The sequence below is a fragment of the Arachis hypogaea genome, chromosome 13 (assembly GCF_003086295.3).
Source record: "Arachis hypogaea cultivar Tifrunner chromosome 13, arahy.Tifrunner.gnm2.J5K5, whole genome shotgun sequence".
NCBI lineage: Eukaryota > Viridiplantae > Streptophyta > Magnoliopsida > Fabales > Fabaceae > Arachis > Arachis hypogaea.
Window position 1 is genome coordinate 126,708,554 of NC_092048.1, and position 72,089 is coordinate 126,780,642.

Below are 72,089 nucleotides of genomic sequence, written 5' to 3' on the forward strand. Positions count from 1 at the left end.
CGTAACCGTCGCCGCAAACACCATCTACACACAAAAAAATTTCATTTTAACTTAATAATAAACTAAATAATTACTATAAAAACATAGTTGAGTAGTTGGTTAGTTAGTTAGTTAGTTACCATGGCGAGGCGACCGGAGATGATTTCGAAATCCTGGCTTTTCTTGGTGCTTTCGATGTACTCCGAGAGGGTGGCGAAGAAAGGGGACACGTCATTATTGCCGTCTATTCCGTCCTTCTTTATGACGCCGATTGGATCGGAACCGTAGGATCTGAGAGTGCACAAGCGCGGCTGCAAAACGATGTTGGTGCCTTCAGCCTCTGCCAGTTTGGGTTTGGGAATGGATATCTGTGCTGGGCCTGGTTGTTCCTTGGGCTGTACCGCTGATACTCGGACCGGGCGGAGTGCGCAGTGCGCCACACGCGTTGCAGATGCCATGAGAAAGAGAAAGAAAAAGGAATTCGGCGATGCGAGTTTGAATGAAGAGTGTGAGAGTTTAGAGTTGAATTAGGACCTAGAAGCTTCTTCTGTTGCTAAGGCGAGTGTGTATGTGTGGGGTACACATTATGGTTACGTGTGAGTTAGGAAGTTCGTTAACGTGGTTTTCGGGTAGCTGGGGTGGGGTCTTGGAAGTAGAAGCGTAAACGCTGAATACGTTGCACAGTGTAGTATCAGACAAATTTGTTGAGGCTCTCTTTCATTCTTCTCTAGTCTCACCTCCTCCTCAATCATTTCGCATAAATTCTCAACACTTATTTACCCTTAATAATAATTGTTAAACACTTGATAAGTAAGATGAAATAACTCGCTAAGCTTTATGTAGGTAACAAGTACATCATATAGATGAACCGGTGATCTTTAAGCTAGATTAATTGTATTTAAGAATGAACGTGAAACCTAACATTAAATTTTCAATCCCACGAATATAATATTCTTCTGAAATATTTGTACCCTTTTTGAATTTAAGAATTACCTAAATAAAATTATAAAAAATAGATTAGAGTATGATGTTGTCATCGTATTTCTATTTCAAATTCTTAATATTTCAAGTTTTATCACATGACTGTTACGATCATTAATGGTAGGATTATTTTAATTAGAATACTCGATCCGTTATTAACATATTCGAGTAGATTGAGGTTTTCTTTTGGTCCAATCCAGTGGTAAGATATAGCTACAAGAAGACGACAGTCATCAATAAGTTTGTCATTTCTAATGGTATAGGATGTATTTATAGGGATGCCAGAAAGATTTAGACATCATACTTAAATTTACATATTTAAAATATTATATATATTGTGAAGTTATTAAGTTACGATTAACTCCTCTTCTTATATCCTTTTAATGTTATAAGATGTTTTTTAGATTTAGTTGATTTAGAAAAACAAATTATTCTTTTCATGAATTGTTTGATATTTTATTATGGTATCTGTTTGTATCTAACTAGCGATATGTATTTAAGAGAAACCGAGATCCAAAGTGGATTATTTCTGACCAGGTTGGATGGGCAACCTGCAAAAGCATTTCGAAACTTAAGTCAGTAGTGCATTTGTTAGGAATTGAGAGTGTTGTATTTACCTGCTTTTGGAGTCTCCGTTTTATATGTTTTTCTAGTATCCGTTGAGTATTTATTGTCGGATGTACGTTTATGTTGCTTGTTAGCCGTTTTGCCGACCTGGCATTGCATTTGTGATTTAAGCTTTTCTACGCAACATTGGTAACGCTTGATTTATTGTAGCCAAAATCTCGCTATCCATAATTGTTCATTTCAGTATTCCAACTTGAGCTTCATGACTTTGCAACTTGTCAAGTATGTCCAAGTTTGATGGACCGGGCCCATTTTTGGGCCTTTTGAGGGGTTTCTTTTTTAGTCTTTTTTGGGCGTCAAAAAACCCCTTTGAAAAAATCGTTCAGTTTCTTCAAGCGGTTTTTACTTCTCCTTGGTTCCTGAACCGTCACCCACTCTCTTTTCTCTCTTCATCAATCAATCAATTTAATGAAGCATTAATTTTTCATAAAATAGCTAGTTCCACTTTTTCTTACTTCATTTATCCTTTTTATTTTTGCGTTTGCCTCCTGGAGAAAGAGAGGAATTTTTCTACTTCTTCTTCTGCTAGGAGCTCTCTGGACATTTGTAACCTTCGTTCCTCATTTCTTTCTTCTCGCAATGACTATCGTGTCCAGGTAAGAGTTTTTTATTTTCTTTGCACCCTTGTTCTTATTCTGCTATGTCCCATAATTTGGTGAGATACATGTAATTACTCCTAGAATGTGATATTTTCTTTGGCGTTTGGTGTCTTTTTGTTGTCCTTTACTTATTTTTGGGTAATTTTGAATTGTTGTGGTAGTTGTTGTAGTGGGAGTACCACTGTTAGGTTTTGGTTTTCTTCCCTTTGAGGTTTGGATAGTGTGTAAGGTTCTTACTTGCGAGACTTTTGGTAGTTTAGGATAGAAAATCTTCTTTCTGTAAGATGAAGAAGAAATTTTCCTTTCGTGACATAATAGTGGTGCCCCTATAGGTATACCTGAGATGCCGAGGAAGAAGGTGATCGCCTCTTGCGAACGGGTTGGGACGTCGTCTTCTGGGCCAACTCCCTAACCTCCCCAACGTGCGGGCCAGCGATGCTTTGATACGTACTCATGGATTTCCAAAGAAGTAAAATCTACTCCTGCTACCATCACAGAGGATGAGCTTGAGGCCATGCGCATAGCTGGGGTCATCTTTGATTCTGGCTTGGGGAACTTGTATGTCCTTTCCATTCTTCACTGGGACAATTGAATTTTCCATTTCAACCACCACGCGGGATCCCGACCTGACTGGTTGCGGATGTATGAGATGTTGTTCACTCGTCTAGAGTTTCGTCTTCTGTTCTCCAGCTTTCAACAAGATATTTTGAGTTATACTAATGGTGCTCCTTCACAACTGCACCCAAACACGTGGGCTACCATCCGGGGCTTCGAGTTGCCGTGCTCATTCTTAGGGCTGACTGCTACCTATAGGATCTTTTTTTTTTATTTCTTCACTTTAACAATGTCTTTTAGTTCCTAAGGTCGAGGGTTTATCTCTTTTCGAAGTATCTCAAATAGGAGAATTTATATTCTCTTTGAGGAATCTTATCATAGTTTCAAAGAAAATTTTTTAAGATTGAGAGGGTAGAGGGAATCACACCTTTTTTTTCATGACCTTGGAGGATGAAAAAATGTTTAATTTGTATTAGAATTTTAATATGTCATCTCCTAAGATCCAGCTGCAAGGTGTGAATGCTTCTGAGTTCACGAGCATTCAAATGATCTCGGAACTTTGGAGTGACCATCCAGTGTCCCTTTGGACTGTTTTGGCTTATGAGCACACTACTCGGAATGCTGTTGGTAAATACTTTATGTTTTGCGTTTTTTCGATTTTACTACTTACCTTCTTTTGTCTGCACTGTTTTATTGATCTGGTGGTTTGACCATTTTTCCTTTATAATTTTATTCATAGTTGATATGGCCGGCGCCTTGGAGGCTATCATGGCTATGAGGATGAGGTAGACTTCCTCTAATGCTAATGCTGCCGCCAATCCAGACAGCAGTGATCGAGTCTCTTCTTCAGCTACTTTGAGCCACATTCCACCTCCTCTGAAATTTAACTCGGGAGTTAGCCACGAGGTTCACGATGTGGAGGATGTGCCCCCTCTCCCTTCTCCTACTAAAAAGAGACAAAAGATGGGTATGAGTCCCACAGCTGAAATCCCCTCACCAACTTCTTCCGATTGTATTCTGGAGAAAGAGTACCAAGCTCTCGAGTTTGTTGACGAATATCTTCTTACTGAGAAGACTAAGTCGGGATTGGCCAAACTCCCTCTGGGGATCCCAAAATTATTTCACTTCTTGGCTGAACATAGGATACAATCAACCATTAATCCGAATACCCCGATTAAAGAAACATTTCACGAGGACGACTAGGAAATCGATCCCAATTCCACCGATGAGTAACAAGTATCCCCAGGGTTCGAGTGCAACACTAGGGAACATCGTATTATGGGCTTGGGACCAGAAGATTATGACCACGCCATGCAAGAAATGCAGAAAATATAGGTTAAGATAAAGGAGTTAGAGTAAAAAGTAGAGGAGCGCTCGCAGTCTCGGAGGTCCCGATCTTGCAGCCGTACAGCTAAAGATCGGCAACACAGTCGAGAAGGAGTGTCCCCAAAAGGGGCCGAGGTTATCAACGCGATGACAGCTACCCACGAACTCGTAAGAGATCTCCTCATCATAGGGACGAACATGACGATCGTGATAGACGAAGGAGATCCAATTCCAATTCCACCCAGTTCAGAAAGAAACGAACTCCAGATATGAGTTTGATCCTTAGGCGGCATAGGGGTCCGCGGGTACACGTGATTTGTAACACCCTACCACACAAAGCTTTAAGCTTAAGTCATAAAATAGAGGTAGTGAGGTATTACGATCTCTAAGAATAAAATATATACGTAGATATAGTTGAAGAAATTTTTAACTAGGAGCCTTAAAGAAAGGTTTAAGCAAAAATCGCAAAAAAAAAAAAAAGCGCACTACACTCGTAAACGTAAAAATGGAGAATAGATATGAGTAAGACGTGAGTAAATACAAGGAGTTGAGTGCCAAAATATAGAATATCAAGCTCCGGATGCAACCTGCGAAGCTAAGGCCGGCCAGAGTATAAATACATATATAAGCATAAGTATATATCCCAAGATAACCCAACATGCATAAAGAAAACACCCAATTCTCCAAAAAGCCTCAGTTAAACATCATTTATCTATATATATATATATATATATATATATATATATATACATAGGAGAATCTATAAACAGAAAATAAATAATAGACAACCCCAAAATATAACTTTTCAACTTCGCTTGCCAGAGAAACCTCCAGATGCCCTCCGAGGCACATCTCGACCTGCATCTGAAAACAACAACATAGATATGGAATGAGAACCAGAGGTTCTCAGCATCGTAATGGTGCCCACATACATAATATATAAGGTCCCGGGAAAGCCAGAGGCGATCCTAGAACTTTGACACTCAAATTTAAATCTTAAAGTTTATAAATGGAAAACCATAAACAAGGTAGGTTATCTAAGGTTCTTATTTCTAATTCCTTTCTAACTTAAGCCCTAATTTTCGCCTTCCTCCAATCCTCCAAAACTCTGATGCACAGACAAGCAATACAGAAAAAGCAAACACAAGTAGGATACAGATACAGCAGGTAGCAAATATAGCAGGTAAGCATAGTAATCACATAGGCAAGCCCAATTAATGCATAATCAAGCAAACACACACATATGCATATGATGTATGCCTACCCTATGGCTGATGAGTCTCATCTACTAGTTATATAGCCAACCTGACATGTCCGGTAGCTAACCCGGACATCGTCCTCTTGAAAACTAGTGAGCGGTACAGTACCACGATCCTCACCTGGTGGGCGGTAAACCACCTCGATCCCCACCATCTGCGGATCGTAAACCACCTCGATCCCCATATACGTTTTTAATTGGAAAACAGCACATACGTGGGTGGTAAATAACTACGATCCCCACAAAATAATTTTTTATCAAATTCATCCTCTTCATCATTCAATTCATTCAACAATTATCATCATCACACCTCCCATTCTGTTCATCAATAATTCACACTCAAAACATAATTCCTTTCTTAACTAAATAAAACTCAAAACATAATACTTTTCTTGATAAATTGAAACTCTAACATAATACTTTTCTTAATAAATCAAGTTCCAAAACATAATGCATTTCTTTTCTTTATAAATCAAAGTCAAATAATATAATTCTTTTATCCATACTTGTCTAAATAATACTTCAAACTAAATCTCCAATTTTTATAAAAATTTCTATGACATCTTCTTTAAAATTTGAACTTTGCCACCCTTCTCGGGTCACAACCAAACCACCAATTCCAATATCAAAATCATTTCCAACTCTCAATTCATTCATTATTCAATACACGCACGCATGCACGCACGCACGCACGCACGCATATATATATATATATATATATATATATATAACTCAACCAATCCTCAATCTTTTATCATGAATACTCACATTCATCAATAATCATTCATCAACTCCTATCAACAACATTAATTAACACAATTCCTTCAACCAACTCAATAAAATCATCATTCATCAACTCATTCGCAATATAATTCCATATTTTCATCAAGGTTACTAACATTAACATATTCCCACATTTCTAACCTATCCTATGGTCATTTAGCCTATGTTTTTACAAAATATTATATATTATCTATGAAAAACCAAAATCATATCTTGGCCGATTCCATCCTAAGCTCGGAACACCTCAAAAATCTCTCCTTCCATAAGCTCTAAGCTTCCAAACGTCAATTTCTCAAGCTTAATCACCGGATTTTGCTCCAAACCGCCCAATTAAACTCCAAATCAACAAGAACACAATCTATTTCATACAATATCACTATAATCAACATAAAGTTCACTAAATTAGAAATTCACCAAGAAATATGAGTTTCTTACCTTACCCAAGGCTCAAATGAACAAAACTCAATAGTTTTCTCAAGCTAATTCAAGCCCAGATCATCAAAATCATATAATCTATCAAACTCAAAATCTTAAATTTCAAAATTTGGAAAGAGTGGCTGAGTAAAAAATTTCTAGATTCTTACCAAATTGATATATGGGTTTTGTAGAGAATTTTGAGACAAACGCGTGGCCGCTGACGGGTTGTCAATCGGAGCTCCGGATTGAAAGTTACGAACGATTGAAAATTGGAAGTGGGTTACGCACATTCTCTCTTCTTCGGCATGCTTCAACTAAAATAATGAGGAAGAAAACAGGCTGAGCCATGTTTATATAAACGGGCCTTGGGTTCGGTTTGAGTTCGGTCTAATCGGTTCAGCCTGTTGACCCGTTTTTGGACCAAAATCTTTAAAATTGGTGTCAAATTCGTATTTTAATTATTTCTTCCATTCTAAATTATAAAATTTAATTTTCTAATTTCTTTAAATAAAATTAATTTATTGGCTAATTATTTATAATTTCACAAGTTTTACATCCTATCCACCAAATTGGAAATTTTGTCCCTAAAATTCAAGTTCAGTTTCCTGATAATAAGTGTGGGTAGTTACTTCCCATTTCGGATTTCAAGCTCTCAAGTGTGTTTCTCAATTCCAGCTCGACTCCAAGAAAACTTTACTAACAGTACTACTCTTCCGCGTAGTCGCTCAACACTGGTATCGTCCATTCAAACCGGAAGTACTTGAAACGTTAAATCTTCTTCTAATTGAACTGATACGGTAGCAAAACTATTTGATACGTCGCCGGCCACCAATCCGTCTTAGTACTTCAAACGGCTCAATACACCCTGGTTTCATCCCCTTAGTCTTGATTACCCCTCGATTCCAGCCTATTGAGGCAACCTCGAAGAATGCGTAACTTCATTCCTTAAACTATCTAGGTTTTCTCTCCCGATCCGCATAACTTTTTTATCGGCTTTGCTCGGTCAAAATCTCAATTTGAATTCGCTTAGTTTTTCTCTGTTGTCTTGCCTTTTGATTTAGGACCTAGGATGCTTAAGCTTCCAAAGAATAATAGTCTTCCCTATAACCTGTCAAATACTGAGTTATATGCACCGCTACTTCATCCTTCGTGTCACATCTTAGTAACTTTAAGGTGAATCGAAGGTTCGATCATGTGTGCTTCAGACAATAGTTCACGTGTCCACTTTCGACATTCGTCACACTAAGTCTTTTCTTATACATTTAAATTCCATTCCTGTTTTTTATTAATCTCTTCTTGATTCCCTTGTCCAACAAGCTTCGATATTCTTGGTAGCTCCTTATCCTCTTACTATGCTCTCCTAATCCCAACCTCACAATTGTTTAACATTTGCAATTGATCCAGTCTGACACCTCCATCCATTTTCTCATCTTCCAACCTAATATTCCGAACATACTTAACAGTTCATTCTCCATAATTGTCCTATAAACAATACTCAGAGACTTCCTGCTCAGGGCATCCACCAATAGATCTTAACATTGCATCAGCACGTCTCCTAAGCCCTTTGGTAATGTATCGTAGTAAGCCTTAAACGGTTCATCAGGTTCAGGTAATCGCGAGTACTAGCCTTGTAGTTAATTCCTTTCTCTCAAGATTCGAAACCTTCATTCGCATTCAGACATCCATACAAACGGTGTATCCTTACGATTCAATCTGCAAAAATTAAACTTCACAACTCCCATGATCCTGCACACGCTCAAGTTTCACGTTCTGTGTCCACCAATCATGTTCTAAGGAACTAACGCTTTGAGGATTATATCTAAGAATTATGCGCGATACAAAATCAAGCTCGAGTTAATTTCTGAAAAGATTCTAAGCTCAAAGGATGAACGAACAACCTAAACGGTGTTCACAAGAAATCAGAAGGATGTCTGGTGTTCTGATTAAATAAAGTTGTAGAAAATTTTACGACATACACAGGATAAGATTTAAGATGTATCTCACGGAGGGAAGCCAAATCAAACACTCTGTTTAGAAAGAAGCAAGGCGTAGTGAATTAAGTAAGTCCCTGTCAATTTTTGAAGAAACATAAGTTCACAGAGAAAAGTAATTCGACTGCTAGTTTTCAAAAATTCAAGAATCACCTTGTTGTATCAAAACAAAATTAGGTTCGCCTCGGAGAGTACAAAGTTCATGCACGATTACGTGCGAGTAAGTAATAGAATTGGGGAGACAATTAAATCTTTTGCAAACAAAGAATTTGAGAAAAAACCTCAAGCAAGTTATAAGGGAAAAATAATCGATCGAGTCACGAAGGTCCATGGATACTAAGTCTATCACACAATCAATCTTTCTCCATTATAGCTCACCGTCACAAAATTCAAACACTACCCCTCACGACCATCAGCTTTTTTAGACCCTTCGAACATAAATCGAATCATATATTCAAAGCAATTAAGCAACACTCGGTGCGTTGATAACCAGTCCAATTCTATCAACAGTAAGCAAGAAGGAACCTCGAGTCTAAGTATTATAAGTTGAGAAGTTGGTATATGCACACTCGAGTCACAACTAAGTCTTAACACTTTCAACTCTAAATCCTCACCTCCGTCATACACTATGTCTAAATGCGGCATTCTCAATATCATATAATGCAATTAGAATTCTATTAACATTTTTCAGGATTACCTCCACCTTGTGGTCATGATTGATAAGCGTCCTGAGCCTTTTTGCGGGAGAAATTTCTAGAGATATGACCCGGCGCCCCGCACCTATAACACAGACCTAAACCCTTTCGGCACAACCTATTCGGATGAAAACTTTTGCACCTTTGGCACCTCACATCCTCTGAGTAAGCATCACTTGCTTCCCTTTATCATTCTCCAAGCGACTGCCATTCTTCTTGAACTCTTGGCACCTCGGTGCGAAATTCTGGTTGTGGTCCCTTTGGTGAAACTCTAGGCTTTCACCCCCTGTCACAGCAACCTTCTTTAAACATTCTTCCGTGACCCTGCTCTTGTTTACCAAGTCTGAAAAAACTCTGATTTCCATCGGGCCCATAAAACTTAATATATCACTCCAAAGTCCTCTTTCGTATTTGATGCACTTCCACTCCTTAAAGTCTCCTGGAGCTCCCTGACAAATCCTAGAGAATCGGCACAATTCTTCAAACTTGTTCGTGTATTCAGCGACCGACATCTGACATTGTTTCAATTGCAGCAGTTCAAGATCCTTAGCCATTCTGACCGAGTTAGGGAAGTATTTCTTGTAAAACTCAGTTCAGAATGCATCCCAGAGTATAGCAGCATCACCATGCTGCAGAAGGCATCGCGTCCCTTGCCACCAATACTGGGCTTCACCCGCTAACTGATAAGTTGCAAACTCAACACGTTGATCTTTAGGGACTTGTGCTTGTAAAGCCCACTCGATTGCTTGAAAACCAGTTGTCGGCCTCAATGGGGTTGATAGTTCCTCCGAAGATTGGTGGATGTATCTTAAGAAAAGTTGCAATCGTCAATGGCCCGTTATCCCCATTAGTGCCATTCCCATTTCCAGCTTTATTCCCTAGCGCTTCCGCTGTTGCCTGTATAGCCGCAGCCATATTTTTCAGGGTAGCCATAAAGTTCACAAGATCGTTTCTCGTCATTTCAGGGTCCGCAGTACCTATTCTACCTCTGCCTCACCAGAGACCGCGTCCACGAGTCGCCATCTGGTTCCTATTTACACCAAACAAGCGATATCAAGGTGATCAATCTCAATATCGCAAGTCTAGTGCTTCAAAGTCCCAAATGCATGCTCATGAATATTCATGCCATATTTAACAATTAGATAACCTAGTTTGGCATCTACAGACACCCAGAGTATGCCCAGAAGCATAGTCAGTCCGTCCCTCAGGCTCTATAGGAATGAACTACTCTGATACCATAATGTAACACCCTACCACACAAAGCTTTATGCTTAAGTCATAAAATAGAGGTAGTGAGGTATTACAATCTCTAAGAATAAAATATATACGTAGATATAGTTGAAGAAATTTGTAACTAGGAGCCTTAAAGAAAGGTTTAAGCAAAAACCGCGAAAAGAAAAGCGCATTACACTCGTAAACGTAAAACCAGAGAAAAAATAAGAGTAAGACGTGAGTATATACAAGGAATTGAGTACCAAAATACAGAATATCAAGCTCCGGATGCAACCTTCAAAACTAAGGCTAACCGGAGTATAAATACATATATAAACATAAGTATATATCCTAAGATAACCTAACATTGCATAAAGAAAACACCTAGTTCTCCAAAAAGCCTTGGTTAAACATCATTTATCTATATATATATACATAGAAAAATCTATAAACAGAAAATACATAATAGACAACTCCAAAATATAACTTCCCAATTTCGCTTGCCAGAGAAACCTCCAGATGCTCTCCAAGGCACATTTCAACCTGCATCTGAAAATAACAACATAGATATGGAATGGGAACCGAAGATTCTCAGCATGGTAATAGTGTCCACATACATAATATATAAGGTCCTGAAAAAGTCAGAGGCGATCCTAGAACTTCGACACTCAGATTTAAATTTTAAAGTTTATAAATGGAAAACCATAAACAAGGTATATTATCTAAGGTTCTTATTTCTAATTCTTTTCTAACTTAAGCCCTAATTTCCGCTTTCCTCCAATCTTCCAAAACTCCGGTGCACAGACAAGCAATATAGACAAAGCAAACACAAGTAGGATACAGATACAGCAGATAGCAAATATAACAAGTAAGCATAGTAATCACATAGGCAAGCCCAATTAATGCACAATCAAGCAAAACGCACATATGCATATGATGTATGCTTGCCCTATGGCTGATGAGTCTCATCTGTTAGTTATATAGCCAACCCGACATGTCCGGTAGCTAACCCGGACATCGTCCTCTTGAAAACTAGTGAGCGGTACAGTACCACGATCCTCACCTAGTGGGCGGTAAACCACCTCGATCCCCACAAAACAATTTCTTATCAAACTTGGTGGGCAGTAAATAACCACGATCCCCACAAAATAATTTTTTTTTATCAAATTCATCCTCTTCATCATTCAATTCATTCAACAATTATCATCATCACACCTTCCATTCCATTCATCAATAATTCATACTCAAAACATAATTCTCTTCTTAACTAAGTAAAACTCAAAACATAGTACTTTTCTTGATAAATTGAAACTCTAACATAATACTTTTCTTAATAAATCAAGTTCCAAAACATAATGTATTTCTTTTCTTTATAAATCAAAGTCAAATAATATAATTCTTTTATCCATACTTGTCCCAATAATACTTCAAACTAAATCTCCAATTTTTATAAAAATTTTGACAGCATCTCCTTTAAAATTCGGACTTTGCCACCCTTCTCGAGTCCCAACCAAACCACCTTTCAAACCCTTTTCAAATCATTTCCAATAAGCCAAACCAATTCCAATATCAAAATCATTTCTAATTCACACACACACACACACGCGCACGCGCGCGCATATATATATATATATATATATATATATATATATATATATATATATATAACTCAACCAATCCTCAATCTTTCATCATCAATACTCACATTCATCAATAATCATTCATCAACTCCCATCAACAACATTAATTAACACAATTCCCACAACTAACTCAACAAAATCATCATTCATCAACTCATTCATAATATAATTCTACATTTCCATCAAGGTTACTAGCATTAACATATTCCCATATTTTCAACCTATTCTATAGTCATCTAGCCTATGTTTTCACAAAACATTATATATTATCTATTAGAAACCAATACCATATCTTGGTCGATTCCTCCCTAAGCTCGTAACACCTCAAAAACCCCTCCTTTCACAAGCTCCAAGCTTCCAAACGTTCATTTATCAAGCTTAATCACCCAGATTTTGTTCCAAACTGCCCAATTGAACTCTAATATCAACAAGAACACAATCTATTTCATACAACATCACTATAATCAACAAAAAATTCACTAAATTAGAAATTTACCAAGAAATATGAGTTCCTTACCTTACACAGGGTTCAAATAAACAAAACCCAATAGTTTCCTCAAGCTAACTCAAGCCTAGAACATCAAAATCACATAATCTATCAAACTCAAAACCTTAAATTTCGAAATTTATGAAGAGTGGATGAGTATGAAATTGCTAGATTCTTACCAAATTGATATATGAGTTTTGTAGAGAATTCCGAGAAGAACGCATGGCCGCTGACGGCTTGTCAATCGGAGTTTCGGATTGAAAGCTACGGACAATTGAAAATTGGAAGTAAGTTACGCACGTTCTCTCTTCTTCAGTGTGCTTCAACTGAAGTAATGAGGAAGAAAACGGGCTGAGCCATGTTTATATAAACGGGCCTTGGGTTCGGTCCAACTAGTTCGGTCCATTGGCTCTTTTTGGGCCAAAATCTTTAAAATTGGTGTCAAAATTTGTATTTTAATTATTTCTTCTATTCTAAATTATAAAATTTAATTTTCTAATTTATTTAAATAAAATTAATTTATTGGCTAATTATTTATTAATTTTGCGGGTGTTACATGATTATGGGGCAAACGCCGTTCACATCGCATGTTTTGCAAGTCAGATTACCTAAGCACTTCGATAAACCAATAGATCTGAAGTACGAAGGGAAGTCTGATCATTTGGAGCACGTAGATGCTTTTGAAGCTAGAATGAACTTTGAAGGAGTGGGAGATGCCATAAGATGTAAGGCATTTCCAATTACACTCTCAGGTCCTACAATGACTTGGTTTAACACCCTGTCATTAGGTTCTATCTCCTCATTTTACGATATCAAAATCAAGTTCCTTGCTTATTTCACAACTTGTAGAGCCCAAGTCAAGCATCCAATCTCTTTACTTGGAATAGAACAGAGGACCGGAGAGAGCATCCGTGATTATTGTTGAGACCACCTTCGAAACATCCTCGTCCCTCATGTACTCCAAGGCAATCTGATGAATTTTCTCTATAGACTTCACGTCTTTTGAAGTGAGGTGTCTTCTAAAGTCTCCTTCAAGCAAGATTGCTATAAGACAGAGGCAAACAACCTTGGGAGTTCATGTATTGACTTCTTGAAGAGCTTTGTTGAACCTATCTAAATAATTCCGGATGCTCTCTCCAATCCTCTGTTCTATGCCAAGTAAAGAGATTGGATGCTTGTCTTGGGTTCTCTGAGTTGTGAGATGAGCAAGGAACTTGATTTTAATATCGTGAAATGAGGAAATAGAACCTGATGGCAGGGTGTTAAACTAAGCCATTGCAGGACCTGAAAGTGTAATTAGAAATGCCTTACATCTTATGGCATCTCCCACTCCTTCGAGGTTCATTATAGCTTCAAAAGCATTTATGTGCTCCTGAGGATCAGACTTCCCTTCGTACTTCAGATTTATTGGTTTATCGAAGTGCTTAGGTAATCTGACTTGCAAAACATGCAATCCAAATGGAATTTTCCATATAATCACGTGTTCTCGTGAACCCCTATGCTGCCTAAGGACCAGACTCCTATCTGGAGTTTGTTTCCTTCTGGACTGGGCAGACTGGGAATTAGATCTCCCTTATCTATCACGGTCGTTGCGTTCGTCCATATGAAGAGGAGATCTCTTACGAGTTCGCGGGTAGCCGTCATCGCACTAATAACCTCGGATCCTTTTCGGGGACACTCCCTCTCGACTATGCGACTGATCTTTAGCTGTACGGCTGCGAGATTGGGACCTCTGAGACTGCAAGCGCTCCTCCAGTTTTAGCTCTAACTCCTTCATCTTAACCTGCATTTCCTGCATTTCTTGCATCTTGTGACACATTTCTTGCATGGCGTGGTCATAATCTTTTGGTCCCAAGCCCATGATACAATGTTCTCCAATGTTGCGCTCGAACCCTGGGGGTACCTGTTGCTTGTCGGTGGAGTTGGGATCAGTTTCATGACTGTCCTCGTGAGTGTTTCTTTGATCGGGTTATTCGGATTAATGGTTGACTGTATCTTGTGTTTAGCCATGGAGTGAAACAATTTTGGGATCCCTACAGACGGCTCCAATGTTCGTACTAGCTGGCAATACGTACTCAAGAGAAACCGAGATCCCGAAGTGGATTATTTCTGACCAGGACAGGTGGGCAACCTACAAAGGCACTCCGAAACTTAAGTTTGTAGTGCACTTGTTAGGAATTGAGAGTGTTATCTTTACCAGCTTTTGGATCCCCCGTTTTATATATTTTTTGAGTATCCGTTGAGTATTTATTGTCAGATATATGTTTATATTGCTTGCCAGCCATTTTGCTAACCTGGCATTGCATTTGTGATTTGAGCTATCAGGTTTTCCTACGTAACATTGGTATTGTTTGATTTATTGTAGCCAGAATCTCGCTATCCATTATTGTCCATAATAGTATCATATATTAAGTCACATTTCTTTAGGTAAATATATAATAAATATTATAACCTTCTCTTTTTAGAGAAAAATGATAGTTAAAATGTAGCTATTAAACTCATAAAATGAGTTATTAAATATTATGTTAATTCATAAGAAATTACTATTATTTTTGTAATATCTTCTATAAAATCTTCTTGAAGTTCGAGATAATAATCAAAATCTAATTTGTTTATATTCTCTTGAACCGGTTCTTATAAGTTATAATGAGTTCAGAGAAATTTTCTATAACAAATATCTTACAATTTATTGTCTCTTATTAGAAGTGATTTTGTTCTTCCGAGTTTAGGAGTTACCTGAATAAAATTATAGAGAATATGTTGGAGATACGATGGCGTCACTATCCTCCTATTTTGAGTTTCTAATGTCCCGAGTTCATGATTTCTAATGATGGGGATGTTCTTGCAATGACTCCAACGCTCAAGTTAGCATGGATCGCAAGAGGAACTAAGTTAGAGATCAAACTTTAGTACACATATTTGGAATAGTGCATATATTGTGAGGTTGTGATGTCATGAGCTCCTTTCTTTATGGTCTTTAGAGGCTATTAGTTGCCTTTTAGGTTAAGTTGATCTAAGAGAATGTGTTGCTATTCTCATGAACTATTTGATATTTTGTTGTTGTATCATATGTTCATATGATTCTTAGCTTTATATGTAGTTGATGTTGTAATTTTCTCTTGAATAGTAGAATGATGGTTATAATATAGTCATTAACCTCATAAAATTGAGTTATTAGGTATTATAATGAGTGATGAGGAATTAATATTTTTTTGTAGCGTCTTCTTTGGAATCCAAAGAACACTTAATCATCAAATCGGTTCATTAAAATTTCTCATACTCTCGAACCTAGTTCTTTGTATTGAGATTATAGAAATATTTCAGAGTAGACCTTCAGATCTTAACCCAAGCGTCTCATTCTTTAAGGTGGAGCTTTTTATTTTGCTTACTTTTCTTATAAACTTCAAACTCTAACCATAACTTCTATCAATCGTAGGTTACCTCGTTAATTTAAGAGTTTGCGAGTTAGATCTTTTTTTAATCAAAATTTGCATATTATAATTCTAGGATCAAGAGTCGATGTTTTCATTCCTTGAATGTCAGATGAATTTTTCGGTTTCATCATGGATTTTTCGTTGTGGGTACTCCCAACTCGTAGCTTGTAAGTTCGAGCATCTGAGTTTTTGAGATTCCGACGAAAATATATCAAAATTAACTCAAGTTGTCGGAATCAATAATTATTAAATTTACTATGTATGAAATAGTAACTCAAACATAAAAATGTGGCGAAAGCTAGTGCACTCCAGGTAAAGTAGAGAGTGCAGTACTCTTTACAAGTTAACCTACTATTAAAAGTTATCAGGTAAATTAAATTTATTTATTATTGTTATTATTTTTTTGTTTATCATGGGCTGAACAAACAAATTGGCACTGACAATAAAAAACTAATTCTCTCATTTAACACAGAACGACCTTGACACCACAAAGGAAAACTTGATCGAATTCTTTCGTTATTCTGTTATTGCAGATATGATGTCTTCAAGCATCTTCACTATTTTGTTTGCTGGCGATGGTTCCACTATTGTTCTGCTAGCCACAGATTTTGACGCTCTTAAACCCACCCCCTTCCACCTCTGTCATGAATGACCTTTAAAATCCAAAAAATCGCTGTCATAGAAGAGGAAGACGTTGTTTGTCGCCGTTGCTGGTTGGCTAAACTCCAAACGTAAAACTAATTCGGTAAAAAAACTCGGTCTCCATGAAGGCGCCATGATTCTCATATGACGACGCAATCAAAGTACAAAATACATGGCAGTTACAACAAGTCCATTATCTTTTATTTCAAATTATCCTCAACGTGTACGTAATAGAATGAAAAATTAAAAATACAATTATATTTAAAAAATTATTTGTATTATTTTTTATTAATTATTCAAAAAATAATTAAACTTTGAAGCTAATTGGTATAAAATATTATAGATATAAAATTAAAAAAAATTATTTGTATAAGAATGAGCCTAATAAATAATTATTCTACTTAATATATAATTAAGAGTATTTCTTTTTTTGTCAACGAGATATAATTATTTTACATGCAATATAGAAATAAATGAATATAATATTTATTGAATAAACGCAGTTAGATAAAATTTTTTTGTTGTTATAGTATTTGAACCAAAGAAAAGAAAAGAAAATGTTATTTTCAGAAAAACTAATAATATATTTTTAATAATATTCTTAATGCAAAATAATAATTTTTAAAGATTCTTTTAAATAATATATATTAACTAAAATAATATAATTATTTCAAATAATATATTTTAAATATAGTAAAGTAACATATTTCAATAAAAAATTGTTAATAAAAAAATTATATAAATATTTTTTATATGAATTTTTGTTTCGCACAAAATAAAATTATTATACGTTTGTTTGTTTTCTACGTTGTATATATATATTTTTTTAAATTAAATTTATATAATACAGAATTTTTTATCATTTTGTTCATATTTAATGTTTTAATTTTGTTTCACATAAAATAAAATTATATATATATATATATATATATATATATATATATATATATATTAAATTTATATAACACAAATTTTTTTTACCATTGTGTTCCATTGTGTTTATATTTAATATTATAATTTTGTTTTACACGAAACAAAATTGATTTAAATTTTAATATTATATACATAATATATATTTAATATTATTTTTTTAAGATTCTAATATATCTTTTTTTTGGATTTAGTACATGGATTTTCAACTTATTTTTTATGTATTATTTATTTTAATTTTAAAGCTCAGTAACTTTTTTTTTTGTACAGACATGTTGCTTTTAATATTTATATACTATTTTTTTATTTTGGACTTTAGCCGAATATCTGAAACTTACAAAAGAAATCTAAAGTTTATAAAAAAAATGGTTAACCTGATTAACAGGTTACCTCTTTAAATTCAGACCATTCAAGTAAAATATAATAAATGAAGAATTCAGATTTAACGAATTAACAAGGTGTGCAGCACTCCATACTTAACAAGGAGTGTTTAAGGATGAGCCTGAAAATGTTGAATTTAAAATTAAAAAAAATTATTTCTCTAAAAATAATTATATCATGAATATTTTCATTCAAGTGCAATCTATCTAAATGAATTTTTTCGATCTAAAATAATTGTTTAGACAATTGAATGATGAAATTTTTTAATTTAGATTAATTGACTCATGAATTTGTTTTAATAAACAATTATTCAAAGATTATTTCTTTATTTTTACCACAAATTTTTATATTATGTTTTTAAAATAATAATATGCTCTAAAATAATTTATAAAATTTGAGTAAAATAAATTATATATTTACGTATCTAAATATGAATGTTGTTTGTCTTCAAGGAGCTTAATTAGGATTTTTAATATTTTTTTCATTAGTAAAGAAAGTACGAATGTGATTTGTCTTCAAGAAGTTTAAGTAAAAATTTTAACATTTTTTTCATTAGTAAAGAACGAGTTTTTATCTTCTAATTTTGTAAACTTCAAACTCTAGGTCTCAAATTGTGTTCTTTGTGGTAAATTTACAAATTTTTTTTTTATTTCTTACTTCACAACTTTTAAGTTGTTACTAAAGCTCTAAATTATCGACCATTTAATTGGTCTAGCAATTATAAGGCTTTGAAGCATATAGTGATGTTATCAGAAATTGAAATTTGAAAACCTTTTAATTTTTTTTGTGAAATTTTGTATTATGTGCTTTAGTACTTATCTTTTATGATTATGTATTTTTTACTCTTTTTTTTATATTATTCATCTTGTAAACATGTGTTGTACTAAACTAAACTCATCTTGGAATAGAACATAGAATGAAGAGAATGTGACAAGCAATGTGTCTCCACAGATGGCGCCATTATTCAAAAGTGGTTTTGTTCTTCCGAGTTTAAGAGCTACCTGAACAAAATTATAGAGAGTAAGTTGGAGACACGGTGTTACCGCTATCCTTCTATTTGGAGTTCCTAATATCCCGAGTTCGTCATTTCCAATGGTGGTAGTGTTCTTGCAATGATTCTGACGCTCAAATTAACATGGGAGAAATTATATTTTAAATGCATGTATTTAGAATAATGTTTATATTTGAGATGTGATGTCATAAGCTTCTCTCTTTATATTTTTTAAAGTTGTCTTTTAGGTTAAGTTGATCTAGAAGAATGAGTTGCTGTTCTCATGAATTGTTTGATACTTTGTTATAGTATCATATATTCATATGATTCTTAGGTCTATATGTAATTGATCTATATGTAATTGATGTTGTAACTTTTTCTTTAATAGAGAATAATAATAATTATAATGTAATAATTAACTTCTTAAAATTAAGTTATTAGGTATTATAATGAGTAGTGAGAAGTTAATATTCTTTTTGTAATGTCTTTTTTCGAATTCGAGATAATACTTAGTCATCAAATCAGTTTATTAAAATTTTTATACTCTTAAATCCAATTCTTTGTACTAAGCTTATATATTAAATTAATAACAAAGTATTACATATAACATATAACAAATGAAAAAAATTAACACACAATGACAATTATATCATAGCATTAGTTCTAATATTTTGCACCAGATGCGAAGTTCACTTTTCTTTATCCATGACGTAAGCTACACTTAGTACCCATTATTTGAATGGGTGACCAGCCAACAACCTGTGTCCCTTGCGAGATGTGATTCATCAATGACAGTGTCATCGAAATGTCGTGATTGAAATTTCGCAGCCTAAAAGATATTTTTGGTGGGAGGGTCAAGACCATATTTCTTATTGTTCCACTTTTTGAGAGAATGAATCTTTAAAACCTTTTAACAATGGACCATATACTGAGTTCGGAGTATATAATTGATTAAAAAAATTTTCTCAAATAGAAACTTGCAAGAAAATTCAACTAAAAATAATAGTTCTTTTTTTTGTGTTAAGGTATAAAATAATATGGATATTTTTTTTACCCAATATATCTCTTAATTTAACAGGTTAAGGATTAATTTATCATAAATTTGAGCTCCATTTAATGGTTTATTGCTGGCTGATGAGTTACTGCATACACAACACGGAAATTGAACTTCCGACACTTACTTAAACGGCCATTAAAGTTTGTTTAGTTAATATTTATTTAATATGAAATTTTTATATAAAGTGGCCCATCTCAGCTTCCTGCACTTCTGTTTTTTTTTTTCTTGTTTTTGGGGACAGATAACTTCCTACACTTTTTAAGTTTTGTTCCAATGGTTATTAGCAATATGGGCCAAGTTTAACAATAATTGGAGAACATAATTCGAAGGGGTTTTTTTTTGGTCTTGGGTAATTCCAAGTTATCGGCAGAGAATAAGATATGGTCCCTTTAGGATATTGGGCCTTATAGGATGTTTTTACCCATGATGACCTTCTTTACCATTTTTGGGCCAAAGCCTCGAATAAAATTTTGTGTATTTCTTTCTTTTTTTTTTTTTTTGAAAAAAATTAAAGAATTCATCCAACAAATTACATATTTTCAGCCATTGTCATATATCCTTAATTCAGTTTAGAACTTCAATTCTTAATCCATCAAATTGATATGGAATCAAAATTTCTATCATGGTGATTTGAATTAGGAGACCCAAATTATATATTTTTAAACAGTCATATTATTTCTATTAAAAAATAAACTAACTGCCAATACAATTAATTAATAAATTATTTTAATAATTACAATATAATTCATACTAATTTATATATTAATAAATTCGACTACAAATAGAATACAAATTCTAACATAAATCACATTATCCTTTTATCTTTTTTTTTCCTTCCCCTTGTGTCCCTTACATCGAAATTAAGCTGGCTTTGAGAAGTGAGACACCATAGTCCATAATATAAAGAGGAGACCAAAACTTTAGTTCGATTACTTCTTGCAAAAAATTGGCAATGCTGAACCATTTTGGTGTGCCATAATTCACTTCTATTTTCGTGCAAGTAGCTCATTTGGAATGAGATGTTACAGTTTCTTGCTTTTTTGTTGTTTACTGTCTTTTTTTAATAAAGTTTGGTAGGACGTGTATTCTGAAAATGATTTAGACAAAGTCTAATTGCAAAAGGAAGAGCGTCAAATTATTCCTCATGTGATTCATGTTTGTAGTGGTTGGAAACTGTAGATGAAATAATATTTTTAAATGATTTTAAAAATTGACGTTTGTTTTTGCTTTCAAAATTTAATTTTGCTCGAGTATAAAACTGGATATGCATTTAGTCTGTGTTGTTTCATTCTAAATTAAGTCAAGTCCTGTGATTTAAAAGCTTTTAGAAGAGGTCATAAATTATAATAATAAAGTAACAAAGGTACCATATAAACGATTCTAACTTGAGTAAAGCACAAACTTAACTAATACTATGAATCATTTTGTGCAATTTAAAAGCGATTAAGACTAGTTTCAAATCGTATATCACTATATTGTTGCTTTTCTTCAAAAAGAAATAAAATGTATGTGCATTTAAACTGTTTAAAGTGAGGGTGAAGTGAAGGTCATAAATTTTGCCTTGATGCATTTACCAAATAATCCCTTAACTCAAATCAGTATTCGGTGGTGGTATATCCGTATATGTATAATGTATCTGTCTCCTACGGCGGCTTCATTGGTGCATCCAAAATGGAATGCAACGTTAAACTACACCGCCAAAATGACCAAGTCCACTTTACTATGGCGCGTATCCAGCACGCGCCTTTCTTTGGGTTATTTATCAATACTGTTACTATAATAAATTAATAACATTCGATCAAATTTCTTTTGAGGGGAAGATATTAATAAAATAAAAATAATTAAATAAATTAAAATAATAAAATTTATATATAATAAAATACTATAAATTTAATTATAATTAATTTAATATTTTATTATTTTATAATTTTTTATTTTAGAATTTTTTTCAATAATATATAATAATAATGTGTGAATAAAGATATTTTTTAGTTAAGTTTTGATCCTCTATTTTTTAGTTTTAGTATTGTGTTTTTAGTGGTATTTTTAATAATGTTGAGGTTTAATGTGTTTTTTATATAAAGATTATAAATCTAAAAATTAAATTTGTGATTTTTAGATTTTATTTTTTAAAATATGTAAATTTGAAAATCAAATTTATATTTTAACACTAAAAAAAATTTTAAATATGCAATTCAAAATTTTTTATTTACTTTATAGTAAAATAAATATTTTAATACAAATTAGACTCTCTAATTTATGTACTAATTTATTAAAATTAAAAAAATTAAAATTTATATAAAAAAACACATTAATTAACCATTATAATGAATTATATGCGGTCCTTCTCGGTTTTTTTTCAAATTAGCCTTGATCCTCTGGTGTGACAAAACGTACAGAAGCCAAATAAATTTTTTTTATTGGGAAGAAAGTGTTGGAGCGAGTAGATGCACGCGCAGGGGAAGTTTGCGTGGAACTTGGTTGAGACTTGAGGTTGATCAGCGTTTCTGAGAGCTGTGTTATTATTAATGTATGTTATATTATTTTGTTGGTGAAAAGAGCTTGTTGTGTTGTGGTTGTGCCACTCCCTCTGTTTAAAAGATATGTTGGATTTTGGAGAGGAGCTGAGCTTAGAGAGTTATAGGATCCCATGCCTCATTTGGATTCAGCTCATTGTTTTCTTCCTTCTCCTTGCTCTCTTCTTTCTCCTTTCTTCTGATGATTCTTCCACCGCTTCTGCTTCTTCTGCATCCGCATCTGCATCTGCTGCCACCAATCCTCGTCGTCAAAAATCACTAGTCAACGGCAACAACAACCACCACCATGTTTCTACCTCCACCGCTCTCACCAACCGTCTTCAGCATACACGGGTACACGTCTAACCTACCTTCAGCTCCCCCTGTTATTCTTCTTTTTGCTTTTTCCTTATACCCTTTTGGATTCTCATGCATCTCCCACCATAAAGATCTTATCTTGTTCTCTCTCTTGTTTTCTTTTGGAGTAAGTCTAGAATATGAGATCGCTTTGACTTGAAGAAAAAACACGACTTCAATTTTTTTTTGCGTTTTTTGTTTTTGTTTTTCCTTCTTAATTTGTACTTTAACTATTGTAACAATTTGTTGTTATTTTGGTAAAAGCTGATTTCTTTTGTTGCTTGGGGATACTAGATTGTGTCTCTTCATCTCTGTGAGAATAATGTTAAGAATGTTAAATATAGTGAATTCAGAAATCACAACATAAAATTATCCTCCGTTCAAATCCACCCTTCAAATTGGGCTTTGACTTCAAAAGCTGTTCTCTGAATTGGAAATGGAGGATGCAGCTTCTGAAATGCCCTTGACTAGTTGGTGAGGGTACCTCATTTTGTGACTTTTCAGGATTAGGAAGGAAGGAACTGTTCCAGTTTCATATGGGACAAATAAACATTTATAATCGGATTAAAAAACATTCGAAGTTAAAATCCGACTAATCTCCGTGATTTAACCATATGTTATCAATCTCGTACTTCAATAAGGAATACTTATAATAAATTTACAACAAACTTGCTAAATTAGGCTCCATGTTTTATTAGGTATGTTAAGTTGTTAACACACAAAAATGAACGCAATATCATTGTATGTTGTATTTGCCTCTAAAGCCCACCTTAACAAATGTTTTTAACCTTTGGTTGTTACATTCACACTACGATTTCACCATTTAAGATACCATATATATTCTAAACTCTAAATCATTGACCTTTTGAGCTTTCCCATGTAAATTGTCTCCTAAAACATCCCTAAATCGGTGAATAAACTCGATTTGATATCTGTGTGCTGGGTGAATCAGAGTCATGACTTCATCTATTGAAGTATTATATCCAATCTACTGAGAGTATGATGGAAAATCAACTCCTCTTTTGCCAATAAATACAAAGCAACACTTAATAACCCATTCTCCGTGTTCATTAACTTCTTGCTGTCCTTTTCCTTATTTAAAAAAAATAAAAAGTAAAAAATTCTGTTGATGAGTTGCATTTGTCATTGCTATATAACATTGTTGGAATTATGATCTTTGCATACTTAATTGAACTTGTGTTAGAAGTTAAAATGTTCCTATTAATGTATGTATTGTTTTGCATGAGACTAAATATGAGAATTATGTTGTACCATGGGCAGGGGGCAGAGAACTTAAGTATAAAAGGTGAGATAGAAACAAGCTCAAGCACAAGGACAGTGAGAGAAGAGATTGCAGAAAGAGAGGGTTCACCATTGTATTTCCTTCACCCTTGTCATTATTTCAAATTAGCTAGAGTAGCATTTCTCAAATGTCTTGGATTGGATTCTACTGAATCTGATAGTCCTCCAATCCGAAGGCCTAGGAAAAGAAAAGAGAGTTAATTGATTATCAACATTGTATATGTTGTCATTTATCATGATGAGAAAGTTCCATTATTATTCATTATTTTTTTTTTTATTTTATTTGGTTCTTTGTACTGTTCTCCTTCTCCATAATTTCATGTTACAGAAGGATTAAGGAGAAGTTTCCATCCTTGTGGAGTAATGAGGTTTCCACTATATAACATAATCAGAATAAAGATAAGAGGGAAAAGAATTGAAGTTGTCGACTCGAACAAACTAATTTCTTAAATTTTATCAATCAATAAATAAAAAACCAATGTCTTAATTTTCACTGAATGGCTTTATATAATTTGAGTTTGTTTAGGTGAGGTTCTAAGAAAAGATTTTTTTTTACTTATCTTTTTTTAGAAGATCTTATGTAAAAGTAAAAATAATTTTATATTTGGATATTTTATGCTAAAAGATCTTTTTATCTATTAATTATGTTTAGGTATAATAATATAAAAGTATTTTTTTGTTTATTTATTACATGAAAAATATCTTTTTTTTAAGAAAAAAAATTTTTTTAAAAAAATATAAATTGCAACTTCTCAAAAAAGTTGTTTTTTTATTTTTACTATTAGAAATTTACCAAACATGCTAAAAAGAAAATCTTTTTTCATTAATCCATGGTACCCCTCAACCCATTTAAGGGTTTGCCGCTGGTCAATGAGTTGCTGTATGCACAAAGCAGAATTCAAACCCTCAACACTTGCTTAAGCAGACTAGTGAGCTAACTACTAGACCAACCCAACTTGGTTGACAATAATATTAAATATAACATAATAGGAAGTTTGAAATTTACCAAGATGTTAAGTGTGTTATACTAAGGCCCGTTTGGAAGCTTTAAAAGTAATTTTTTTGAGCTTTTAACTTATGAAAAATAGTAGTATTAATGCCTGGCGCAATTTTCAAAACTAAATTACGGCTTTTTAAGAAGTTATTTAGGAACTTATAGAGAAGTTAAAAAAATAACTTCTCTCATAATACTACTATTTTTTATCAAATTTCATAAAATAAACGCTTTTAGAACTAAAAATCCAAACACAAAATAACTTATTTACAAGCTACTTTTAATGTAGTCATTTATTGTTTAAGCTATTTTTTCAAAAATAACTTAATTTGTTTACCCAAACTGACCTAAAAAGTCATGGATTTAACTTTTGGGATTAACAAAATAAACTTCTATACATTATATATGATGAAAGATATTTTAGAAGTAAAAATTTGTATATAATGGTAGATATATTAGCCATGATGGTACCATCTTCCTTAGAAAAAGTATATGAATCTCGTTAACTATAATTTTAAATATGTTTTTAGTAATTTCCAACAAAGACTTTGATTGGCTTACATTGTTTTCAACATAATAAATACATTTGACTCTTATATTGTGATTTAAGATTAAGAAAATAATTAAGAGAATTATTAGTAGTATATATTATTAGTTTATTACTCAGCAATACATGTAATTGATGTGATGGGCAACTTGCGGTGGTGCCAATGGTTTTTGTTGATTATTATAAAATTTGGATGGTGAATGTTGAATTGAGACAGCCGACCAAGGCGACCATTGGACCCAATCACCCAAGAATCCAACATGCATGATGTTAGGTGAAAAATTAGAGTTGTAATTTACTAATTTTATAATCAAGGCTGCGTTTGGCACCAGATTATAAAGGCAGTGGGCGTAAAAGCTTTGCGTTCGCATCAAAGGTCACGCCACATTTATCATTTATGCACTTCAATATAGGATCTTGTTACTGGCAAAGTAGATTTGAAAAAGCAGGATGATAATGACTTATTGAAGAAGGTGAGTGGCTGAAAGATACGGTGGCTGGGGACCCCTCTCAATTAAGGTTCTTGATAGCTGAATCATTAATGCCGTTTTTGCTTGTGTTTCTCCACCATTGTTCACTGTTTAACTTGCAAGGAAATCAAGAATGCTCCCTCCATGTACTACAAATGCCAAAATGCTAGCTCCTGTTATACTTGGAAGTCAATGAAAATCTTATATTTTTGTAGATATTTCAAACAAAATATTAGCAATAAGTTTATTTTGTAATTGTAATTATTCCGTTGGAAACTCATGCCGCTTGTATTTAAGCTAATTTAATACTAAAATGAGATCCGTGCAAGGAACAGTAAATTAATGATAGTATATAATAAATATTAAAAATTGATATATTTTGCAGAATTAAATTAAATATATATAAATTAAAGTTAAATTTAAAAGGTGTTTTATTTAAAGTAATTTGTAGTACAAAAGATTTTGATATTGGAGTTGTAAAAAGTGATATTTTTATTTGGTGGTTTGATTTTTGTATTTGTTTTAGTTGATGAACTTAGTCTTCTAATGTGATACTCGTCCTCTTTTTTTTATTGTTATTGTTAGAATTGTTGCTTTCTTCTTTCTGTCGTAGGTTCCTGAAAAGACATGTTCTTCATGAATTGTTGAGTTATATGCACTTTCTATTATGTTGTTTGTTACATCTTTGCATGTATATTATTCTTTTGAAGATGTGTCTTGAATGATTTTCTCTCTTTAATCTCTTGATGGGTACGTGATCTTTGTCTGAAGATATTAGTATTGGCGAAGTTGGTTCCTATAATCAATGAATAATTTAAATTATAAATAAAAATGATGTCTTGAATAAGTGATTTTTTTTTATTATTACTTATTTTATTTGTTGTAATGGGTGTTGAACTTCAATGTTTTTTGTTGGAACAAATATCTTGGTAACAGTATATTGTTGACAACCTTTTTTGAGATTAAAATCATTTACTTTGACTTCAAATATAAGTGTAAGGTTGCACAAATTTTTCAATTGGGGTGGTGCTTCAACGTCATTGATAAAATTGTGAAAGAATAGGAAAAGCAAAGAAAAGAACTTTTATTGATTGTTGATTGATTGAATTGTACTGAAGTGTGTTGTAAATTATGAGGGTAAAACTAAATATATATAGAGCATTGTCCTATGAAAAATAAAAGCAAATAAAGATAAGATAAGAACAATTAAAGATAAGATAAAGATAAGATAATAAAGACTAAAATTAAAATTGAATTTTTGTATTCTGTTGGGCTGAATTTGTGGGCCATGATACTTCTTTATTGTTGTCATGAGCTAAAGTAGAAGAGTAGTTTAATACGCCCCCGCAAGCTGGTGGATGGAAGATGTCAATAATCCACAGCTTGGATAAGTTCCTGATGAAATTGTTGAGAAAAGCGCGTCTGACGTGGTGACGCGGAGGAAGATGCGTGCGGCAGAGCTTGAGCTGCCTACTGCAAAAATATAAAAGGAGATGCTGTGCTTGAGCAGCGATCTTCAAAAACTGCGTGCGGCGGAGCTTGAGCTGCCGGCGGCAAAAATATAAAAGGAGATGCTGTACTTGAGCAGCGATCTTTAAACAATTGCGTGCGGCGGAGCTTGAGCTGCTGACGACAAAAATACATAAAAGGAGTGCTGTGCTTGAGGGAGAGAGAGCAAGCAGCGATCTTCATAAAAAAAAGAATGAAAAAATAAAAAATAAAAAAAATAAAAAATAAAAAAATAAAAAATAAGCGTGTAAAACGCAACAAGATTGATCTTTAGAGGGCGCGTATGGCGCAATAAGAGTGGTCTTCAAATGGCGCGTAGAGCGCAATAAGAGTGCAGATGGAACTGCTAGAACAGATGCAGATTGAACTGCTAGAACAGATGCAGATTGAACTGCTGAAACAGAATACTGACGAAACTTCCGGAAGAAGTTGCAGATGAAATGCTAGAAGAAGGCGCAGACGGAATTGCTGGTAAAGAACCGGGATAATCAAAACTGTGGTAGAATTTTCACTTGGATGCATGTAACTAAATCTATGATTATTTATTGTGGGAGGAAGTTGAAAAAGAAGCATGGTGATTTCTCACCGAAAAGATGATAACTTATATATTCTCCTCAAGGAGGATACCATGGCTCTGATACCATGATAAAATTGTGAAAGAATAGGAAAAGCAAAGAAAAGAATTTTTATTGATTGTTGATTGATTGAATTGTACTGAAGTGTGTTGTAAATTATGAGGGTAAAACTAAATATATATAGAGCATTGTCCTATGAAAGATAAAAGCAAATAAAGATAAGATAAGAACAATTAAAGATAAGATAAAGATAAGATAATAAAGACTAAAATTAAAATTGAATTTTTGTATTCTGTTGGGCTGAATTTGTGGGCCATGATACTTCTTTATTGTTGTCATGAGCTAAAGTAGAAGAGTAGTTTAATAGTCATTACTTTTATGAAGTGTCATTAGATTTAAAGCAGTTGTGCCCAATAATTTTTTTTCCTTTGCCATCAAATAGCACTTTGATTTGAAATAAGTATTAGGTTAGTAATTAATAATTTGATAGATGAGATTATTAAAAATATATAGTTACCTTATTGTTGGATATTGTGGTGTTTGATTACATGTGCCACAAATGTAATTGTCTCATTTTCATCTAATATAATCATTTCAAAGAGGTTCCTCTTCATTTGTGGTTGTTAATGTTTTCCATAGACGAACCACGCAAACTTTGATAAACCAATTATCTGTTTGTTTGGTAATATTGTCCAAAGAATGATGCTCTATCAAGTAAGTTTGAGATGTTGTATAGTTCAGAAATAAATTTCTTGTGCTAAATTTGATGTTCTTTGAAGGAATAGTGATAAGAGACTTATATAAATAGGTCAAAGTATAGAATTTGAATATTTGTAACGTAAACTTTAGTATGATTAATAATATTATTATAATATTTATAATATAGATATTTATTACGTTTAATGAGTTATTTATAGAAATTAATTATTGGAAGTTATAAACTTATTGTATTGTTTATAACGGTAAGATCTAATAAATATAGAGATATAAATTCAATTTTTGTAAGTTACAAACTTGATTAGACACTATTAATTTTTAATTATTAGTGTTTTTTTTTTTTTGCTGATTTGGAAATAATAGGTGATTTGAAAAAAATTGAGTGGTTGATTCTAAAATTTTGCCAAGTAAGCAACGTTACTGACATGGCATTAGTAAAAAGAGAAACATGTTTTAAATGTTTTAAAAGTAATGTGGGTAAACTTACCCATCTACTTTTATATATTTTATATATTAAGAATAAATGATAAATCACTAAAGATATACACTATCATTTATATTTTACAAAATTGAAGATTCTGACTAAAACCAAGGATGCATAACTAAATGATTGAATTGGTCAAAATTTATGCTCTACAAATAGTAGGTGATTTGATCCCAACTAAATCTACCAGCATGAAATCTTACATGTCTCTTTACAAAGATTTCCTTCGGCTGATTTTGAAGTCCAAGCTTCCCATCCTTCGTTGGGCTCTAATACAAATCACCAATGATTGATATGGCATGATATCCAGCAGGTGGTGCAAGCTTTTGAGATTTTTGCAATTTCTTTGGCTCTTTTCAGTACTCATCTGCTGCATCACCTGAAGATGGTGTGTTCTTCCTATATGGTAGTTGCTGTTGCACCTAGTCAAAGTTTGCAACCATGTTATGACATTCCTTGTATGACAATGACCAACGGATCCAAATATGGAATACATGTCAATCAGAACATAGTCTGATGAGACATGCAGATTAGGTTCAAGTTTCCTGAGTGGATAGGGGATAGTGCTTTGCTTCAGTTGCACTCTACATAATGGCTGCATTCAAAGTTTCAAAACAAATCCAGTGAACAATGAAGAGTTGCTTGGGGATTTTCCTTGCCGCTGACATCGCAAATTTCACATAATCATGCACTCGGGCATAGCCTATAAATTCCACAATTCACATTGGAGTTGCTGGCAACACATTAACCCCCCCAAAACACACATTCACCTCAAGTATTATGCAAGAGCACCTAGCCATTTTCTGAATAATATTCTATCATGAATCCTTTCCAACTACTTCCATTCACCGTTCACCCTGTTTTTTGACATTTGGTTCCTATCCGCACGCTACTTTTCAAGCATCGGCTTTATGGAGAAACAAATAATCAGTCGCTAGCTGGCTCAACTTCCACCTGGGGCGAAGTAACTGCAAAAAAGAGAGCTCCTTAGCCCGTCTTTTCATCCATTCTGCGAACACTAGTCACTGTTGTGTTGCAAAAGAAACATCTCTGGCAATTCAGTAGATGCCTGGTTATACAGCCATAGCAACACTTGTGTAAACAAGGTTCAATCAAGGCATCCACTTCATATGTTACACATATGCAGCATATTCTATCCTCAGCATCAGTTTCACCCACACAATCCACTTTCTCAAGTTGTTCCACAATGCGGCAGGTAAGGAGGCTCAGAAAATTCTCAAGCGGCTCATATTTTGCAGCATAAGCGTCCCCACTAGAAGAACCATCCTGGAAAAATCAAGAGCACAAAGCTGTTAACCATCAGTCTCAAATAAAACTTGCACTCAAGACTCAACAAACTTAGAAGCCTGTTGAGTATAATTCTAATTTATAGAATTAGCTAGCACCAAAAGTTGGAGAAAAAGGTAATTGGCCTCGGTTAAATGATACTAACATGAAGTTGCATTAAGAGAATACAAGGCATTAAGATTATTCAAGAATCAATAGCATAAATTAAATGGTGACGCAACTAACCCAGTTAAAATCAAGAAGATATTGAAATCCATAATGGACAGTATTTGGACAGTCCATGCTTGCAAAAACATCCACGAGATAGTTGTTTTCTTGAAATTCTGCCAAGTTGGTAGCATCCAACAAATTTAAGATCATCCCGACAAGGGGAGCCAAAATCATGCCCCGGTTTACTTTCTCTGGAGATTGACCATTTCGTCTAACGGACCTGAGATTATTATTTTAGAAGAGAGTCAGAATTCAGCCAACCAACATGGTTCCATTTAAAAAGATTGTTACAATAAGATTTGACTACCAGTAAGAATAACAACCAATAACTTGAGTAAGAATTTTAATTCAATAGCAAACCATAAAACCAAGTTTCAAGTTACAGGATCAGGACTTACATGTCAAAAAATTCAGCATCCGCTGCAGAGATAATGTTATTTAAGATAAACACAATCAACTCAGTTAACCTCCGCAAGTTTGTTTCTGGTCCTGACAGGAATGCTTGAGGAATCTCACGAGTGCAGAACTCTAAAATCCTTGCAAGATTACATGAAAGATCGAATATGACAGAGCATTTCCTTTGTTGAAACTCTACTACCTGAAAAGGCATGTTTCAACAATAATAATTAATTGAATTAGACAGTTATATCAAAATCAACCATGAAACTCTGAATTTGCAAGCACAGAAAACAACACAAGCTGCAAACTCAATAAAGGATGAAACAGATATTCATACCTGGTATTTTTCTTGCATTTCTCTAACAGAAACTGAAAACTCAGTCATGGTCCAACTAAGTGTATTAAATAGACGATTTAGAAAAGCTGAAAACAATACTTCATCATTTGTGCAAGCTTCTTTTAGCAACCTCTGCATTTGATTAAGAGGCAACAGGGGAAAAAATTGAGTGAAAAACAGACCCATGCAAAATTACAGGTTAACAAAATATGGATATCACATACTTGGAAAAGAAATGATGATGAAGATGATTCTCCATTTTTCGAAAAACCGAAACCAGAACCCTTGCATAATCGCAGAAGTATGTTTGTAACTGGGATCCAAGATCTGTTATCAAATGCTGACAGTAAAGCCTTTGGCATTCTATGGGTGGCTGCCTCATTGCTCTCAAAAGCAGTCAAATACTCCCTGTACTGAACCAGGACAGATATAGACTGAAGAAGAAGATCCCTAAGATCTGCACTCGATATTCTTGGATCATTGAAATGAGTGACAACAAAGGTAACCTGATTTAAGATAACCAATTTGTATACTTTAGAACCCAATACCCATTATACAAAGACTAAAAATGTAGATTAATTTGTAGATTTTGGATCATGCATAATGGAAAATAATAAAATTCCATCATATCAGAGGAGTGCATAACTCTAGAATACCGACTTATATCTGCTAGGGCAATAACAATGCCATTGGCCTAAAAAATGCAATTACTCAAAATGCACAGCAAGAGATATCCACCTTCCACGTACGTCTTTACATGCAAAAATAACATCCAATATTGAAAAACCTAGAAGAAAATGGAGAAATAAGTTTGAAAAGAAGCCCATACAAATGAATTAAGTCCTCGCTTAATGAAACTTGTGGATGGAGCAAGCGGAGGATCACTTTTCCGCAATACATGAAAGCAATCAACCTGTATAAGGAATCAAAATTAACATAAATACTAAAAGATACTTAATTATTGATAGCATGCTTGGGACAAGCATGATCTTAGGATATAATATTATTGATTTTATATTTTCAAAATCTATCACAAAAAGCTTTTGATTATAAGCTATGTTTGACCCAAAATAAGCTTAACCTCAATTCATATTAGAGGAATTAAAAATGTCTGCAAACTGTTTATAGAAAATCGCACAAGTCCAATTCTTAGAAAACTTTGTATTTTTTATGATTCTTTGCTCAGCAGGGCCACAAAGTGTATCGAAGGCCAAGGACAATATGTCGGACAGATGAGCAACATAAACATCAGAGAAGGAGAGAAAAAAAAAAAGAAACAAATTAACACTTGTTTTTCTGCATCTAGCTGAAGCGAAAAGATGATTGCTTATTTACCAGAGCTTCCAAGTAATATTCAGGGACATAGACAAACACAGAATCCATATTGCTCAAAACCAGCAGCAACTGGACAACCCACATGCAGAGTGCAAACATTCCTCTCTGCTTCCATCGTGCAAACAGAGAGATGCGAAACCTGTGAAACAAGATGCCCCCAAAAAACCGAGAATGTCAGGAAAACCAATAATATACGGCTCAGGGTTCTCAAGAAATAATATTTATTTTCTTCCTGTAAAGAATATTAATAATTGAGAAGCATCCAGAAAATTATAAATGCACTTCAGAATAAAGTACAAATCACTGAGGACCAAACATATATGTTAGGTCTTCAAGTTTTATCAGGATATCATCCTGAAAGCTTTTATAATGCTGACCAAACAAATGAGAGGTTATAAAGATGTTCAAAATGTGCCATCAGTTTCAATAACTTTAATGCTTTATACACCCCCAGTGAGTCTCGGCATAACAATAACAACAATCTAAATTTGAAACTAATAACAAAACATAACTATAAGTTAATCATAATGTAGTTTGCCAAAAAGTGGAAACATATATATAAGATAATAAAAGTAGAAATAAATGATTAGTTGAAAAGCTCCTCTATATGTCATCTTACCAAGCACAATGCCTGACGCAATCAATAACCTCTTCTCTATACTCATTCCGGGCTTCCTTCAGAAGCTTCAGTTGCCCACTGCAGGCTCCTTCTCTTATTTGTTTATCAGTTTCCTCCAAAAGTAAGATTGACTGTGCCTGATGTGTCATGTAATATGATGCCTACAAAATTGGAAGAAACCTCATGTTCAAGACAAGTGTCACGGATTTTTTGGAAACAATTAAACCATTGAGTACAACATATGCAAGAACTGAATCATGGGAATCAGAAGAAGGTTGTCATAATTGGTTCCACTTTTACAAAAAGCATGATTTTCTAGCAATTACTCAGATAATTTCTCATCATAAATAAAGATTCTCATCATAACTGACATGTAACAGTTGAGGATAACAGCTATAAACAGTTGGGGTAAATTATACCGCCATTCTTGAGGGTTGTATACTTGCAGTTACCCTTCCTCTTGTTTCAGGAATTACATTCACCTATTTCATTACAATATCCTCGAATACCCCCCCCCCTTCCTCCCAAAAAACACAGTATACATACACTCAGCCATCTGTAAAACCAATTTCTGAAACAAGGTCTGTAAGGGAGGTCACCATAATTTAACCAAGGAGTTAAACACTTCAACTCAGGGACTTCGATTAAGACATCAGTTCCTTTTTGCATAACACAGCATAAAACTTGACCCTAATATTATAGGATGTAACCTTAGTGGAGCGCAGCTAGTTATTATTGGGTTAGGAGACAAGCTTGTGTAGCACCACCACAACCCCTTTACATTTTTCATTCTCAATTTCTATTAGGTTAAGCCATTTCAAAGAAATATCCTATGCATAAAAACTCATTATGTATTTATAAATTTGATCAACCTTATCCCCTCAAGGCCTCACCTGCTTAAAATTTGATGCAAGACCAACATGATACAACCACAGCAAAACATCAAGTAGCTCTTCTTCTAGTAGTGCAGCTGTAGGCATATCAATATCCTTTGAGACGGTTTTTGTATGGTGCATCTGTCGGTAACCATACTCAGGTTCAGATTGATCACTGGAGGCAGGTTTATCAGTTATCTCATCTTCCAAACTGCCCTCACTGCATTCAGCAGTGACATGAGCAGACCTCTCTGGGATAGAACTACAATGGCCACGAGAACCTTTGGCTCTGTATTTGGCAGGATCCTTCAAGTTTCTTGTAAAGTCAGAATCATAACTAGAACAACAGCAGGGCTTCTGCCTGCTTGAATGAGTAACTCTGGTTTCTTCATCATCCATGCAGCCTTCGTCCCATCTAACCACTTCCATTTCATAATCAATCACGGGGTGTACTTTTGATAAGTGGCTATAGGATCCGCCAAGCCTGGAAATATCAGTTTTAAGCGGATCATTTTTCACTAACAAACTAATAGGGAAGCTTTGTTCGCCACCTCTATGTAGAAAACCAGTATCTGATTTGCAGCCCTTTAACCAGCCACAGATGTCACCCAATTCAAATCCTTCAGATAGGAAATGGAGTATCACTGAATAAGTTGAAACAAGAACTGAATTGCTAGAAACTCCTGGGGGTGGGACATTTCTGTCTGCACCTCTGTTCCTTAGTAGAAGGCTTTGTAAAAATGTTCTAAAAACAGACCCAGGCAACTGAGGAGGCGTTGAAGGTGGTATAAACTGTATCACTAAGCGACAAAGATCCCTGTGCTTCTCCTCAATCTGCACACGGAAGAGTAGATTAATAAACTGTGAACAGGGTATCCCGTAGAACAATAAATTCCAATACCTTAACCCACAATGTCAACTGGGAAAAAAAAAGAATATTCTTGAACATAAAAAAACTGTAGAGCAATGAAACCACTTCATTAATAGCATGATGTTGTATTTTATATAAGCCTAATGTTTTACATGATAAAGTGAGACTAAGTTCATTTGTATAGTTCACTTGTTGCATCTTCACAGCTCCTCAACAGAAGGATAAAGATAATTTAGGCAAAAAGAATATTCAATTCAAATATTCTTACTGAAAATGAAGTTACACGGCCAAGCAGAAAGAATTTACCTTGCTGATTGATTCAGATAAAGCTGTGGTTGTCAACATCATGTTGTCTGCATAAGTTGCATCTTCACATGAACCAGGCCACCAAACAGTCGGTATCAAGGACTCGAGATCATGTTTGTTCGGAGCCTTTTGTGACAGAAAACCTTCAAACATGAATTCAAATTCTGGTGACTTCCACCAAAGCACCATAAGTTCCTCTCGTCTTAATAAATGACAGGCCAAGGCGAGGTGAGCATATGATCCAGAATAAGGACATTCAGTGAGAATTAATGGGGCTATTTTACAACCACCGGAAAGAGCATCTATGATGTTTTCAAACAGCAAATGTGAACCTTGAAATTGTAGCAGAACGTCAACAACTTTATCCAGGCTTGAATAATCATGGGGTGCAGGCAATCTAAACACATCAAACAAGAAAGACAGCACTGGACCCCAAACCATATACTCTTTGTTGCCAGCATCTGCATCAAGTTCATAGAAAAATTCCCTAGCTATTGCATGAGAGACAGGATGAAAAAATTCTTCCAATGAAAGAAACCTCTTTACTCTTCTCAATTTCTGAACTAAAGAATACTCAGACCTCTCCACAGAATGCATATCCAACAGCCTTGACCAACATTCCAACAACCTGGATACAAAGTAGGTCTTGCATGGGGGAGCCTGGAGAGGACAGTAACCTTCAATTGGAAACTTAAAGGGGCGGCCCCCAAAATTCAATTCACATCTTTCACCCTGGGAGAGAGAGATTGCAGGATAATACCCAAAACCAGGACCCATTTTTCGGATCCCCCGGAATGCCACCCCAAGTGGATTACCGTTCCTGAAGAATAATATTTCATCACGTTCTAAATCTATGCAACATCCAATGACATCACCAACAACCCATGACTGACCATAAGTCTCAGCATCCTTGTTCCATTTGCTAACTCTTTTCCCATCATATGCATACGAATCATCAGCATCACCAACACCTTTATGATCGGTGAAAGGGCAAGAAATAGTAGCCCAACCCAGCTGCTGTATACCAGACGTCTCTAATATAACTTCATACATCCATTTTCCTTTCCAAACACAAACATTGGCCCTGGAACTACTGAAATTCGCCAAGCTTTCTACAAGCAAAGGCAGTTTAATGATTGTAATATCACCACATATGCTGGAACTTTCCAGGCCAACAATCCCAGATCCACCTCCAGCAATAAAAATCCCATCTCTTTCACCACATGAATCCCCGGATTTGGCATTAAACCTAGAGAACTCATTCCTAATGATGGAGCGGATAAAGTTGCTGTCAATTGGATCAGTCACTGGATTGAGTGATCTGTTGGGAAGACCAAACACGTATTCAAGGGTTCGCTCCACAGATTCATGACCCAAATCATCACAACAAGAAAGAAGCCGAGTCTTCGATGAATTATCTTTCTTGTCCTCATCATTCAGGATCACTGCCAGACCAGCTGAAAACCCACCAAGACGCAGGCCCTCTTCCCCCATCTGTGAGGCACTATCCCTCTCAGCTACCCCTTTAGGCAGCTGACTGTTCTTCCAATTTCAAATTCCCTTCCCACAGCAAAAGTCAATCGCAGCACTCAACATATAAACATGATCCATGCAAAAAAAAACAAACTGTGGAATAATCAGTACGGCGTGAGAGGACTTCAGAGGCAAAACTCAAAATAAGAAATCAAAAAAGACAAATGCACAAAAAAGCATCAAAATTTGCGGAAAACTTAGCATGAAAAAAAAACTGGGGAAATTGCACAAGCCACCTTAACCAAGCAAAAATTAGCTAACTGGGCTCCAATTTCTCACCCTCTCATCACTTTTATTGTACAATTAGCGAAAAAAAATAATAGAATAAGAAGTGATTGATTATGGGGAACGGAGAAGGTTGAAGACATGATTGTGATGAGTACTAACAAGTAAATAAAATACTAACAAATGTTGGAGATTAAACATGTTGGGACTGCTGGATTCTTCAATTTAAGTTTTAATGGCGTAACCAAAAAGACTAGCTCCTAATAGCGCCCCAATTAATAAGAAAAAGGCTTCCTAGTTGGCATAATCTAACTAATTAATTAATTAATTAATTAATTAAATAAAATAACAGGAAAAACTTACAGATGCGGTTCGTGCTGTGGACAAAGGCAAGGCGGCGAAAGGTAGCTAACTAGCTAGGGTTTTCAGAGGCACCATTGATTGGACTACAGAAGCACTTATTACATATTCCGTTATTCACAGTAAACAATAGGAGACCGAATAAGGAGGAACAGCGGCTTGTAATAATCAAAATAAATAAATAAATAATAAAATGATTATTTTCTTTTTGTGCTTTTTGGTGGCAAAAAGTTTGGGGGTGGAAAGTGAAGGGAAGTCCGTGTGAATGAGTACCGGAAAACGTGGGTAAGGAACGGGCACGTGTCGATGAAAGGAGCTGGGGGTGACTGGTTGTGAGTAGTGGCGGCGCTAATGAAGGTAGGACAAGTGTGTTGGGTTTTGCGTGATGTTTCTGTGGCTGAGGAATTGCAGTGCAGGGAACAGTGATGGGTGCGTATTAGTGAAGGATCTTTGTTATGTGTTGTGTTGTGCTACGTGTGTGCGTCGAGCGTCGAGCGTCTCTGTGCGCGCCTCTCACCGGGAATGGGTTTTGGTTCGGTTCGGTTCGATGCGGTGAGCTACTTTTTCTTTTGGTTTTAAGCGGTGCGGTGCGTAACCCTCTAGCTAAAAATAAAAGAGAAAAGGATAAATAGGTCTCTCACCTTTTGTCTCGCGGATATTTTTATTCCTGACCATTGAAAAATATTTTTAAGTCCTCGACCTTTATAAAATTTGGACGAATCAGTCCTTCCGTCCAAATGCCTCCATCCAAGTTTTGTGAAGATCAGGAACTTCTACCTATGCTAGAGAGCCAATGGCCTAAGACCAACTGATTTTGAGGTTCACTAAGGATCGAACTCTTAACCTTTTAGATCTAGAACTCTAATATCATATCCTGAAACCACTCATCCTAAAAGCGTAATCTGACAGGACAATGTAACACTAATGGTCATATCTCTAATACTTCCTAAACTTCCATTGTACACATTGTACACTTATGTCATTGGCTCCCTATGCATATTCTTTTTAAAATTGAGATTATTATAATTTTTCTTTTTTATGATAATCTCAATTTATATTCTGAAAAATTTTTCTTTTTTCATTCAAAAAATATTATTTTTTGAATTTTAATTTACAGTATTTTTTATTTTTTTTATCGTCATCACTACCATATACAAATATAACATTCATTTTTTCGGGAGTTAACTCTTCTGTTTTATTAATGACTTTATTGTTTTTTTATAATTTTTTTTTTAATTTTCATCATGAATAAAATTAACATCCAAAAACTTACACCAAAATTTCTAGTAACACAAATTAATTCAAAATCAATATGAACACATCTAAAATTAGATATAATACATTTAAATTATATTAATATTACAAATTCCAAATCAATAAAGTAGTGAAAAAAAATCTTTAACACAAACATGATGGTAATTAGTGGCTAAGAGAAAGAGGAGTTGAATATTGACTTCCTTTTAACTTAGTTTGTAACTTTGCTTTCTTTTGAGTGAACACATGAGATACTTAAATTTTATCTCCTAACGTGGTAGGAGCCAAAATAGAGTTGTTTGTAAGAATTACTATAGTGAACCGTGTCTGAGTAGATAAATTAGGAGATACTTTATTTTTGTCTCGTGTTACAGAACTAGTAACAGAGAAGAGAGTAGAGAATGACACACAGATGTATCTTGGTTTGGCTATCAAGTGTAATGTCGCATATATCCATTCTCCACCACAACAATGATGAAATTTTCACTATCTTTTCAACAGGAGTTGAAACCCATTTTGGCCCTTAAAATTTTCGACCGACCTCAATTTCGACTCTCAAATTTATAGTTACCCAATTAACACCCTCAAATATTAGATTGTGTCTCAGGTTTGCCCCTGTAGCTATCTCCGTTAACAGAGATCTGATGTGGCACGTTAAGTTGACAAAGTGTGTATCCACGTGGAACCCAGCTTGCCAGAATGGATGTGTGATGAATGAATGACGTAGCAAAAGTTGAATGAACTCAATTTTTCCAACAAAGTCTCGAACATATTGGGAAAAGAGGGTTGCAAATTGAGTTCATTCAACTTTTGCCACATCATTCACTCATCACACATCCATTCTAGCAAGTTGGATGTCACGTGGATACACACTCTGTCAACTTAACGTGCGACATCAGATCTCCGTTAACGGAGATAGCTACAGGGGCAAGCGTGGGACACAATCCAATATTTGGGGGTGTTAATTGGGTAACTATAAATTTGGGGGTCGAAATTGAGGCCGGTCGAAAATTTCAGGGGTCAAAATGGGTATCAACTCTTTCAACAGATTACAATTACCAATTCTTCTTAGGATATACCCCAATCCTATCTGGGACAAATCCAGATTCTAACCCAACTTTAACTTGACTAGGACTTACCTTAACTTTTCACTGCAAAGTGCTAACCCAACTTGTAAGGGAATTCCCTCAAGATCATGATACAAAATAGAAATACTAACAAAGGATTTCTGAAATAACTTGGACTTTTTCTCCAAGTCTAGCTCTCTACCTTTTTCTCTCATTGACTTTTTCTTACAAACCTCGTTATGTTTGCCTTTCTTCTAATGAAACTTAGGCAGACTAAACAAAGAAAAAGAACTACAAAGTGAAAACCATGAAGGAGAAGAACAAGAACAGTTCATAGAGTTATGAGGACCAAAACTAGTACTCTTTCTCTCTTACTTCAATCATTGGCCGTTCACCCCTATTATAGAGGAGTGAAGCTTCTAGGGCTTGAACCATCTTCAGCACTTGGTTTGTCTTCTTCTCCAACAATCAGAATCCGCAACGGCGTGGTCAGAAGAGAGAGAGAGAGAGAGAGAGAGAGAGAGAGAGAGAGGACCGAGGCATTGACATGCAACCATACATTTCTCTTTCATCCTTTTTTTTCAATCTTCTTGAATCTGTGTCATTGATCTTTACTTTGACTCCAAGTTTGTTTTTTGGCCGTTGTTGAACCACTGAGCACTTTTGACTTCAACATCTTCATAGTTTCTTGAATGGTGCTTGTGACTCATAGGATTTCTTCATGGTTTTTTGGTGAAGCACAAATGAAAAATAATCTTTTTTGTGATCATCTTTTCATTGAGATCTTCTCTCTTGTTGTAGCCCGTTTTCTTTTTCTTCTTACTTGAGAATGGAAACAAATTTTTCATTCTTCTCTTTGTCCTAACTCCAGAAGTTTCTTTTTGCTTTCTTCTTGGTACAGAGAGTGATATGATAAGAAAGAAAAGGAAGAGAGAGTTTGTTGGTTCAGTGGTTGTGAGAATGAATTCAAATGAATTGAAGTTTGTTTATCCGGTTAGTGAAATGTGATTTTAGGTTATGGATCACTAAATTTGGGCTTGGTTTGGGTCAATTTGTTTTTCTTCCTTTCTCATGGTTCAGCTGTTCAAACTTTGGATTAAATTTTGAATGAATAGTTTGATAAAGCTGAGCTTGGTATCGGGCCAGAGTGTGTGTATGTGGACTTGTCTTTCATGCTTAATGGGCCAATTTCTTTCTTTTTGGGCCAGTCAGATCAAATCACTTTTCTACACACTAAATAAAATATATCACACAAATAATTTAACAATATTCCAATAATGTTTAGTCATCATCTTAGTTATAATTTAGTTCACTAAACTCAACAAAACACATAAAAAAATCATAGACAAAAAAATATTCTTTTTCATTTGTGTAGTTTTAGTTTTTAAAAATAGATTTTTTTTAATGAGACATTAAAAGCGTTTAAAAAATATTTTAAAACATGATTTCGTTTTTGATGTGTTTATAATTCATTTGTGTGCAAATTTAGTGACGAATCCAAACATTTTAAGTAGTAGAGACAAACATGTAGTATATAAAAATAATTTAAAGAATTATAAATATGAATTGTCCTCAGATGTAGGGGATGAACTTCTTTAGAGACGTTGCAACAGAAGTGACTAATGGTAAGACAATATTGAAAGATAAATGCGACGTGAAAAAAAAAGACATTAAAATGGTCAAACGAAGAATTAGAAGATGAAATTAAGAAAGACATAGAATTGATTAGTTTTGAAGAAGATGCATTTGACTACGAAGATGTTACTAGTAACTAATAAGTCTAATTATAATTTATATTCTAAGATTTTTCATTCACTAATTACTAATAATGTAGATAATTTTTATCAGACATTCACTACAAGGGACACGGCTCCTACCTGCGGTAAAATACCAATCCTTTTGCATATCGCTGCTATTCGAGTGAGCTGCTACAGTTCTTGATGCGTTTTGATGGTCCGCCTCCAATAGATCTAAATTGGTTGCCCTTTTTGTCCCAACCGCATCTAATAACAGAGTGGGAGGAGGGGGTTGTTTCATTAAAGTACCCCAACCAATACATTTCGGCGCCAATAACCTTCCCTCTTTTGGCGCGAATCCTAACAGAGCATAGGTGCCAATCGCAGGTCTCTTTCCACCACTGTCATGACGTCGTCGGCGGTCGCCCCAACCATTCGTCCCGGTGTTGTCATCGGCAGCCTTCCCCCTTGCCCTTGCCTTGCTGTGCGCCGATCGTCCCCTCTCCCCTCTCTCAGGTTTGTTCTTGTCCCCTCCCCCAATTTAATTTGAGTGGCTGTCTATAAATTAATTTTGCATCAATTTCATCCCTGTGCCATGTGAACTTTTGGTGTCAAAAGCATGTGAGGAACGATTCTCTTCCTCGTATGTTCCAATTTTCTCCCCCAATTTAACATGCAGATTTGATTTTTTTTTTTCCTAATTTCCGAACCCCTAAGTCTTGATATGTTTGTGCTTAGTGCAATTTTATATTGGAATCCAGTTTTGCACTTTCGATTTGGCTTAAACTAATGTACTTCCTGCATGACGGTGTGGTTGACTAAATTAAGTAGAATCTACTTTTAGTAAGCAAGAATATTGGGTGCTTTATCAAACTATCTATGAACTGTATGTTCTCTTATTCCTGGCTTGTTTTCCATCCATTCAAGTCAAGCAAGTCTTTATTTATAATCATGTCTGTTTTGAATACTAAATTAAGTTTAAGAGACAATGCAAAGAGTTTTTGCTTGGATTCCTCAGCTTCTTGTTGAGCTTGTTTCTTGCATGATTCAGATAAACTTAGCTGCTCCCTCACTTTCTTCAAATCCTCTCTCAGATGAGAAACCTGAGATTCCAATTCAGGTATTCTACTTGGCCTTTTCCTCTAATACCAAAAGCAAAATCATAACGAAAAATTGTACATTACAGAATACAATGAAAAAATGCCAAAAGAATCAATTGAATCTCCGACACATGTAAACAAATTTCAATCACAATTGTTGCATATACAATAATGCCATCAACCTTCACAGTTTACACATAAATAGAATCAATAACCGGTTATTATAACAGTAGATAGGGTAGCTTATTCTATCCACTCTCCTTAAAAAGGCCATTTAATATCTATCTAACATCACAAATAAAAATGAAAAAAACTCACGTGCAGTTGTCTTTAAATATATCAAATTATCTAACGGTCTAAACTGTCAACTTCACATGGACACAACTATACATGAGTTTCTACCACAAATAAAACTTAGTCTAATAATATAATAAAACTACATAACCAAAATTGTGTATGATTTTGTGTTGCAAAGGTTCCAAGTTCCGAGACATAACATATTGCTAAGGAAATAATGTTATTAATTTGAAAGAAAGTGATACCTCACGAGCAGGGCTTCTAGGTGATCTTCTTTCAATGACTTTGGGGCTTCTATCCTTTGATGTTGTTCTATGAACTTGATTTAATGTTGATGCGGAATCAATGTACAGTGCAGAAGGAACTTCTGCCATTTTTTTGTTTCTGAAATATTAACATTGAAAAGGTCAATTGACCATGAAGTTGAACTAGAGCTTCTTGCTTTTTTTCTTGTTGATTTATACTTCAATAATTAGAATCTAGTTAAACTCAATCATCATGTTCCAAATAATTAATCTAAATAATTAATCTTGTCCTACTAATCTTTTCCGAAATTGAGATGTTCTATACTAAGATTTAAATTCATCACTATTTTAAAGTTCGATAGAAAGTGATATATTCAAAGAACTTTTGTATATCAGTGTTTTTCTATGCCATTGGAAATAAGAGGCAAAGATTAAGATTATTACACTTGTTCATTGGGTAAAAAAGCTCACAACTTGGCTTCTCTTAGTATAACTGAATTGTCAGCTTATCTTTTTCTCTTGATTCTTTTCCAAGATTATTTTAGTCTTTGTCTTGATCAGTTACACCAAGGCATCATATTCCTCACTAAAAAAATAATTGTTTTCCATATAATATATTATTCTGATGAAACTTTTAAACTTAATTAAGTTCTTTTTCTCCCTAATGTTCATTTTTTAAATATTATTGATTGTCCTCCTATGCATTATTTAATTTTTCTCTAGTCCCTTTTCTTTTGCTACAAAATGTGCTCCTTACACAATCTTCTTCCCTCTTAATCTATAAATTCATTATTCTTCTCATAGATACTACAGTTATTATGGGATTGCTTGATGACCATATGACTTTAGCATAGGTACTTACAATTCAAAGGAGTTGAAAATTATGCATAAATTATTAGTGTGTTGACTGTGACATGTATCATATCACTGTTCACACATTAATATTTTCATGTTTCTGCTTGTTTCAGCTTGATAACATTGACTTAGACTTATCACAGTCCTTGGAGCTATATTATCCCATAACTTCACAGCTCCTACTCCAGAATCAAAGCTTCCTTCAGCTTACACTTGTTCTATTTAGGTGGGTTAAAAGTTGAAACATTTCAGAACTTTTTATACATTATATTTCATCATCAGGCTGCATCTAAAACTATATAAGAAATGCTTATACATTATAAGTCTATCGAACTTTAAAATAGTGATGAATTTAAAATACTTCAATATCTAGTTCTGGAGGTACATTGAATCTAAATAATTAATCTTGTCCTGTTAACAAAGATGGCTTATAGTTCTGCTTTGCTAACTACTTTTAATGTGAATTTTTTAAGAACTATACCAGCAAATGCTTGAACGAATGAAAGAAAGAAAGCAATTATTGGTTATGAAATTCTTGAATAATATACAGTTAATAGCTTAGAAGTTAGTTGAAGATAATTACAACCTCACAAGATGTACAAAATAATGAGTCAATCCTATGTATTATATACTCAAATGAAGTCTTCATTTACTTTATTATATATCTTGTGTTCTTATTTGATATAATTAATGGGTCAATTAGATTTCATATAATTTCAGTTCTGCAATTTTAATATATAAGAACTTCAAACTGATTCTTTAAGAATTAAATATTAAACATAAAAAGGTCAACTGAACTTGAACACCCCCTAAACTCAATCATTATGTTCCAATTAGTTATCAAGTTATCTACGTGCTTTGACACGACTATGTTTCCTCAATTGTGAAACACGGAGACATTTGGGTTAGGAACCAGCGGATAATTACTTATTAAGCCACGTATCATCAAATTATTGATGTAAAAGTAGAAGAGTAATAATAACCCACCTATATGCATTGACTATAGATAAATACGGGATGTGTTGTTCAGCTTCTCCTTTATATTGGTCATATTTCTACTATAGATTTTGATACTTTCAGTTTGGGTATTTCTAAGCATAAAACTATCCTCTATGTTATCGCTTTTACCATTTTGATTTACCAATTTCCATTTCTATATTGGTTAGTTCGCCAACCCATACATTATATTGTAATACTATATTAATTTATCATTTTATTATTTCTCAGATTAATATAATATACCTTTTTTTCTTTTTCTTTTTTAAGGAAGGAATTTTATTTTCCATTACAAATATTTGGCATTGGACCCAGAGTTTCTTTCTTCCAGTAATTTTTTTTTGAAAGTGCAGAATTATTCAATGAGTAAGCAAATTTCTCACATTTTTCTATTAGCTGTGTATTATCCTGTATGCTAGTAAGTGTGTGTTTTATTATACGGCTTAAGAGTTATTCTCCCATTCTATATCAAGTGTTAATTATTCACTTTTTTCTCGTGGTCTGACTTTGCTTTATGATTTGTCGTCGTTCCATTTTTATTAAACTAGATATCGATAAGAGTTGGATTTCAAAGTCGCGAGTTGGTGCAGAATATAGGAACGATTTGACCAGATTCTTAGATTTTGCATTTGCCTCCGATGGGATGATACGTTGTCCATGTCCGAAGTGAGGGTTCCGCCTCTTACGAAATAGAAAGGATGCGTTCGATCATTTGGTGATAAACCATTTCTCGTCTAGTTACACATTTTGGATCCATCACGATGAGAGACGCGGGGTCGAGAGCTCTTGTGACGGACAAGAAGATCAATCTGAACAAAATTTCAACGCCCCGATGCTTGATATGGTCCACGAGGCAATCAACTTCTCAGGACTTCCCGACCACGAAGAAGACTCAGAGAATGAACATGACAGCGGCGCTTTGGATGAGTTGCCTTACTTATACAATGAACCTAGTTGAGAGACCCGCAACTTTCACGACCTACTCGAAGATGGGGAGCAGGAGTTATACCCAGGATGTTCAAAGTTCTCTAAGTTGTCTTTCTTGGTGAGACTCTATCACATAAAGTCCATGTGCGGAGTGAGCGATAAGGCCTTCGGAATGATATTGGAGTTGCTCGCAGACGCCTTTGAGCATGCTCGGATTCTATCCACTGTGCACGATGGCAAGAAAGTCATAAGAAAACTCGGTCTCGCGTACAAGAAGATAGATGCATGTCCAAATGACTGCATGCTATACCAGGGCAACGACCAAGAGCTGACCAAATGCAAGCAGTGTGGGACATCGAGATGGAAGCATAAGACTAAGAAGAACTCTATGGTGAGGATCAAGATGGTTGTTAAGAAGAATGGCAAACCACAAGCGGTGAAGATTCTTCGTTACTTTCCCCTTATTCCACGATTGCAGAGGTTATATATGTCTAGTAAGACAGCCGTTGACATGCTGTGGCATAAGAGAGGTCCTAACTCTGATGGTATGTATAGGCATCCAAGGGACGCCGAGGCATGGAAGTCATTGACATACGATATCCCGACTTCTCTCGTGATCCGCGCAGTGTTCGCCTAGCATTAGCTAGCGATGGCTTTAACCCTTTTGGGAACATGAGCTCGAAGTACTTAATTTGGCCCGTGGTTCTTATCCCGTATAACATGCCGCCCTAGATTTGCATGAAACCCACTTTGTTTATCCTCTCTATGATTATTGCTGGTCCTAAAATGCCTGAAAATGACATAGATGTGTACCTAGAGCCGTTGATCACTGAGTTGAAGCAATTATGGAGGGGTGTTGAAACTTATGATGCAGTCGAGAAAAAAACCTTCAAGATGTATGCTGCGTTGATGTGAACAATCAGTGATTTTCCAAAATTGGGCAACTTATCTGGGTGGAACACGTACGGTGGGAGAGTTTGTCCTGTGTGCAATTTAGATGCTGAAACTAACTGGCTCACACACAGCCAGAAATGGTGTTTCATGGGTCATCGTCGCTTTCTGAATCATGACCACAAATATAGAAAAGACCGGTACTCCTTTGATGGAAAGATAGAGGATAGAGGCCCACCTATCAAAGTCTCTGGTGGAGACATTGTCCGGCAGTTAGAAGGTGTGCATGTCCAACTTGGCAAGGTGCAATTGGTTACGGGGAAAAGGACACGTGGACAGCAAACTGCCGTGCAAGACGAGACTCCTTGGAAGAAGAGGAGTATATTCTTTGAGCTGCCATATTGGGAGAACAATGGATTACGTCACAACCTTGATGTCATGCACATAGAGAAGAATGTGTGCGACAACATAGTTTTCACCATAATGAACGAGAAAGGTAAGTCTAAAGACCACATTAAAACTCGAAGAAACCTCCAGTCGATGGGAATCAAGCATGATTTGTGGCCACGGGAAGATGGAAAGTACCCATCCACCATCTTTACTATGACCAATCCACAGAAGGAGCTCTTTCTAAGGACTATCAAGAACGTGGTCTTTCCAGATGGATACTCTAGCAACATTTCCCGCTGTGTGAACTTACGACAGCGCAAGTTGTCGGGCCTAAAAAGCCACGACTGTCACATTCTAATGGAATATCTACTTCCAATCGCGTTAAGGAATGCATTGCCTCCCCCAGTGTCTTCTGTCCTAGCGGATTTGTCATCCTTTTTTCGCCGATTATGCAGCAAATCCATAGACCCTCAATAACTTCCTCTCCTTCATAATCACGTGGTTCATACTCTGTGTCGCATGGAGATGATTTTCCCTCCTTCTTTCTTCATAGTCATGGTTCACTTGATAGTGCATCTGGTCAAGGAGGTGCGTCTCGGTGGCCCAGTGCATTATCGGTGGATGTACCCAATTGAAAGGTTATTATCAAACAAAATTTTTATTTTGCTTTTAATCAGTGCTTATGACACGTGTTATATTCCCAAAGGTACCTATGCCATCTCAAGTAGTACGTGCATAACAGATCACAACCAGAGGGCTCAATTGCAGAGGGATACTTATCTGAGGAGATTCTCGTATTCTGTTCAAGGTACCTAGATAATGTCGAGAGTAGGATTAATCGACCAATGCGTGTTGACGATCGACCGCGTGAACTTATGGCTGATGAGAGTGCAACCATGTTCCCCGAGGTTGGAAAGGCTGTCGGGGCTACTTCTTTTTACACCCTCACACCAATTGAAAAATTCCAAGCTCACCGTCATGTATTGGTCAATTGTCTGGCCTTGGAAAAATTTATAGAGTAAGTGCATTTGAAAGTATCGATTTCGTATGATCTACTAAAGTTGGAGAACCTGACACCAAATTGTTATGACGTTTCCAGTGAGTATAGGGTGATCACAAAGAGAAGGTTACAAAGTAGGACAAGGTTCCAGTCTCACATAGACAGTGATGTGCATAGAGAATTTCCCGATTGGTTCAAGCGTCAGGTGAATCCTGGTATCATTAATCTATTTACATATTCAAATGGTGTCATATTGTTCGTAACCCAAGATAATGAACATCTAATTTGTTCACTACCAGGTTCCATTGGGAAGCAGCATGCACCCGAACGAATTGCAGTGGCTTGCATGTGGGCCCAATGTTCAAGTTAGCTGTTATACATCTTACAACGTAAATGGATTTAAGTTCAGAACCCTCTCGAGAGAGGAAGGGTTGAAAACCCAAAATAGTGGGGTGTATGTCACTTCTGACACTAGGAGTTATGCAAGCAAGCGCGACAGTAATATTGCTGTTGGTAGCGTCTCGTATTACAGAAAACTAGTAGACATCATTGAGTTAAATTACAGTGGTCAATTCATAGTCGTCTTGTTTAGATGTATCTGGGCAAACACCACCTCTGACAGAGGCATAAAACAAAACTCTTTGGAACACATAGTGGTTAACTTCTCTCATCCAATTCATACCAGTGATCGATACGATGATGAACCGTACATTCTTGCATCCGAGGCTCGCCTAGTATACTATGTGGAGGATGACGCAGATAAAGAATGGAGTGTGGTAGTCCATGTGAACCCAAGGGACATGTTTGAAATGGGTGAAGATATAGGACAATGTCAGTTCGAACTTTCTCCCCAACCGATTCTGATTGGGTTGACTGAGTTTGACGTCGAAGGTTTGTCATTGAGACGGGATGATGATTTAGAGAAAACAACGACTGATGCCATTGATAATTGCGAAGAGGATACCTATATATAGATGTCTTCAGATACTAATTTAGGACATGTGCAGTATTTTTCCCTATATAGCACTGTTGAGGGTTATAAACTTGCATAATTATTAATTAGCAACTAGCATATAATAGATTTTTATAACATGGAAACACTTCATGTATATTGCTCATTATTTACACTTAATTTACCTGGAGAATGTGATTTTATTAACATATTTTGTCCTCAAATTATTTAATTTAGCAAGATGTTAGTAGATTGTAATTGACGTTATATATTGACTGACATGATCGGAGTTGCCAGGAAAATTGGAAGAGAGGGACCTCTTTCTTTGTGCCTCTAGCATCTTGTTTTGTAAGGCGATGGTTGAGGCCTCCCCGTTCGCTTCGCTAGAGCACGCAACATCATTCGCAAGAGACCTGTGGTTCAACACATTATCAATTCAGTCATGGCTGGATACATTCTCAGCACACAGGCACATAGGTGATGCTATTATTATTGCGCATGGGGATATTAGGACGGTACGTTGTCATATGTCTGCTCGTAAAAAGGCTATTTGGCTATATTTCAACCTGCCATAGTCAATCCATATGTTTTATTGTCATAAATTACAAGGCACTTTCGAAGGGCCTAACATATTTGAAACACTGAACATTGTAGGGATTGCTTTAATTCGCAACAAAGTACCGCAAGAAATTCGGCTTCGGGTTCGTCACTAGCACGAACCTGTTTCTTTCGCAACAAATACTAGAGGAGGTGCAGGTAAAGTTTGGATTTCTTGTGATTTGTTTAGCCATCTAGTTGGGTACAATTGTTTAATTCAATGGTGATATGGCTGGTTGCTGACCTTTATTTTGTGAAATGAGGTACTGAATGGGAAAGTAAATAAATATATGCATGTTCCTAGATTAAATGTTGAATAATTGACTCTCAAATCTGAGCAGGCACGATAGCATGTTATAGTAAATTGTTATTTACTCCAACGGGATCATAGCAATTTAAGCTAGTATACCTCAAGTCATTCCCTTTTCCTCTTAGTTTGTTCTTTTGTTTTTCTTTTTACTTCCTAAGGAGATTGTTCGGAAGAAGAGAGTTGAAAACCAAAAACTGGAGGTGGATGTAATTTAGTAAGTTAATTTTCTTCATTGAATCTTGCAATAAGCATGATTTGTACACTGAAGCATGATGAAGAATTTTCTAGATTATTAATTGTAGTATTACTGTATTAGTGTGATATTTTCTTGTTTCAGTTGGAACATTGTTAGTGTATCCTATTAGTATAATGAACGTGATTGAATATTATAAATGGGTTGGATTCTAGCTCTTGTTGACTGTATGTAGTTGCTGGCAGCTTGGTAGCTGACCTAGGAATAAGATATTTACAATAGCTGACCTAGCACTTGGCATCAAGCTTTAGAAAAGATACAGATTTCATTTTATAATTTACTTGCTGATGTAGACGTTATATTAGTAAATTTACTTCCATAGTCATGTATTGAGGTGCAAACACAGTAATTTGCTCTTTCTTTTTTTCCTGTTTTATTGAATGATCTAGTCTCTCTAAGATACTCCCTGTACTCTTTCTTCTGTTTAGTATTTTGTGTGCTTGAATGATTTTGATATCTTTCCTGGAATTTATTTTGAAGATTGTTTTATCAATCTGATTCAGGATGGCTTCATACATTATTCCTCTTTATTGTATCTTGTATTCCTTTTTTTTCTTCTATCTTATATTCCCCTTCCAGATTCCAGGTGTTGACCTTAGCATGTTCATGTGTAGGTAGAATAGAACACCTATACCTAATTTATATTTTTGTTTGGTCTGGCTGGTTCTGAAAATGAGAGTTTTTGAATGGTACTTTATTAGTTACTTAGATACCACGATGTCCATTTGGCATGTTCTTAAGTTGAAACGTGAAGCATTAAATGTTGCTGAAGTATCTAGAAAGTGCCTCTGGTCAGTGTTGTTGATGACTTCTAGCTACCAATTACTGCACCTTTTCAGCTGGAACCTCTTTAAATTTGTGTAGGCACGCTATCAGAATAGTCTACTGGTTGAACTTGAAATTGCATCTCGGTAGGAATTCACTCTTATAGAAAGAGGTCTTACGAAACTTTGGGAACGTAAGCCAAACCAGCAGTTTATAACATAGAGCTATTTTGTGATTTGGTTTTTGTAAAATTTGTAAATTCTATTAACTTGGTTGCTTATAGTGTATCCGTCAGGTTTGGCTTGGGAAAAGACTCAAAAAGTTCCGGAAGAGACAGGCGAGATAGTTCAAGATTCAATGCTCGAAGAAGACATTGTGCCAGATAGTTCTGACGAGGTTGTCTCTAAAGGACACCAACCTTCCATCATAACCTTTGACCTCAATAAAACTTCAGAGGAGAATGATATCTGTTGACTCAATGCTTTATTATTAGTCTGACTTATCTTATAAAATGTTGGGACTAACTTGAACAAAGTGACTGTTTGTGTGTTTTCCTTTGGATCTTGAATTTGATGAAGTAGATATGAATTTGGAGGAGAGTAATCTCAAATTAGTATATAATTCTTGAATTAATTTATATTGTGAGTTGTTGGATTAATGGTTTGTACGAATTCAAGACTTTTATATTACCGATTTGTCATATATATATATATATATATATATATATATATATATATATATATATATATATATATATATATATATATATACGTTATTAAATGTAATACAAATATAAATGCATAAACCTAGGTGGTGAAACTGCTTAATGAACTACATTCTGTAATCATGACTATCATATTGGCAAAATGACATTCTCTGACTTGTACCTTGTATTTTATAGAGGAGAAATTATTTATAGAATAAATACCTAAAATTGATTCTAAAAAATTTTGGATGGAACATTTTTGTCTTAACAAATCTTTAATTTTTAAAAATTTTTGAGAATTATTTTTGTATGACAGGTTAATTCTGTATAATTTGAAGAAGAATAATTTATGTTAAAACATATTTTTTGAAGATCTCATTATCTTATAATAAAATTTATTAAAAATTTATTTTTCTAATATGTATATATATTATAAAATTAATTAAAAGAACCAGAGAGGTGAATCTGCCTTAGAAGAATAATTTTTGAAACGTATGTCAGTAGAATTTTTATATCTTATTTTATTTCATTAAACTAAAAAAATTAGTAAAAGGATATAAATTCACTTATCTGGATGCAGATATTATTACAATATTTTTGAAGGACATATACTTGATTTATAAGTGATTTTTCTGAGTTCTGTGTGCTTGCAACTAATCGATAATTCATGCAGAATATTTCATATATTAAGTTTTTAGAAGTTTCTTTGATATTGTCATTCACCTATTTTTTAAACATTGCAGTTATTTTCATTATTTTTAAACTGATTCTTAAAATTTCATAATTACTCTTTCAATAAATTAAAAGATTAAAATTTACTAAAAATATACGGACAAGATTAAAATAAAATAAAATAAAAGATGAAGAAATTAAAATAGTAATTGAGAACATTTTTATTTTTATTTTTGTTTTTGTTAAACCGATTCAAAGTTCAAACTTCAAACCACATTTTTGTTTATGCTTAAATTTCAAACCAGAGAAGCCACCGCCACATTCCTAATCCTTATTATTCACCTAATACTATACCATTCAATATTGTCGAACCACTAAGAAGCCTTCTTCGTCCTGGTTCTTCTCCTCCACGCCTGTCTCTGCGGTTATCCAGTGTCTTGGAGCCCCTTTTCGCTCTGCCCAAAGCCCGGTGGTTCCACTCTCACCCTCAATCCAGTCATCCACCTGCGGGTAAGCACCACTGGACACCCTGTGCTTAATTGCTTGTTTAGTGTTTGAAAAAGAGGCCAATAATGAGTTTAAAGTTGACATGAAAGTTTCTCCTAATGTGGTTAGCTGAGTTAATTTGTTAATGGGGAGTGGCTTTTGTTGATGAGGAGCATGAGTCCGTTAATGGTGGATTCTGAGTGGGGTATTAAGTCTCAGTTTGACTGCGTTTTTTATTTTCTCACTGTTATATTTGAATATTGTTGCTGATAATGGTTGGCTGCGTTTATTATTCAATTGTTTGACTGCGTTTAGTATTTCTCAGTCAATACTAATAACGCTAAACCAGTTTATCATGATTCTCAAGTCTCCCACTCCCCACTTACCATATAGGATCCTTTAACTTATTTTTCATGCTAAAAAATATCTAATGCTTGGTGATGATGACACGAACAATTAAACCTTAGAAAATGGGAAAATTTTCAATCTTTCAGAAATTAGTAACCTTCAAATACAGGAGAGGTAATTTAAACCAATAAGAATGGGCATGGAGTATTATATACAAGAATTATGATTCTAATTATCAAATATTGTTGGCTATCAAAGACTTTACACTTTTGTTATGTATCCATGACTATATATTTTGGGTCAAATGAATTGTCTTAGTTCAAACTTAGAAAAAGTAGTATTAGAATAACGTGTATGATCAATATAAGCCTAATCAAATAACAAAACATGAATTCACTGAAGGCTGTAGTGCTCCTTGGGTTTTTTACTTTTCTAGATACTTCTAGTGACTCAAATTTCAGGTTTCAACTTTGAAGTGACTGGTCTATAAGTGAGCAGTGTTAATAGTGACACTATTTAGGCAATAGGAAGAAATTAATAATCAACTTAAAGTGTGAACTACAGAAGATGTTGCTACCCAGGACATAGAAATTTCTTGCAAACAATGTTCATTGTCCAAATTTTGCAATGACTTGTGACGTTGTTAACATAGAAATAAGTAATGACCTCTCCAGTACGTTTAGTTTGCATTTAGTAGTCAAGTCTCAACTCTCTAATATTACCCTAATTATTATAACTAAACATGATATTTTTTAATTGATAAACATGCTACTGCTAAGTCTCAAGCCCAAAATTAACCTCCAATAGTGCAGAATATTATGATGATTCTAGGCATTATAGAGTAATTATGAATACATTAATGGTTAAAATTTCTAGACCCAACTTTGAGTTCTTTGTTAATAGAGTCTCTCAACTCATGTACTCATGTACTCTCCTAATCTATATATGAGCTTGGAATGAATTTATGAATTGTGAATTGTACATGCTATATATTATTCTTATTATAGTTTATATGTATGTGTTTTGTTTGGTGATGACACGCTATGTCCCACCATTAATATAATGAGCTATATGATGATATATACAATTGCAATAGGTACGACTTGGTAGTGTATTCCAAACCACAAATTTGGGCATAATTCCTGTATACCAAGTAAGCTTAGTATCACATGATATTGATTTACAATAACTATCATTACTTATTAATACCTTTAATTGTTAGTGTATTTCATAATTCTGATTAAATTATCTATTATCACCCTTAACTGCGGTCTTTGGTCTCATTTTATAAATTTTTTAGTATCAATATGTCATAAATACCCGAGTTCAAATAATAGTAACTAGGGTATGCCAGTGTCATTTTTGCATGTTAATACATATTATTTTTTTATCATTAATTATTATCACTTTGTTTTGATCTAAATGCAGTTAGAAAAGATGCCCAAGGTAGGTCGTTTCATGAAGAAAGCCCATGTAGACACAGCATGTCAGCCGTCTCAAGTAGAATTTGATGCGGCCTCAACTTCGTAGAGAGCGGACTGCCCAATTCTGCTGCCCAGTGGCAGTGGTGCCCCCACATCCTCTTCTTTACGCCCCTTTCGTTTGCCTCCCAGCGAACCACTGCCTACTCCACAGGCTTGCACGAATGATGTTCAAAACTCGGAGCCGGACGCCGAAGACTTAAACCCAGAGGCAGATGAGGTAGATTTTTTTGACCAACATGTTGATAACCTTTTTGTTGCATCGGATGCTCAGAAGCGCAAGGGACGCAAGACCACAGAATTTTGGGATGCTAAAACAATTGGTATAAGAGAATTTATTTAATTCTATTTTTCATTCAGCTATTTTCCTATGATGTCATCGCAGCTTGGCTCCAATGGTAACTAACTAAGAATAAATATGTTTTACAGAATCCGATGGCACAATCAAACAGGTCAAATTGAGTGTGAAGGAAGCTATGAAGCCACCTAACGAAAGAAAGACCGTACTCAGGTTTAACAGTGCACTGCAACCAGTTGGGGATGAAGCAGGTCTACTGAGCGGCATTATAGGACTACTAGGATCTGACTACACCAAATTCCCAATCTGCGAGAAGGACTGGAGAAAGGTTCGCACCAGGGACAAGGTCTATAGTGAATGTGTAAAGGTAAAATGTTATTTTTATTTTTTCGTACCATTCCAAACTCATAATTTGAACACTACTGACAACTTAATTTTGATGTTGTAGGAAATGTTCCATTTTGAAGAAGATAGTAGAGGAATTATCAAGTGTATAATATTCAAAATGCTAGGAAGGGCTTGGAAGGAAACGAAGAACAGATTATACCATCACTGCTATGACCCAGAACTTTCACTTGAAGAAAATATTGAAAACCGCCCAGATGGAATTACTGTGGACCATTGGAGATAGTTTCTCGATTATCGCAATAGCGAAGAGACACAGGTAATATAGTTTTGTTTCATAACAGAAAAAGTCCATTTATGTCACATTGAGTTAGTCAGAACTAGTGTCCAGTAACTCTTAATTTGATGGCATGACAGGAGAAGTGTAAGAAAAATGCTGAGAATCGATCAAAGCAGCTTTACACCCACACCGGCGAATCAAAAAGCTTGGCAAGGCTCGGAGAAGAAGAGGTAATCTAATTTTGGAAATGTTTTTGAACTATCTCTTTCTCTACTTATTCACTTTGTCATCATTATTGGTACAGTCGGAACGACAAGGGAGGAGAGTTAGTAGAGGAGAGTTGTATCTCTTAACACACAAAAGAGCTAATGGCTCCTATGTCCATGATGCAGCTAGGGCTATTGGAGTAAGTAATGTCTTGAGAATCGGGAAGTAGTTTCTCCTATGCTTTAGTTTTTAAAATTTTATTGAAAGTCTGTGCGGTTAGCGACTAGCTAATAAATGCTTATAATTGCTTATCTATGTGTGTAGGAAAGAATTGAGGCTATTGAGCAATGTGATGAATCCTCTAGACTGTTGTCTTAGAATGATTCGCTTGCTCAAGCTCTCGGAAATGAGCACCCGGGTAGGGTGCGTGGCATAGGGAGAAGACCAAAAGACAAGCAGTGGAGGTTGAAGTAGCAGCCGAGAAGACAAAAAGACAGGCAATGGAAGATGAAGCAGCAGCTGGGAAGGTTAGGATGCAGGCAATGGAGAGTGTTTTGATATGTCTACTTCAAAGGCAAGGTGGGAAGCTACCATCAGACGTTGCCGCATGGATGAGTGCGTTGGAGGGACAGAATAGAAAGTAGATCTTAGGATTGTGGAACCTTTTTTTCTTTTAGATATACACTTTTTTGGTGTTGATTATGCAACTCTTAGTAAGGAGTACACTTTATTGATATTCGGATAATTATATCTATTAAATTAATGGTTTTGCTATTGTCGTTTACCTTGCAATTTATTTTTCGGGATATAAAATAATTTAACTTACTAATATTAAGAAGGATTCAATAAAAAAATAAAAATAAATTGTACATTAAAATAAAAAAAGTACGTTGATTGCCAGTGTACAATACAGTATTTTGCGGCCATTTATCCGGAAAATAGCGGCGGTTGCGAAATAGCTGTTAGAAATTTGAAAATTCATGTTAGGAGATAGCGACGGTTTTAAACCACCGCCAATTACATTCGAAAAAACGGTGGCAAGTAAACAGCAGCCTTTTGCACACCGCCGGCCATTACATTTGAACAAATCCGTGGCCATTAAACAGTAGCGGTTTCAAACCGCCGATTATCTCGTGTGGATCACGGTTGGGCAAATCGCGGCGGTTTAAAACCAACTCCAAACATTGCGACGCTATTTTTGGGTTTTGCGGCAGTTGTGTCAGCGGTTCCTGAGATCCGCCGCAAAATCATATAACCACTCCCTAATAGGCGACGCTTAAAGAACCACTGAAATTACGTTTCGCGGCGGCTAAAAACCGCCACAAATCACTCCAGAAACCACCGCAATTTCCCATATCCATTGTAGTGATTTAATATGTATTAGTATATTAATAAAAGTAACTAATTTTTAATTTCATCATTTACAAAATACTAAACATATATATTTTATTGAATGACTATATAAAACCGTTTATATTATCGATACATCAAAACTATTCTACATTAAAACGGTAATATAATTGTTTTAGCATAAGTAATTACATATTGTACATGCGATATATTCGAATAAATTTTGTTTTTGACCCCTTTATCATAATTAATAACTTTATGACAAATCTGTGAAACAAAATAGATTGTACTAATCACATGACTATTATACAAATAAATTATTTAATCAAATTAATTATATTCATCCACTCTTTTTTCTAAGCCAGGCATTGAATTCACTAAATTAAAAGCCATAAATATATAATTTATTCCAATTTATTAAAAGTCCTCAATAAAAAATTATTATTATTGTTATTATTATTGAGACAATTTTAAATAATAAATATATAAATAATTGATTATATATTTTTTTAAATTCCTTATAAAACAAACTATTATATATACACGTCTCAACTTATATAATAACGTGAAGGGTTTCGACACTATAAATTACAAAATAATAAATATTGTCAATAAATAAATGATAATTATGTCCAATCAACTTAAATAAAATTGATTAAATAAATTAAAGGTAATAACTTTCTAGTCTTTTACATATTATTTTTATTTTTGTAAAAGTTAATACTTGTATGATTTATAATAACAATTAATCTCCACGTACAAGTCATTTACATATATAAGTTTAAACAAATTCCTTTAACTTAATTTACTTTACATGCCTCTTCTTCTCCTCCTCTTCTTCCTCTTTTTTTTTTTAATTATTTTTCTTTCATTATCGTCGTCACCAACATCATCTCCTCCTCCTCATTTTTTCATTGGAATTTCTTATCCTCCTTCCTTTTTCTCCTTCTCTTCCATCATCTTTATCATCATGATTATCATCGTTATAGTCATCGTCATCTTCTTCTTATACTTATCATCGTTACCGTTATCGTCGTTATTGTTATCATTATCGTAGAATTTTTGCCATATTGATGACGTTGCTTGATCCAAAATTGATTTGAATATGTTTTTGTTGATAATTCAATTATTTTTGTATGTTATTTTCAAAATGAGTTTGTGTGTCGCAATCAATAAAAAAAATTCGGTGTAGGAATTATGAATCTGAATTATTATTGTGATAAATTTGTTCCATTCTCGTTTCGATTATTTTGGAAAAGTTTCGGTAGATTTTGGAAATCTTTCGATGTATTGTGAAAATTTTTTAGTGTATTTTTATTTTGATAACTTCTACATAATTCAAAACTCTTCCTCTTCCTCTTCCTCATCTTCTGCTGCTACTTCTTCTTATTTTTTATCATCATCATCATCTTTTTTTTATTCATCTTTTTCTTCTTATTTTACCTTCCCATTGGAATTTATTCTCGTCCTTCTCCTCCATCATTATGATCATCATCGTTATAGTCATCGTTGTCTTTTTCTTATACGTATCGTCGTTATTGTTATCGTTATTGTAGAATTTTTGCCATATTGATATTGATGATGTTGCTTGATCCAAAATTGATTTGGATGTGGTTCTGTTGATAATTCAGTCATTTTGTGTGTTGTTTTCAAACTGAGTTTGTATATCGCAATCAATAAAGAAATTCGGTGTGTAGGAGTTATGAATCTGAATTATTATTGTGATGAATCTGTTCCATTCTCGTTTCGATGTATTTTGAAAAATTTTTGGTGAATTTTGAAAATCTTTCGGTGTATTGTGAAAATTTTTCGGTGTATTTTTATTTTGATAGGTTCTATATAATTCAAAACATTTCTTTGTATTTGTAGCAAATTTTGGTGTAAAACTAAGACATTAATGTGTATTGTTAGAATTTTCGGTGTATTTGTACTGATAAATTCAGTATAATTTAAAATTCTTCCTCTTCATCTTCTGCTGCTTCTTCTTCATCTTCTTATTTCATTTTCTCATAATTCTTCTTAGGAGGAATACATCAAACAAAAAAGAAAAAATGCAATAACAACAGTAGCAATAAAAAGAACGATGAAGAGGATGAAACATGCGAAGAAGAAGAAGAAGAAATACGAAGAAAAAAGAGGAGGAACACAAAGAAAAAGGAGGAGGAGGAGGAAGAGGAACACGATAGTGGGGGATGTGCGTGTTGACACGCTCTCTAAGCTGAGGCTTGTTTTTGTTGGATTTGGGCCAACTTGTATAAACTTATATGCCAAAAAGACTTATATGTGTAGCAGACGTATTGTAATAATTTCATCTGTTGTTAATAATTTTTATCTAAGTTTATATTTGAAATTTAAACTACATACTATTATCAAATGAGTTATTGCTCTGACTTTAAACACACGTATAATTTGACTCATTATTTTTTATTTTTTAATATTAAAAATAGTTAATTTTTGGACTTAACCATTTTTTTATAAAATCTTTTACTCATAAGCGCTTTTTTGTGTGGATATTTTAGATTTGTGGGTGAAAATAAATTTTTTGTCATTGTAAAGTGTAACACCCTAATTACTTTAAGCCTTACCTCATGCCGTAAAATAAAGGATAACTAAGTGTTACGATAGTTTTAAAGCTTATACAATAATATATCAATATATATAGGAAGAAAGGAATAATAATAATAATACGAAAAAGCCGATAAAGAATTACATCTCAAAAGAGAAATAGAAAAGCGCGAAGTGTTCATACGATAATTAAAAGCGCAAAGATAAGATACATAAGACAAGGATACAAAAGATCATAAGGGATACAGATATACATAAGTATAATAGCCAAAAGAATACTAGCCACAGCTCGCGGAATTTAGGCCAACTAGTTATATACAGACTTAACAGAATATTTGATTTAAAATAGCATCTACATCATGTCTCTCAAGTTTAGCCTCTAAGGCAACAAAATATAAAGTACAAAAGTGAGAAAACTACAACATAATAATCAAAATACAAAAAGATAGCAAAAGATCCTCCGCTCTGTCACCATCCCGCAACTCACCGATGTGTGTTACGACCTGCATATGAAAATAAACAACAAAATATGGTATAAGAACCGGAGGTTCTCAGTATGATAACAGTGCCCAATATGTAAGATATAAGGATTTGGGACACCAAAGGCAATCCTAGAACTTCACATCAAACAGATATTCAAGTTTAATGAAATATAAAATATAAATCATAATAAGGATATTCTAACTTAGGGGATTTCTAAGTTCTAACTAAACTAGTCACCGCTGTCACACAGTCTTCACTAACCTACCCTCCGTGCGATCCCATCGCCACCGCCTACCAATCCTCCTCAATGTCAGTAAAACACATTTAATACAAACAAGTAAAGCATAAATATTATACATATATAGCAGGTAAATCAACTAGCATTTAGGCATGTTATTCAAATAGGCACAACTCAAGTAATCAAAACAAGCAAGCATGTAAAAGATGCATATGATGAATGTCTATCCTATTTGGCTCGTGATATCACTTGTCGGTTCAAAATGCCAACCCGACACATCCCTGAGATGTTGCCTTTCTGCCACAACTAGGGTTATAGTGCCCTACTCACTCTTTCCAGTGCGCAGCACTTTATCTTGCACCTCGTGAGTTATAGTGTCCGGCACACTCTTTCGGATTATAGTGCCCGAGTTCACTCTGGCGGTAGAAAGGTTATGTGAGTGGGAGACTGTCTCAGACCTCACATCTCAACGTAGGCGGAAGACTGCCTCAGTCCCTACGCTGGCACCGCTACCTCGACAAATGCGAGATTGCCACAGCCTTTACTCAAGGCGCATAGCGACTTACCAAAATAATGTATGTCATAAATACATAATCAGTCTCAGAGGTCACTGCTCATAGAACAAGTCTGTTTCTACTTATCCCCTTAACCATAATCATTCGTTATCAAGTTTCAATCTCATCATCCATCCGCAATATCACAAGTTCATTATCAACCCGGCTCCCCATCAGCTCATAAGACGATTCCACCCAACTGACATACCAAGCCTAATTCACCATCTTCTAAACCTATATATAAATTCACTATCTTAAATCATAAACCCATCTATAATAGTCTTAGAGGCTAATCACTAACTACAAGTCTTAATGAGAAGTTAAAGAATTTTGAAAAGTTAGAGAACCCTTAAAAATAAAGAAAAATATATTTTCAGCAAAACAGGAGTTTCCCGTACGCTAACCCCTGCCCCACTACGCACAAGTCAAAATTTGGACGTCCGCGTACACGGAACCCTGTTCGCATATGCGAGTGTTCCAAAACATAATGGAATGCTCGAATCGCGTGTTACAATTCACGTACGCAAGCTTGTGTCCGCATATGCGAGACCCCCAGACAATGGAGAATGCCCGCGTCGCGTGCATAGTGTCGCGTACGCAAGCCTTATGAGACTTGGAAAAACTTTAATTCTTTAAAGCTGCAGAAATCAAATTTTTATACCAAACTTCAAACACTCATAACTTCCTCTACAAAACTCTATTTTCCTCAAACTTTATATAATTTTAAAGCTCTTGAAATCATCTTTAATTTAAAATAAGAAAAAAAGACAAATAAGTCCCTGACCTTTTGTCACGCGGATATTTTCGTCCCTGACCATTGAAAAATACTTTTAAGTCCCTGACCTTCACAAAACTTGGACGGATCAGTTCCTCCGTCCAAATTCCTTCGTCAGACCCAACGGAAAAGTCTGACGTGTCTCCCGTAATGCTTGTCACGCGTACGCGTGGGTCACGCGTACGCATCGCCATGAATTCAGCAAATCCTCATTTCTTCATGAATTCTCCACTTTGCATGCTTTTTTCCATTTCTTTCAAGCCATTATTGCCTTCAAAACTTTAAATCACTCAAACAAACATATCAAGGCATCGAATGGGAGAAAAGTAAATTAAATTTAGCAATTTAATAGCCTAGAAAGCATGTTTTCAATCATTAAGTACACTTAGGAGAAATTCACAGCACCATGCTATTTTAGTAAATAAATATGAAAAAAGTTGATAAAATCCACCAAATTCAATACAATATAAACCATAAAATTGTGGTTCATCAACTTTCCCATACTTAAACATTAGCATGTCCTCATGCTAAACTCTTATGGTTCATCAACTAATATGCAAAATGTGTCTACCTACTTGGTTAAAAATGAATCAATCTCCAAGTACATATATGAACAAGTAGGGATAAGATAGTATGATGATTTATGAATTCTACTAATTCAAATCTCAAAATGAAGTATAAAAATACTTGCAAGAAGAAAGCTCGTGAAAGCAAGGAATAAGGGGTTGACCATCGAACCCTCACCGGAAGTGTTTGTACTCTAATCTCTCTAGTGTTTGAGGGTCGATTCTCTCAATTCTCTACTAATCTTGCTTTCTAAGGCTTGTTTTTCTTCTACCAATCAACATATATTCAATGCATGGATACACATATCAATAGGTCTTTTCAAGGGTTGTAATGGGGTTAGGGCTAAATTTAATTTATTTTTCTCCCATTCGATGCCTTGATATGTTTGTTTGAGTGATTTAAAGTTTTGAAGGCAAGAATGACTTGAAAAATGGAAAAAAAGCATGCAAAGTGGAGAATTCATGAAGAAATGAGGATTTGCTGAATTCATGGCGACACGTACGCATGACACACGCGTACGCGTGAGAGGGAAGTCTGCCAGATGACGCGTACGCGTGACCCACGCATACGCGTGACAAGCATTACGGGAGCCACATCAGACTTTTCGTTGGGTCTGACGGAGGCATTTGGACGGAGGGACTGATTCATCCAAGTTTTGTGAAGGTCAGAGACTTAAAAGTATTTTTCAATGGTCAGGGACAAAAATGTTCGAGGGGCAAAAGGTCAGGGACCTATTTGTCCTTTTCTCTTAAAATAAAAATCACTCAATTTCAAAATTCGAGGCTCAAGTTATGATCTGCTAAAGTTCATTAAAAACAAGTTCTACAAAACCATGCAATATTCTCTAGTTTTCAAAACTTCCAAAACCAAACCAATCAAAACCTGCTCAATTTCATCAAAAACACTACCACACACTATGATTTACTTTTTCATTGCACTTCAATCATTTCCATACCTATTTCTCTCAATCTTTCCACCATAATTCAACAAAACTACAAACTTCCAAATCAAGATATAAATATCAACAATTTTGCACAATTCAACCAATCATAAACGTCATTCATCCTATCTTATCTTCAATCCTCACAATTATCATTATTCAACCCCAATATCAATACTCAACATCATTTATTAACAACAACATCATAATCTCATCAAAATCATCACATGCATCAAAATTATCATACATAATCAATCCAGCAATTATCAACAACCAATTCAATCATATCCTAAGGTCCACTAGCCTAAGTGTCACGAAACATTACATATTACATAGAGAAACCAAAATCATACCTTGATCGATTCCCAATATGTATCAAAACACCAAATTGAGTCCGAACAAGCCTCAATCACCAAAAATAATCCAAAGCTTCGAATCAACTCCAGCAATCACAATTTCAAGCTATGCACAAGTAATATTCCCAACATAAATCCTAGGGTTCATCAAAAATCATAGTTTTATGAGAGTTTAATGCAATATTACCTTACCCATCGCAAATTGGGGTGAAACCCAAAAATTTCTCACTATTGGTTGGCACCTAAATAACCAAATCACAAAAATTCACTCAAAATCAAAATCTTAAATTCAAAATTCACAAAGGCTGAGAACTAGATAGGGATTTTGAAAAAGCTTACCATAATATTTAGTTAGAATTGACGAGCTCGGCAAGAGTTTCGTGTGGCCGCAAACAAGATGTGAATTGGAGTACCGTAGCTCAAGATACAAGCAAATGAAGATGAAAGTGAATAGTGTTTCTTCTCCTTCCTCTCAATTTCCGACAGCTAGGCTTAGTGTGTGTGTGAGTTATGAGTTGGTTTGGCTCATTAAAGTAATTTATATATGTTGGGTTTGGCCCAACTTGGGTTTGGTCAAACCCGTTAGCGTTTTTGGCCCGTTTGGCCCAACTTTTGGCCAAACCTTTAGAATTAGTGCACGAGTTTCAACTTTAAATAATTTTCTAATTTTTTTACAATTTTTATTACTCTCACGCAGTACCGGACAGACTTAAATCGATACTGCCGACTACTTTATCGGTACGCATTTTTACGCATATTTCAACAGAAAAATTCTTTTTTCTACTCGAAAAAATTTACTAAATCCGAATTTCACCTTTATATTTTTAAATTAATATTTATATATTTTCTAACTTATCTCAAGAAATTAAATTATTATTTTATTCTAATTAATCGGTTTATTATTTTATTCTAAAATTCGATTTTTACATAAAGCATATCGTACGATCCGATTAGCATGTTTGAAAAATGTTTGAACACAAATATTATGATCAATTTTTTTTTATTTCAATATTTTTAAATATACAAATCTGACCTTTAAATTTGTGTTTTAGTGTTCAAACATTCTTTAAACATACTAATCACTTCCTACAACTTGCTTTACAATGAAAAAGTTTATTTTCACCCACAAATCTAAGGCTCCATTTTTTTCTTGACCATCAAATCGGACGCTAAGTTTTGTATCCCAAACAAATTTGCCCCCTTATAAATTTTAATTTAAAGAATAAATTTCGTCTCCATATCCATAGGAAGCACGCCATTTTTCCATAACTCGGAATAACACATTATGGATTTCATAACTAAAAAATTTTGCCTTAATTCACCTTAACAATTTTTTATCCAACTACAAAGAATAAATCAAATAAAAAACTAAGTATAACGTAATTATAGAGTTATAAGTAATGAAAAATTATAATAGTCTAAAATAGTATTAAATAAAATAGTACTAAGTGTACTATAAAGTACGATTTTTTTTTTGCATAGTTTTGTAAAATCAATTATTATAAAGTTTATGTATTGTATTTTATTGTAATTCTGTTATAGTATAAATGATTCATCATTGATCTTATTAGAGACGACAAATTAAATACAAAATTAACTATAAATAATAATAGAATCTAATCGTTTGGCCAGTCTAATTGTTGATATATCGAATGAATTATGACGCTATAAATTCGAGACCTCTCTAGTAAACATTCTATGATACAAGGTCGTATATATCTTCAATTGGAAGTACAATTTTATAAGTGTGGTTTCAATTTATTACGATTATTGTTATTATTTTTTTAAACTGTTAATTTTATTAGATAGAGAAAATTAAATAAAAATTAGCCATAAATGATAATACTAAAAAATTATACCATACCAAAAAAAATACTAAGAGTGCTACAAAAAAAACTATAAAAAAACATATTAAAAAATACTAAAAAAAGAAATATGTTTAAAAAATTATATTATAATTTAATGTCATATTTTTTTTACTAATTATCGCTCTAAAAATGATTTAATTTTTTAACTAATATTATTCAAATAATATTCATTCTACAAACATTTATTTTATATAGAATTGTCAAATATAAATGATGTTGACACAAACTCACTTCTATTCAAAATTAACTCTATAAAATTAAATTTATAGATCTTAAACCTTAAACTAGAGTTTAGGATTTATGATTTAGGATTTAGAGTTTAATCACACATCCATTAACGTCACAACGAATCAATTCTATAAACTCATCAACCGAAATCAATTCCATAAACACATCACTGCTAACTAGGGGTGGAAAGCGGGGAAGGCCGCCCTGCCCCGCCCCGCCTAGTGAGGCGGTCCCAAAATCCCACCCCGTCCCGCCTAACGGTGGGCTGGCGGGCCGGCGGGCTAAATCCGCCAAATATCCTCTTTTTTTTTTACTTTTAACTATTATAATTTCTAAAGGTATAAACAAATTATAATTTTTATATTCACAAACATTAAAGTCTTTGTAATTATAAATATTGCTCCCAAAGCAAAATAAACATAATCCAAAATATAATTATAAATATTGTCTCTAAAATAAAATAAACATAATCCAAAACACTCAATTTTCATCTTCATTCTCTTGTAAGTTGGGTCGGGAGAAGTTGGATTTTGGCAAAAAAAATTGTAAAAATACCCCTTACTAAAAAAATACTAAGCTTGGTGGGGAAGCTCGCCCCGCCCCAAAGCCCGCTGTTTAAGCGGTGTGAGTTAGGCAGGCTTTTGCTATTTGGCAGTCCCAATTTTTCTGCCCAACCTGCCTTTTTGGCGGGTTACGGGGAACGACCTGACAGGTTTAGGCCCGTTTGCCACCCCTACTGCTTACACATTATAACCACAACCAATCTATGTTGTAAGCCTATATTTATTACAAAGCTAATAAATTCATTACAAAGCCCACCACATGTATACAAAGTAGAAAGTTTAATTCCAACATGCCAATCCTCTCAATGCCATAAGGTCTAAAACACAAGCAAGGTATATCTTTAAGTTAAAAAAAAAGGTTTAATTACTCTGTCTATAATTTTGCAAAATTTTCAATTAGATCCTTAATTATACTTTTTTTTTCTTTTAATTGGGTTTCTGTACCATTTTTTTATTAGGTTCTTCTTGGTAGTAATTGGCTTAATTGTATAGGGACCCAACTAAAAAAAATTAGTACAAGGACTCAAATAAAAGGAAAAAAAATATAAGGACCTAATTAAAAAATTCACAAAACTATAGGAACCAACAGAGTAATTAAACAAAAAAAAAGTAACACATACCTTCTACCAGCACCTGGTCTGTGTCCAAAAAAATTAACTTAATACTTTTGGAAAGTTTTCAAATGGTCCAGACCACTTTTCTGGAACTCTGATAGTCCATGTAAAGTGTCCATTGGATTTAACAATTAAATAAATAAACGGTTATGATTGAGATAAATTTAGGTAAAATGATGCATCAAATTTTTAGCGCACCACATGACGTAACCTCATGCTGCGGTTATCTCCCGTTAGGTGGTTTATAAGGCAGTAGGGGTCGTTAATGCCCCTTGGTGGCGCTTTGGTGGAATTGAAAGCCAGTTAACTTGAGAAACGGCTTGCTGAGAAGTGTATAGGCCAGGATGTGAGTTATTTGAAGTATGGGTCAGGATGTGAGGTATTTGAAGTATGGGCCAGGATGGTGTTATTGGATTATGTCAATTCTTAGTAGCCCTTTGTTTAAGAGATGGTCTTATTGCTTTATGAAGCAATGTGGATAGTGTCAAGTGAAATCCGATGGGAGGTTGTGGTTCGTGTTAATGCTGGTGTGATTAGTGGGCTTGGATTTTGGTTCAGGATAAGATTGCATTGTCTTATCCGAAGACGAAAAGAACAAAATGGGTGAATGTAGAAGGTTCCAAGTAACGATGAAAGATAATAAAAACCCTAACCCCAATTCAAGACAATCAGAATCAGAGACGTCATCTTCATCTTTTGTATCATGCCTTCTTGTTTGCTACCTAAGTCGTGGGGCCTATCTTCTCCCATTCAAGTGTGTGATATTTTTCGTTGTTGCTATGAAACTTCGTTTAAATTTGGTTACTCCGAAATCTGTTTGAGAGAGGCTGAGAGAGATGCATTCCGACGGATCTAAAAGTCCCTCGTATTAGGTGGATGAAATCTTGAGTGTTGATGTCAGCGATTACCGATCGAGTGTGCAGTGTGGTGGGACAATTGTAGGAAGCATACCCAGTTGGAAAAAATGTAAGTATAACCACCTATATTTGGAGATCCTGATATTCTAATTTTGGTTATGAAAGAGGTTATTCATTTGTTGAATTTTAGTTGTTGAATTTATTTTATATAAATTTTTGGTTATAGATTACTGCCGGAATGTATGGGATGACAGATGCGGATGTGAAACCAATATTGTTCTGCCATAGGCAATTCAATTGGTGTGTATCAATTGGCGAGGTGAGTGACCATGAAGTTTGTTCTTCTGTCATTTTTTTAATCAATTGATGATTGCCTTACAATTATTAAATAATTAATTAAGAAGTGGATTGGTGCTGGTAAATATTGTCACACATAGTTGTTTGGTGCCGAAAATTGCTGAATAAGTTGATAATTACGTTTGTTTCATGTTGCATCAGAAGTTGCTGGCTTTTTGGTTATCTTTTATTCTCCCAGTTAGAGATCAATCTTGTTGCTTGAATGCCGATATTGAATAGTTTATGAATATATGGTCGTGAAATGTGAATTTTGATTGGTTAAAACCTTGAATGTATACAAAGTATGTGTAGAAAATGTTGTAAAATTTTTGTGGAAATTTATGAATTAAATAAATGTTATAATATATTGGCATGACGATGATTGTAACTTCTTGTGACTGCCTTAAAGAAAGGTAGTAAAAGAATTTGAGTACCTGAAGAGAAGTAAAGGATAGTTCATATTATAAATTTATGTCACGTGAAAGTTGGAAACCATATTAAATTTAGTAGCATTTGTTTTGATCCATGCAAACATAAAAAGGGTTTTATTAATTTTGTTTCTCCTAATTCAGCGATGCATTTTTTGTGTTCCTGGACTGGGTATGTTTGTTAGTTTGCAATATACCAAAAAATTTTGTTCCTATTAATCAGCTACTTCTTTTGCAAACTTATAATATATTGACTGATATTTTTGACATTAATAAATCACTCTCATCATTCATGTATTCATTACCTCACCAGGTAAGACTTGCTGCATTTCTTAGTAGTTCAAAACCCTTTTTTAAGGGAAGGAAAAATTAGCAGCTTGGTAAGAGATAAGAGAGCTTTATCTGTAAGCAGTTGATGTAACCTTTTTTATTCGACCAAGTACATTGATTAATATTTCTTGTCAAATTGTTTTTCTTCACGTGGTCTTCATTTTTGAGAATTTACGTAGCAGCAACCAATTAAAACTTTTTTAATCTGGAGTTGAAAAATAATTAATTTTCTTTGGCAGGTATACTTTCCTGCAATGGAGGTGCTTCTTGTATGGCCTAGTTAATTGTAAATATTGACGAGGAGTAGGTATGGTCAGAATTAACATTTTGCATGTGAACTTGTTATGAAGTCAAAATTTTATTTTGAAATGTAATGCTATTTAGTAGATTTCTGAAACAAGACACAATACTCAAGACCCATTTAAATTTCCATGTTTCGTGTTCAAAATAAAATGTTAGCAACATGTGGACAGACCTGAAACTACTAACTAGCTATTCAGTTTTGTTAGTCGCTTGTAACTAATTAAAGGAGCACGTGTTGCCGAACAGAATAGGTGGCATAAATTTTGATAAAAGAATTATTGTAATGGAATTCGAAAACTTGAATATCGTTGGACGTACCAGCTGGGGATGGAATAGAAGTAAAATGGAGGAAGAGAGAAGATTTTAGCGTTTGTTTGAATAAAGGTCATTACGGAGTTGTAGAGTTATCGAAGTTAAAGCAAGATTATTTCGTTGTTTTTGAGTATAACGGGGAATTTAAATTTAAATTCCTGGTGATCCATTCGAGTGACTCCGAGATTGATTATTCAAGTTTGATAAGTATCCATGAAGATGACCGCCGTATGGGAAATAGTTTTCCTATTCACATGATGGTGATCAATATGGAAACCTCTGAAACTCGAGTAATCAATTTCGGAAGCAGTCGAACGAATCGCCGTGGATTTAAATTTAGATTCTCCTTTGTACTTAAATGCCACGAGAAACTCTTGCTTTAGTTCCATTAACTCTACAACTCTGTCTCAACCTTCGTTCATTCAAACACTATCATTTTCTTTCTTGCTCCATTTTAATTCTATTTCATCCCCATTTGTACCTCCAACAATATCAGGTTCCGCAAGCTTTTCCAATATTTCTCTTAAAAAAAGTTGATGCTACCTCGTGATGTTGGCAACACGTTCTATGATGATGGTTGTTAGTACGATATCCACAATGTTAATTAGTGTTAACGTCGATTACATGGGGACTGCCTTGCGGAAGAATAGGAATGCACGAAATTTAAACTGATCTGATTTATAATCTATTTTTCCATCGATGAATTACGCAATAGAAATTAAAAATGCAGTAACTTTTGTTAATGTACACGTCTTTGTTGCTGACTTCATGAGACGGAGGCACACAAGCGGGGATAACAACAGGCTGCGTGCGCACATTAGGTTGATGGATCAGACGAGGAAGAATAGCAAGGTTATGGCTTCATGTTGTTTGGTCATTGGGTAGCAATCATGTTTTCGTCAGGCATGAGGGAGACGTTATGCAATTTGAAGTGACCAAATTTCACACACAGGAGAGACATTCTGTGCAACATGAAAAGCGGATTTTGTTGGAGAGGTACATATATGTTCTGGATATCTTGTTTTAGTTTTCCTACCTTATAAATTTTGAAGCATGAGATGCCGTACATGTGATTGTGGTTTTTGACTTCGTTGGCCACAGGAGGTTGCATATATTCAGCATATTTTTTTGTTGGAAAGAAACTTATTGAATTTAACGTTACTCTCCATTTCTTTAGATTGTGTATCTTGTTGTGGCGCAGCTGTGTCTCATTGTAAGTTGCCGTTACCGAAATGATGCCGACATAAATACATGCTCCACTGGTAGTTGTAGAATCAATAGCAGCAGTTGTTATTAATTGTACTTTCCTGTAACTGCAGGCCCATGTTCAAGTCTTGGAAACTCCATTCATTGATGTTGAATCGGATTGCTAGACAAACTAAGAATCAGAAAAATATCATCCCCTACACAGTATCAATAGGTGGCAGCAATGCCATACCTTAGAGTTGGATGCGTATCGGGGGACAATACAGGTCTGACATGCATTGGGATCCCTTTGTTCCGAATATAGATCTTTCATGAAAATGACACAGCCCTCCAAACCACTAGCTTTGATGAGCATGAGACCGACGTTCCCTGCACGGGGACCCTTGAATTGGGAAGCAGAACCAGTGATGAATAACCTGCTTGTTTATCGCCAACTATCAAGTTAAGAACATTCATTGGAGCTTCAACACTACATATCTCCTAAACAGCGTCTTGCTTTCCACTGACGCACACTTCTGACTCCAACTATGAACTTTTCATTATCCGAGTTTCACGACATTTTCTTCTTAGACGCATGCAACTGTTACAACGAAGATGAAATATGTCCTAGGTTTCTGTTTTTGTACTTAGGTGTGCAAGTGAACCCCAATGTATATTCTAATGTGTTGAATATGTCGTTCTTGTGAATTCCCTTTATGCATGTGTTATTATTCAGAAAATGCAATGTTAACTTAAAATCTTGAACCAAAATTCATTTGGATGTCAACAATTTTTCAAACAAGTAGGCTGTAGCATTAATTATGGTTGTATATGTGCGGTTATTTGGTAAAGAGATTGTACCAAACAATTAGCAGGTTTTGGCTGTATTGAAGGAGGTTTCATATTATATACATTTAAATATTCATTTGAGTTTCCTGCGAATAC

General features: G+C 34.6%; 3 protein-coding genes across 5 annotated transcripts in view; 1 reads left to right on the plus strand and 2 right to left on the minus strand.

Annotated features, from left to right (window-relative positions):
- Positions 1 to 787, minus strand: part of LOC112733250 (stress enhanced protein 2, chloroplastic) — a 1,400-nt gene extending 613 nt beyond the window's left edge. Inside the window, exons 1-2 of the mRNA XM_025782144.2 lie at positions 120 to 787; positions 1 to 24 (exon numbers count right to left, since the gene is read on the minus strand). The exon at positions 1 to 24 is cut by the window's left edge and continues 613 nt beyond it. Of these exons, the coding sequence (XP_025637929.1) occupies positions 1 to 24; positions 120 to 437 (342 nt within the window). The 5' untranslated portion in view covers positions 438 to 787. The remainder of the gene's footprint in view (positions 25 to 119) is intronic.
- Positions 788 to 22,343: 21,556 nt separating this feature from the next.
- On the plus strand, positions 22,344 to 24,422 carry LOC112733251 (uncharacterized). The gene is made up of 2 exons (XM_025782145.3): positions 22,344 to 22,855; positions 24,140 to 24,422. Exons 1-2 carry the CDS (start codon positions 22,589 to 22,591, stop codon positions 24,359 to 24,361), a joined length of 489 nt encoding a protein of 162 aa, XP_025637930.1. The 5' UTR covers positions 22,344 to 22,588; the 3' UTR covers positions 24,362 to 24,422.
- A 5,008-nt stretch (positions 24,423 to 29,430) lies between these two features.
- LOC112733252 (E3 ubiquitin-protein ligase RKP) lies at positions 29,431 to 38,433 on the minus strand. Of its 3 annotated transcripts, none has more exons than XM_025782148.3 (11): positions 37,838 to 38,433; positions 35,717 to 37,342; positions 34,558 to 35,373; positions 33,665 to 33,825; positions 33,046 to 33,184; positions 32,540 to 32,623; positions 31,935 to 32,216; positions 31,711 to 31,842; positions 31,373 to 31,572; positions 30,990 to 31,194; positions 29,431 to 30,743 (listed from the first exon to the last, which is right to left on the minus strand). In XM_025782148.3, the coding sequence occupies exons 2-11, from the start codon at positions 37,208 to 37,210 to the stop codon at positions 30,444 to 30,446; spliced, it is 3,813 nt and encodes a 1,270-aa protein (XP_025637933.1). In that variant the 5' UTR covers positions 37,211 to 37,342; positions 37,838 to 38,433; the 3' UTR covers positions 29,431 to 30,443. The 3 variants fall into 3 exon arrangements, with proteins under 3 accessions (XP_025637933.1, XP_025637931.1, XP_025637932.1); XM_025782146.3 differs by lacking the exon at positions 37,838 to 38,433 and adding an exon at positions 37,656 to 37,787; XM_025782147.3 differs by lacking the exon at positions 37,838 to 38,433 and adding an exon at positions 37,486 to 37,720.
- Between the last annotated feature and the right edge of the window lie 33,656 nt (positions 38,434 to 72,089).

Excerpts from the sequence above, each read along its gene's own strand:
- LOC112733251 (XM_025782145.3), top strand. The coding sequence starts at position 22,589 with ATGTTGGATTTTGGAGAGGAGCTGAGCTTAGAGAGTTATAGGATCCCA. Across the intron at positions 22,856-24,139 it reads ACCGTCTTCAGCATACACGG|GGGGCAGAGAACTTAAGTAT; the intron begins GTACACGTCTAA and ends TACCATGGGCAG.
- LOC112733252 (XM_025782148.3), bottom strand. The coding sequence starts at position 37,210 with ATGGGGGAAGAGGGCCTGCGTCTTGGTGGGTTTTCAGCTGGTCTGGCA. Across the intron at positions 32,624-33,045 it reads AATATTACTTGGAAGCTCTG|GTTGATTGCTTTCATGTATT; the intron begins GTAAATAAGCAA and ends TTCCTTATACAG. Across the intron at positions 31,573-31,710 it reads AAATGCAAGAAAAATACCAG|GTAGTAGAGTTTCAACAAAG; the intron begins GTATGAATATCT and ends ATGCCTTTTCAG.